The sequence below is a fragment of the Magallana gigas genome, chromosome 5 (assembly GCF_963853765.1).
Source record: "Magallana gigas chromosome 5, xbMagGiga1.1, whole genome shotgun sequence".
Taxonomy (NCBI): Eukaryota; Metazoa; Mollusca; class Bivalvia; order Ostreida; family Ostreidae; genus Magallana; species Magallana gigas.
The window spans coordinates 55,234,691-55,289,741 of NC_088857.1; the positions used below are offsets into that span (position 1 = coordinate 55,234,691).

At 35.8% G+C, this 55,051-nt stretch overlaps 3 protein-coding genes across 3 annotated transcripts; 2 read left to right on the forward strand and 1 right to left on the reverse strand.

Annotated features, from left to right (window-relative positions):
• Positions 1-7,282: 7,282 nt before the first annotated feature.
• Positions 7,283-9,573, forward strand: LOC136275259 (uncharacterized). The gene is made up of 2 exons (XM_066083674.1): positions 7,283-7,842; positions 7,975-9,573. Exons 1-2 carry the CDS (start codon positions 7,327-7,329, stop codon positions 8,695-8,697), a joined length of 1,239 nt encoding a protein of 412 aa, XP_065939746.1. The 5' UTR covers positions 7,283-7,326; the 3' UTR covers positions 8,698-9,573.
• Positions 9,574-13,131: 3,558 nt separating this feature from the next.
• Positions 13,132-14,487, reverse strand: LOC117692920 (zinc finger MYM-type protein 1). Its single transcript, XM_066085283.1, has one exon. It carries the CDS (start codon positions 14,485-14,487, stop codon positions 13,132-13,134), a length of 1,356 nt encoding a protein of 451 aa, XP_065941355.1.
• A 17,105-nt stretch (positions 14,488-31,592) lies between these two features.
• Positions 31,593-46,196, forward strand: LOC105329836 (proton channel OtopLc). The gene is made up of 11 exons (XM_034460478.2): positions 31,593-31,743; positions 34,316-34,534; positions 35,129-35,431; positions 36,371-36,625; positions 36,963-37,128; positions 39,226-39,340; positions 39,677-39,881; positions 40,268-40,431; positions 43,497-43,665; positions 44,876-45,004; positions 45,254-46,196. The coding sequence occupies exons 1-11, from the start codon at positions 31,671-31,673 to the stop codon at positions 46,039-46,041; spliced, it is 2,586 nt and encodes an 861-aa protein (XP_034316369.2). The 5' UTR covers positions 31,593-31,670; the 3' UTR covers positions 46,042-46,196.
• Positions 46,197-55,051: the final 8,855 nt, after the last annotated feature.

The window sequence follows — 55,051 nt, forward strand, 5'->3', positions numbered from 1 at the left end:
AAGGGCTTCAAACTTTAAACAAAGAGCAATTATAATACACTTAGATGTACTATTGATTTATATATGACCTTGACTATGTTTTACTCAAGGTCAAATTAAGAAAAAGATAATAAAATTTTGTCTGGGTCTGGGTAACATATAGCTGACATCATTCTTTTTCAAATTTGCCCCATATTACAATCCTTGGGGAGAAGGGGAGACATGTGTTTTTTTGTAAAAAAAACAATACCCACTAGTTTGTATTGTTTTATATGTTTGTTGTATGTATAGTTGCATGGTGTGAAAGTGATACACTGGTAAGTGTGTTAAACCCGCGTAACATTCCAAAGTTTATTTGTAAAATCTCAAGACCTTAAGACATCATTTGTCCTTGCTAACCGCTACACTGCATGTTGTTCAGTTGTTTATACTAACCTTTGGCATAGCAGATTGACAGCGAGGAAATTCGAGCGGGAGTAAGAAAGCAGATCATTGTTTTTCTATCATTCCATTTTTCGTCATTTTATGAATTCATATCATCATTTACCATGCGCTGCGTAATGCTCATGACATACGATTAGATGGATATAATTCAGCAGAAATAATAATTCATTTTTTTTCAGACTTGTTACAGATTATTTCTTGTGATACCAGAGAGACTGTTGAAGTGGTTATAATTTCATATGTTTGTATTTCAGTGAAATTTATCTCATATCTTAGAAAATATTGACATTTATTTATTTTGTTTATTTTCTTACAAGGTATCAAAGTATCCAGTGTTAATCAGTGTATGATTTATTATTTCATCTGGTACAGAAAAAGTCGAACTGTGTTGTGTATTGTCGTGCGGTGTTTTCAACTCGAGCTACCGTAATCTTATTTCAAAAGATTATCCATCAGTTATCTTCAGCACATGGTGAGTATTGCATTGGTGTATATATCAATTATTTTTACTCTGTATTTTAACAACCCAATCATGGCCTCAGGTGGTGAGGAAGAAGGAAAGAAAGAGTTAGAAAAGAAGGTGTTAGATAAGAAAGAGACAGATATCTCTAAGTACATTGACAAGGTCAATAAACATCCTGGTTACAAGGTGTTAACAGTAGAGGAGTATAATAAGTTACTTCAAGTGTCCAGTACTCCTAAGAAAGTAGAACCCCCTAAACAAAAACTTGCTTTAGGTTCTCCAATTAAAAACATAGGACCTAGAGTGCAAACTCTGTTAAACACATTGTCGGGTACAACACCAAAGGTTGAACACTCAAGACCAAACCTGAGTACTCCCAGTCCTAATTTAAATACTTCTACGAGTACCTGCGTAAACCCAATCAACCCCCCTAAATTACCTTTATTTAGTGGAACGGATGAGCCCCAGAAAGGTGAGGTACCTTATGAGGTGTGGAGTTTTGAATTGAAGTGTTTGAAAAAGAGTGGTCAATATCCTGAATATACACTTCTTCAAGCAGTGAGAAATTCACTTAAGGGATTAGCTAGATCTATGTTGGTACCATTAGGTGAAGATGTTTGTTTGACAGATATCATTAATAAGTTGGATGGGTTCTTTGGAAGTGTTTCCACTAATGAGAATTTAATGCAAGCTTTTTATAGCGATTATCAAAAAGAATCAGAATCTATCGTTGTTTATGCATCAAGATTAGAGGAAACTATTTCTAAGGCTATTCAGTTTGGTTTTATTGATCAAGTTGCAAAAGATGCGATGCTTAGAAATAAGTTTTGGACAGGTCTTTCTAGTCAAACTTTGAAAAATTCTACTAGACATTTGTATGATTCTATTAAAGATTTTCAAATTCTTCTGAAGGAAATCAGGAAGGTTCAACAGGAAGACCAAGGTCAACAGAAAACGAAAGTGCGCGCGGCAGCAGCGAATGCTGACACAGCAGAAAATGAAGACTGGAAGAAAGAATTGAAGGAATTAGTGTCCAAGATTGACAGGTTAGAACAGAATATTAATTCTCAGCAGTACAATTACCAAGAGTTAACAAGGAAGTTAAATAACTTTGAATTGCAAGAAAGCAAAGAGAATACTGTTCCTTCTAATGTAGAAAGAGGGTTACACAGACCTTTTAGAGGTAGATATAGAGGGTTCAGGAGAAGCCAAGGTAGAGGATTCCAGGAAAACAATTACAGAGGTCAAGGCAATTTCAGAGGCCAATGTATTTCAGGCAGTGGTCAGATGACACAATATGATCAGAGTCAAAGATCTCAAAAGTTTCAACCAAAAGAGTAACCTCTCATGTTGTAGGACGGACAGGAGAGGGTGATGTTTGTAGTCCTAACTCAGAAAACTTACTCGAAAGAATGGTTGGGCATTCTAATGATTGTGTATTGTATATATGTGGTCAAAAGACAAATGCATTGATTGATACAGGGTCAATGGTGACTTGCATATCTGAAATTTTTTATGAATCACTAGAACATAAGCCTGTGATTAGAGATTTACAAGACTTTCAGCTCAATGTTTATGGTGCTGGAGGTAATGTACTTCCATTTTTAGGATACATAGAAGCTGAAGTTAGAATTCCCTGTCTGACAGAAAATCCTTTCTTTGTTCCAGTGTTGGTAAGAAAGTTATCTAACAGTGACAATGACTCAGAAATACCAGTTATTATTGGTACCAATGTTATCAGGAGTTGCAAGGAAATGGTAAGTGAATTAGACTGTACTTCAAACATTCCTGAAGTTTGGAACTTAGCTTTCAAGAGCATGTGCAAGAAAGATTTGAAGGTAAGGTCAACAAATCATTTTCCCATAAGCATTGGTCCTAATGAGGTTAAGACTCTACATGGTTTGGTCAGAAAATCTTATGACTTAGAAACAGCATTGACTGAACAGTCAGATACTTCACAATCAGGGAGTTTGGTCATTTGTCCTAGAGTCATTCGTCTTAAGTCTAGTGTAGGGAAAGTGTCCAGAATCCCCGTGAGAGTGTGTAATCTATCAGCACAGTCAATTAAGATTCTCCCGAAATCTGTTATATGCTTTGTTAGTCCTGTAAAGGTCATAGATTCATGGGAACCTGAAACAGAGGAGGTGTCCTCAGTGACAAAAGGTGAGAACTCGGATATTTTTGTTGAAACTCTTGGTGCTAGGATAAACAGACAGAATCTGACAGAGGATGAATTGGTAAGAACATCAGAGGTACTGAATAGGTGGAAACATATCTTCTCAACATCCTTTACTGATATAGGAAGAACAAACTTAGTAAAGCATGAAATCAAGCTTACAGACAATATTCCTGTTAAGGAGCCCTACAGAAGAATTCCACCAGGAATGTATGAAGAGGTAAGGCAACATCTAAAAGAAATGTTGGAAGCTGGTGCTATAAGAAAATCACAGAGTTCTTACTGTTCAAATGTAGTGCTAGTTAAGAAATCTGACGGGTCTTTGAGATTCTGTATTGATCTTAGGAAACTTAACAACAAAACTATCAAAGATGCTTACACTTTACCAAGGGTTGAAGAAACAATTGACACTTTGATTGGCAGTAAGTATTTCACAAAATTAGATTTACGATCTGGTTATTGGCAGGTTGAGATAAAGGAAGAGGATAAGCATAAGACGGCTTTTTCCTTAGGCCCTTTAGGGTTTTATGAGTGCAACCGTATGGCATTTGGCTTAACCAATGCTCCTGCTACGTTTCAGCGGTTAATGGAGACTTGTATGGGTGATTTACATCTCAGAGAGTGTCTTATATTTTTAGATGACATTTTGGTCTTTTCTCAGTCTTTTGATGATCATTTGAAGAGATTGGAAGGTGTGTTTGAGAAACTGGAAAAACATAATTTAAAACTTAAACCATCCAAGTGTGAATTCTTTATGAGTGAAGTGAAATACTTAGGTCATATTGTGTCTGAAGAAGGTGTAAAAACCGACCCCGATAAAATTGAAGCACTCAAGTCATGGCCAGTACCAAGGAATATTAAAGAATTACGTTCTTTTTTAGGTTTCACTGGTTATTACAGGCGTTTTATTAAAGACTACGCAAGAGTTGTTCACCCTCTGACAGAGTTATTGGCAGGACACTCCACAGCAAAAGGAAAGAACCAGAGAAACAGTAGGAAGATACCCTGGGTGTGGGATAAGAAGCAACAAAGTGCATTTGAGACACTTATCAGTAAGTTGACCAATCCACCTATTCTCAGCTATGCAGATTTTTCTAAACCATTCATCTTGAATATTGATGCCTCCACTGAAGGTTTAGGTGCTGTTCTCTATCAGAACCAGAATGGTTTAGAGCATGTAATTGCATATGGCAGTCGTAGTTTGAAACCTAGTGAAAAGTTGTACCCAGCACATAAACTAGAGTTTTTGTGTTTAAAGTGGGCAGTGGTAGATAAGTTTAAAGACTATCTGTACAACAATTCTTTTGAAGTTAGAACGGACAATAATCCGTTGACTTATGTCACAAGTTCTGCAAAACTCGATGCCACAGGTCACCGCTGGCTTGCTGCTTTGAGCAATTACAATTTTAAGATATATTACAGATCTGGAAAATCAAATCAAGACGCAGATGGATTGTCCAGGCGTCCATACAATCTACAGATATTTCCAGAGGCTGTTAAAGCAGTATGTCAAGCAGCTCAGATTGACCGGGAAGTTCTGCCACTTGCTGAGAGTTTGGTCATTACAGATACTGGACAATTAGGTGAAGAGTTACCTGAACTAGAATCACAAGAGTTGTCCACAGTCAACTGGCAACAAGAGCAAGATGATGATCCAGTTATTGGTAGGCTCAAGATTTTACTTGAATCAGATTACAAGATAGATTTTGATAGTTTACAGCAAGAAAGTTTAGCGATTCAAAAGTTTTGGAGAGAAAAGAAAAATTTTGAATTGAGGAAAGGTATACTAGTCAGAAATACTGTGATTGATGGAATCGAGATACAACAAATAGTACTACCTGAGAGTATGAAAGCTTTAGTTTTAAAAGGATTACATGATGATGTAGGTCATCAAGGTCGTGAAAAAACCAGTTGGCTTGTGAAACAAAGATTCTACTGGGTAGGTATGGATGCAGATATCAAGGACAAGGTAGGGCAATGTGGTCGTTGTATAAGGAGCAAGACCAGAGAACTTCCTAAATCAGAACTTGTCAACATTGTAACATCCAGACCAATGGAGTTGATTTGTATTGATTTCCTATCACTTGAAAAGTCCAAAGGTAACATTGAAGACATACTAGTAATTACAGATCATTTTACTAAGTATGCAATAGCTATCCCTACTCGGAACCAGAAAGCATTAACAACAGCGAGAGCATTGTACGAAAAGTTTATTTGCTACTATGGTTTTCCCGAGAGAATTCACTCAGATCAGGGACGGAATTTTGAGAGTCAACTGATCAAAGAGCTATGTAACGTCGCTGGGGTAAGTAAGAGTAGAACGACACCCTACCATCCCATGGGAAATGGCGTAGTGGAGCGATTCAACCAAACACTAATAAAGATGTTGGGAACTTTGGAGTATCACCAAAAAGAGGACTGGAAGTCCTATGTGCCTCCTCTTGTTCAAGCATATAATGCTACCAAGTAAGATACCACAGGGTATTCCCCTCATTACCTTATGTTTGGTTGGCACCCTAAGCTTGCCATTGATGCTTATCTCGGAATAGATACAGTTAAGGAGAAGTCAAAGAACAAAGAGAATTATGTTGATAAACTGAAAAAGAGACTACACTATGCTTACAAAGTAGCAAGATCAAATACAGAAAGGAATTTTGAAAGATCAAAAAGACATTATGATTTTAGAGTGAGAAATTCAAAATTAGAAATTGGGGACAGAGTTTTGATAAGGCTTTTGCACAAAACCGGAAGAAGCAAATTATCAGACAAATGGGAAAGAGATCCATATGTTATTGTGGACATGCCCAATCCAGACATTCCGGTATACAAGGTGCAGAAAGAGTCCAGAAAAGGTGCAATAAGAACTTTACATAGAAATTTAATTTTACCTTTCATGTCCATTTCAGATACTGTAGATACAGAATTTCCCAAAGAATCAGACAGACAACATAAGAGGAGAGACAGACGTCAAAAGGTGTTAGTAGAATCAGAGTCGACATCATCTGATTCAAGTGAGGATGATGATGATGATTCAGAGTTTACCTATATGGTAAAGAAAAGGTCAGGTAAGGAAAATATACCCAAGGGTACGCCTAATACTTCACGTATTTACCATGGGAATGATTCCAGTGAATCTTTCGGTGCAACGGGCAATCATAATTTCGATATATCAGGCGCAGATAATATCGACGTTGGTCGTGGAAACTCGATAACAACACAGTTCGATTCTTCGACTGTAGAATCAGATCATGGATTTCCTATCCATTCTGTTGATTTATCCAGATCTGGTTTATCACATAATTCTAATTTGTCTTTACCAAATATAGATGATGATGTGTTGCCAGATACTAATGTTTTCATTCCACGCAGGTCTATTAGAGAGAGAAATAAACCTGACAGATACGGAGAATGGGTTATGGGGTCCCAGCCAGTTGAAGTTTGGTATGTCTGACATAGGGAGAATGTCACAGAAAATGTATAGTTTTATGTTTATTATTTTCAGTCGCTATATTGTTTTCAGAATTGGTGTCCACATTGATCTGAAGCAAAATGTCAGAAGACATTTTTTCTCCAGACAGGGGAGAATGTCACAGGATTAATTATTTTAGTTAATTAGTAATCATATTTGCGTTCATGTTGTTTTCATTTCCCATTGTTCATTTGTTTACGTTCACACCGCTTCATTCATTCATTCATAGTATGACAGTAGTACGAGAGGTTACGTGGTTACGATTGGCGGGTGGATCAGTGAATAGATGGGTGTGTTAGACTGGTTTTTCGGGTTTGAGTGAGTGAGTGCGCATGTCCGTTTGCTTAATCTAACTTTGAGCACGAACTTTAATTGAGAATCACGACGCCATCCAAGACAGACGGTTGAAATTTTAAACTTCATAGTTTTTCAACCCGACTATATATTAGTTCATTTTCCTGTTATACTTGGTGAGTCATTTTAATCAAATATATGTAATTTAAATATTATTTAACTAAAGATAAATTTAATGAGTGAATGTAGAGAAAGAGCGTATTTTAGTAATATTATAATTGTATATGATTATAGATCACCTAGATGTTCATGTGGAAAGATTTATTTGATTCACAAATACGACAATAAATATCTAAAGCGTCGTTTCCACAAAAGGCCTTGGAGTTCTTCTTAATTGTTCCCAAATGTAGCCCAGAATATAAAATATATCAGCTACCCCTTGACATATATTTGTTGTTTTTATAGGTACGCAGAGCCGTTTCTTCAGCCAGACGTTCCCTTATGAGTGACTTTGTACCACACAATTTAGGTTTCGGACATATTTCCCGCGAGGACGTCATAGCCAAGCATACAAGGCCACTAGCACAGGAACTGTTTTCATCTGGTCTGGCGAACTCTATCCCAGCGTTGCTTGTTTTAGACGGGACGTACATATACATCCAGAAGTCCACCAATTTCAGCTTCTCCAGACGTTCCTTTAGCTTACATAAGCACAGGCCGCTTGTGAAACCCATGATGGTTGTCACAACATCTGGCTATATTGTGTCCGTCCAGGGTCCATATTTGTCTGACTCCAAAAACAACGACGCCGGTATCCTCAACCATATGATTAAGAAAAATGCGGAAGAAATGAGGAGCTGGTTAAATGATGGTGACACGTTTATTGTTGATCGTGGCTTCAGGGACAGTGCTGATGTTTTATCTGATATTGGTATCCGGATGGAGATGCCATGTTTCCTTAGAGGTACAAAGCAACACACAACCGAGGAATCGAACAGTTCCAGGTTGATAACCAAGGTAGAATTTTTAATTGATTCAAAACATAAATATGTAAAATTAATTTGGTTCAAATTCATTATTGAATTATATGCGTTGTATATTCTGTGTATGTAAATGATGCATGATAATTTTTTTCATAATCTTTAAAAGGTGCGCTGGGTGGTGGAGTCAGCAAACGGCAGAATTAAGCGGTGGAAGTACCTTGACAGGACTGTGTCTAATACACAAATACCGTTCATAGGGGATTATGTCCGCATTGCCGCCGCTCTCTCTAACAAATACTGTCCTCCGTTAAGTTCTGGAGCAGCTGAAGATGATCAAGCAATTGCATCCAAAATGCTTTATCTGTCACAAAAAGGAAACGAGCTTCGAGAATTAGTGGAAAATGAGGGCTGGGACAGAAGATCTTCTCTGTGGAAAGCGATGGATGCCGATGATGTAGCCACCGACTTCCCCATTCTAACTGAAGAGGAAATCCGCAACATCACATTAGGAACTTACCAAGTTAAGATGGCTAAGGCCTACTCACACGAACATTTACAAGAAGATGGCGCATATGACATTCTCATAGCAGAAGATGTACAAAATATCATCGGCGCAAAGATTCAAAGTCGCCACGTTTCGGCCAAGAAATATCAGTGTTGGATACACCACCGTGAAGGAGCGATTCTTTCCTGGTACTGCAAATGCAAGGCAGGGTCCCGTGTAGTCGGATGCTGCGCGCATATTACAAGTGTTCTTTGGTACCTTGCATATGCACGGCACCAGTCCACACCGGTGAAAGGAGTTCGTAACTGGGCGGACCACCTGGATGATGCAGCCCGTGTTGTTGATGAGTCAGACAGTGGATCAGAGAGTCCGACGGAGGAATAAATGTTGAATGCACTTTGAAATTGTTCTTATTAAAATCAGTGTTAATCCTATTATCTTGATAAACGTGAATTGGTTTAAAGTTTTCCACTGCTATCATTAAATGTTCTCCCTTTTTCCTTATCTCTCATGTTTTGTTATGTATATGAAATGAAAATGAACACATGAATATAGTTGACAAACAATATCAAACTGAATAATTATAATGATACAGTAGTTTTACCGGTAACGTTTATTTGCCAGTATCAAATAATTTGTAGAAAAATTACTGGAGAAAAATTGGGAGTTTTGTTTTAATGCCTACTAGGTAATTATAAGACGTAAATGAATAGTCTATCCGTGTGTGGAAATATTTAACATTGCACGATTATTTACCACATTTTTTTAAAGTTAAAATGTAACCAAGATTTGAGGTGCAGAGAAAACGAAAATGTGAAAACAAGACTTAGTAAGCTTAATTAAAAAAAACAAAAACAAGTGCGTCATATGCATTGAGCCACAGCAAGTAGATAATAAGTAATTGGAACCTATAATCGTATCAAATGATAATTGAGCTTTGAATGAAATTACGACTTCCAAAAGAACCACGTGTTGTTTGCCTTGTTCGGTTCAGTTCGATAGAAGTACGTGTATTATATTGACCGGATATTGGCGGGGTATTGACGTTTCTGAAGTTTGATCAATCGCAACTTCTCGGGCCTTTCCGGCAGGCTCGGAAAAACACCTCGAATGTATTAACATTACCGGATGTTAGAATTTTATACAAAATGGAGTCGCTTCTCATTAAAATAAGTATCGGCTAGAAAGCCTTATAAGTCGTTTCTGTGTTATATTTTAGGGTAAATCATTTACTTTAATGAAGTCTAGCTTACACCTCAACAGATCGTAAAATGTGTTGTATTTATATCAAGTTTTATAAAAAGGGGGTTGTCATGGACGCCTAGGTAATACATTCGAGGTGTTTTTCCGAGCCTGCCCGAGAAGTTGCGATTGAAGTTTGATACCACAATTTTGAAGAACAAAGAAACATGATTTAAACAACAAATTAAGACATTCGGATTTCCGACTTTAATAGTCGTATGTAGACGAAACCGCCTACTGATTTGTTACAGGTTAAAAAGACTGTAGTGGGTTTTTTTTCTAATGAAAAAAATTAAAGTATCTTATGTAAATACATTCAATATGTCTCAGTAGTAAAAGATAAACATTTATTTTTGCAATAGATGAAATATTCTAACTGAAATATACGAAAAAATTAAGTATACAATAAGTAAATGAGAGAATTCGAAAGAGAGAGAGAGGGGGGCGTAAATAATCTAACTTTTGTTACTTGAATACGAGCGTTTTATGGTGCAGCATAAACTTTCATGTGTAAACAAGTCGACTTTTTCATTCTCCCTGGACATCAAGAATAATTATTCTGAATAGCGATAGAATTAACTTGCTTTATGAAAAAATTGTACGCACTATCATTTATTTTTGGATGATTGACGGTTATATAACGGAAATGAGATGCGTAATTGACGTCGTGTCATATAGAACGAACGTCAAAACTAACGTAATGAATTCTTAACACCGCCTTTTAGCACTAAATCCGTGTTGTTAAACATGATCAGATATAAACAAGTTATATATCATTAGAAAGAGAAAATTCTCAACTATGACTCGTATAAACCTCATTGTCTTTCAAGATTCGGCCAAATTCCGTCAATAACGTCCCTTGTTCTTTGAACTTTCCTGGCCTAATACTGTAAACGTACTACATTTAGCTGTGTATTCTTTTTGCGCTTTTGGCGGATGGTTTCTTCCGCTAAATCAAGTACATCCCTTAATGCCATGCATAAGAATAGTCAAATTCAGGGCTGCGCTTATTCAAATCTCTGTCAACTTCTTCAAAAACTAATTTCCGCCAAATATCGTACACGCCAAACATAATACGTTTACAGTATATGGGGTTTTTTTCTACAAGAATGTAAGGCTTTATATTTTATAAGACATATTATATTAAGTGTATTCTCTCCAAATTTAAATATCTAATTTATGACAAAGCAACAAGACACATTGTAGTTTGATTTTTTACGGTCTATCTGTAATCGTTTAATTGATGGAAATCCTTTCGCATATTATTCTCAAGAAACAAAATAGGATGCAGCCATTCTAAGATCAAAGCCTGGTGTTTTATTGTATTTCAATTTTACCTGTATCCGGGATTTGAAGAGATAAATTTACAACTTAATTTACAGCAAAGTATTCTCATAACAAAGACTTTCGTTCATGGCAGAGGCCCATTTAGTTTTTGCAAAAACTAAATGTGTCTTTGATGCAAGTAAAAATAAGCCTGATAGCCACAATTTCGTCCAAGGAGAGAAATCATTTTAGCCGAGCTAAAAGCAACGACGGTGTTGTAGGCAGCAAATTGGGGATGTGACTGTTAATACCTACAAATGAACATAAAGCATCACTTTTTAAGTAGAAGGTTCCACTATAGATAATAATCACCCAGATAGCAAAATTTAATCAAATCTAATAGGATTGTTTGTCGAGAATGAAATAACCAAGATTAAGAGGTTTTTTAATCTAACCTATAGCAAGTATGAAGTGAGAATTTCACTATCATTGAAATATTGAAAACAGATTTTGTTTTGAAGACAGATGGCCAAGAGAGGAGATACTATCTAATTGATGCTCAGTATGAAACCAAATATCACAGAGGACGTAATGTAAATGACTATGATGCATCTTCTGAATTAATATATAAGATACATGATAATATACTGTACTTATTAAAATAAATGGAAAATAAAAATAATTTAAACTTAAGTATTGACTAATTTTATAGATCTCTATCCTACATAGTGTATATTTGTCTAATTATGTGACATACTTTTTCATGGGTTTTACTAATTTACAATTTTCAAAATTTGTTGATGTAGGTGATGAGGTGTCCTGTGTCTAGTCTTGAGAAATACATCGGAAAGCTGAATCCAAATTGTGAAAGTTTTGGGCAGAGACCGAAGCGAAACAGTAACGATTCAAATGCTGTTTGGTATTATAATTCTCCAGCTGGTCATAATACTTTGGGAAATTTTATGAAAACAATATCTATGAAAGCTGAACTCTTGACTTTGTATACAAACCACTGCATATTACTAGTTTGGATCAGCGTGGGATAGAAGCTCGACACATCATGTCCGTCAGTGGACACAAGTCCGAAACGTCAATAAAGAGCTATTCAAGATGTGTAAGTGAAACCAAAAAACAAGGAATGTTTGATGTTATATCATCTGTTGTTTACCCATCACCAAAGCTAGGGCCAGAACAACCAGTTGTAGTGTCAACAAATGTACCATTTCTTCAGAAAGTCACCTCTTACATTTAGATAACTGTCAGTAACAAACAATTGCTAAAGTCCTGCATGATGAAAATAGTTCGAATTTTGTTTGCAAATGTTCCAGATGAAAAGGAGAATGTAAAAATTGATTACACGCCTCAAAACAGCGGCGTAGCGTGACCCAAATATAAGTGTAGGCAAAAAATGAAGATCAAGGCTTCACTGACGCGGGAAGCGCGCAAGGGGCTAGGTTAGGGGGGCCTCCCCCTAGAATTTTTTTTAAAAAGGACGCAAAAATACCACTTTTAAGAGTAAACAATTGTTAGTTTCAACAAATTAGTTATGAGTGTTATTACCGAATATTATGTATATTTAAAATATTTTATTTACTATTCTCAATCACTACATTCATTTCGAAATAAAAGCAAACCAAACTTATATGTTTCGTTATTGAAATATACACCGTATCATTAATCATACTCTGCATGTTTTTGTAACCAACAACCGTACTGTTTCTATATCAACTTCTTTATAAGTCATAACTGATACGCCACATGTACATATATTTCTAGGAGTAATAAGTTTTTAGTGATAAAAAAACTTCTTGTTTAGCTTTTCGTGGGTTCCAGACACAGTTTACAGCAATCGCATGCATGCAAAAAAAAAAAAAACATCGATTGATATTACATATGTTTACAGTAATATCATTCGGCGCTTTTTAGCGTCAATAAAGGTTCTGATGGCTTCGTCGTAATCAAAATTGAATGATTTGTGGACATGCATCAGCGCAAGGCCAGAAAACCTCTCCTGTCCCATTGTGGCCCGTAAATACGACTTTATTCTCTTCATAGCACTGAATGAGCATTCAGTAGAAGCTGTGGAAACGGGCATTGTAACGAGGATGAGCAAAACTTTATAGATGTTTGGAAAGAGGACAGGATTGGTATGTTCAAGGGTGGTTGAAAGGTTATCAGGCTTAACATCACTCATCTGCCATCTGGTTTTCCATCTTTTGATTTCTTCATCCAGTTGGTTAAAGTGCGGAAGATGAACACCGTAATGTTGAGCAATATCAGCTTGTTTTTGGTTTGTGAGTCTGGAAGGGATCAGTGCCTGTGCTTGAAATCTATTCTCTGGCACAAGAAGGCGATCAGTGATTTCCGCAACCAAGTGGTCAAGGAACGTTTATAGTACTGGGGAACATTATCTGCTGGGACATTTACCCTGTGTCGCTGCCTTTTGGCATTACGTGGACTCTGTATTACTACATCATGCTTATTAGCGATAGCTTCAGCCTTCGCATACAACTCATCCCACACGGTATCATCATTCCTTTCAGATTGTAGGAGCTCTTTGACAACATTAGCCTCCTTAACAGCTTCGACCAGATCAATGGATTTCATCTGCAACAACTTCGACAACTGTGTTGTGCTCTGGACGAGATGTTCTGCCGTAACCAGACAAATGATAAAAGGAAACGAAAGCATGTTGTTCAAGTGGGATTGGGCTTTCGTGTCTCCTTCGTCGATGAGATTGGATAAAGCATCAACGACCACGTCAAAGCTAGCTAGGAACGTGTAAAGAGCATCACCTCTAGCTGACCAGCGAGTCTCACATAGCTCCCTCAACTTTGTCCGCTTCTCAAGTTCATGTGGTGTTGCCTCTAAGCTAGTTCGGAATTGGTGTGTACGTTTTGCAGAATACGAAAATGCAAAGTTTATTTCTTGCACCGTGTCCATCATGTTTCTTATCATCATTTCATTCGATGCATGTATAATGGCCAAGTTTAAGCAGTGCGCATGACAGTGAACATAAATTGCCTCTGGATGTAGTTCTCGAATTCTAGCTTGAACTCCTTTGCGACAGCCTCTCATGTTTGACGCGCCATCATATCCCTGACCTACCATATTTTCTACGCTTATTCCAAACTCTCGCAGTGCCCTAAGAAATAATTCTGCAAGGGCTTCTCCTGTTGTAGACTCCGCTTTAACAAATCCAAGAAATTCCTCCCTCATGACATTTTCATAATAAAACCGAATGCAGATAGCTACTTGTTCAGTAGTGGACCTGTCTGTTGCTTCATCTGCAATTAAAGAAAAGCATTTAACAGAGTTGCATTCATTCACAATTTTACTTCTAATCTGTTGCCCAAGGAGAATGACAATTTCATTTTGAATATCGGGACTAGTATATTTCATAACAGTGGAGGGATTGCTCAGGTGTTCTGCTAGGTCTTTGTCGTCTAGTGCCAAGAATGTCAAAATCGCATAAAAATTACTGTCGTCCATGGTATGCCCTCGAAGTGGAATGTTTTGCGATCCACACAAAGCGATAGCCCTCATTATTTTCCGGAGGATTCCTCTGTTTTTCTGGACAGTTTCGTGGTGTTTTGAAGAGATCTGGTCTATGATGCTCTTTTTTAGTTGGAGTTCGGTTGCCAGGAAGTGATCTGCCAAGGACATACAGTGATTATGGGGTGATCCAGATCGAGTGTGCCTTAATATCAACGAACCAAAATTTTTCCAGTCAGATACAGGTGTTGTACTTAACGTTTTTTCTTTAGGATCGTTGGAAAAAAGAAAGCAAGGCGCACAGTAAACGGCGTCTACAGAAACTGAATACCTCATCCAAGAGTTTTGAATGAGAACATCTTTATTTAGTCGTCTCTTGGAACTGCCAATTTGCCTAGAAAAAAAAATACCCCGTTTTAAATTTTACGATTCATGTTCATCTTCTATATACATAATCAGACGGTGTATTGAAAACAATTTTTGGTTATTATAATTTGCTTGTAATTAACATTTCCGGAACTTTTTCTATTCATTTAGTACTAATTATGAAATTCAAAATAATCTAATATTAGATTACACCTCCTGGAAAACCCCCCATATAATTTCGGCCAAAGAAACATGCAAAAAAAAAATGAACCATTACATATCTTCCTTTTTGAATACGGATATTTTAAATATTCTTGATTAATCATAAGCCTACTGTATCTAATATTTATTTTTTTAAACAACTGACATTGTTCCCGATGTTTAAATCTATGAGCGGATTAATTGGGAGATGAAGTTGAGGACTCGACCTCTTTTCTTAAAAAACTGTTTTATGTCTGGAGAGTCACCCCTTCCCATGAAAAATATCTGGATCCGCCCATTTTGATAATGTACAGTTTACGTTTGATGTCAAAAGTTAAGTTATAAACTAAGTGCGTGTGAATTTTAACATAAATATACTAAATATATACATACTTGGCCGGGAATGAAACATCAACGGGTTCCCATTTGGCTGTTAGAAACTCGACTTTCTCTGTATCAGTCATGGATAACGGCTTAAGAGAGTACGGGTCTTTGTATGGGGTTGTAATCTTGATAGATTCGGAGGGCCCAGCACTCTGGGTAACTGGTTGACTGTCACTCTGAGTTTCATTCACCAAGGATTTAGTTTTTGGATTTTCCCTCGAGTTTAAAAGAAATGAAATCGGAAGTATAATTCTAATGATAATTAAAGAACCGACCCTGTGCAAGTATGACAATTACTGCTTTCGATTTGTTTTATGATTTTTTAACTAATCAAAGTTAATGTCAACTTTGTTTTAAATTTAAAATTGTACACAAATTTTAAATTTTGCTTTACAAAATTATGTGTAGGCAATTGCCTTTTTGCCTTATAGTACGCTACGCCACTGCAAAACTCCCGTGGTCCATTATTCATAAATGTCAGTCAAGTGCACATTCATTATTACATGGGAAAAGAACAATAAAAATAAAGAAGATGCTGTAAATTTTTTATTGGATTCTCAAATGATTCTTAGATGTGGGTTTTTTTTTTTTTAGATTTTAATTGAACATTCCAATTCAATGTTATTATTGCTCAAACTGATATTTTCAGAATATGCACAATTCTGTTGAAATAAAATGTAATTTATGTGTAAAAAAACGTTTGTTATTATTGTCGGTATGATAAAACATTTAATCACCCTTCATGAGTTTAACATGGTAAAATGATGCCCCTTGATGATGCCCCTTGACCTGACCTGCTCGATGACCTGACCTGACCGAGGACAACGGCCTCTGTCAGGTCAGGTCACCTCGTGGGTCAGGTCTCGGGTCATCATTTCACCATGTTGACCTCATGAAGGGTGATAACTGTATATTAACTGTGCCTAAAGATCAGATTGAATACCGGGGAAAATTATTCATTAAATTAAGTTAACCTGTTGCACTTAAAATTGGCTATTTTTCTTAAGTCACTTGAGTCATTTAAGTGACCTATTCTAATTGGTCCATAGTGTATCGTCCTTGAATAATTTTACATTTTTAGCGCCTTAAAAACTTCAAGGCCAATTATTACCGATTTTGTTCAACGCTTCTCTAGGAAATTTCGATATGAATCTAGATGATATACTTGCCAACAAAGATACATCAATGAGTTCACAGGTTCTAGATGCACTGTTTTAGAATTTACTTGTTAATGCAGTGAAAAAGTTCCGAGTTCGATTCTTCTTACCACACACTTTCAAGGTAATCACAAAAGACAGCTAATGATCTTGTCAGAAATTGCTTGACAGGTTTTCAACACAAATTGAAACTACTTAAAGGGGTAAAGGTACTGTGGAATCATCATTGTTTGTGGGTAACCCTTGCCCACGAGTCTACACCCCCAGGAACGTATATACAGGCATTTGTTTAATATTTATAAAAATTATTCCGAACCTTCAATAACAAAATTTATACGTTCCTACCAATCAGAAAAAGTTTTGCTTTCCACGAACATTGAGTAAAAATGATTCCAAAGTAGTTACTTGGGTTTGTTGCTGATTAACATTTAACAGATATTTCAAAATCCTACTGCAAAATGTTTTAAACCAACTTGTTCTGAAAGTACAAAATGTTCCTTAAATTACTGAAAATACTAACATGATACGGCTAAAGCTTATAATAAATTAGTAATACTGAATGATGGGCTGATGAAGCGAATGTAGAGATTCGAGATTTAACAGGACAACGATTTCCATTTAATGATTTCAGAACAATTGAATGTCTGCCAGGCTGACCATAATTGATTATAATTTTAAAAAAACCACATGTTTCCAATTAAACAGACCGAACTGTTAATATTGCTCTTCTTAACACGACTGAGGCCGATAAATAAAGTATGCACTTGAAAACATCGTTTCCTCTTCGTCCGAAAGCTGCGTAGTAGCGCGTGTGAACGTGACGTTTTCCGCTTTAGATTTATGACGCAATTACGAAACCGATAAAGGATTATATCTAGCCTTAATACGAGTGTCCATGGACTGAATGTTGTTATAATATAATGGGTTTTGTCACATTCTTTGATGTCTGCACGATACAAATATGGTCCATTTTTTCAGGAGCTACATTAGGGAGAACAATGCCCCTAGAGATCGCCCATGATCTATAAATCAATGATCTGAGAAATTGCATGTAAAAGTGACATCTTGTTAGGTTAGTGACGAGGAAGTTAATATAGCAGGTTGTTTGTTCATCGTCTTTATAAAAATTATTTAGGAGATTATGGTATTTATATGGTGTAAGAGAAGGGTACACTATTACTATTTGACAAATTTGGGACTCTTTTAATACTTAATCACATGTTGTTGATATCTTTACGTCTTAGGCATTTCCATTTTCCTTTGAAAGACATGTTGATAAACCTGGTATATTGGAATTTTTTAATTAGATTTGTTGTGTAACGTAACAAACTGTGTGTTAGTGTGATAACATTTAAATCACTGCTGCTTACGTGAACACAAACCATATTCGCCCCACCTATGATGAAACATTTCAAAGTTGAAAAAGGTACAACCTTTCTTGAGTTTTCACTGGTTAATATGGATTGATTAGTTGATGAATTATATATCGAAATTTCCTCTGCTTGGAAACTCATTACAAGGTACCAACCTTAACCATCACAATCCTGGAAATCGACAACTCTGTATGGTCGTAAATCTTGTATAATAAAATAAGCCGGACAAGCATTAGCATTGCAACTGCTTTGGGTGATTTAGGGGGACATTTGGCCGCAAGAATAGTGGATGATGTCTGCTTGCACGGAAGGTGCCGATAGTTTAGGAGAAGTTCTTTTTGTGTTGTTATTGGTATTGTACATGTAACGGTTCGAAAGGTATGTTACCTAGCCAATTCTGGACCTTGGGTTGAATATAGAAACATTATACTTTATTCGTCTTTATCTCTGAACTGATTATATATAATTATTGGCCTGCATATATCATCAAATATATTCCTTCCCTTACCAAGGGGCGGTTTGATTTACAACATACATTGTACAATACCCCGTGCATGATGAACACTAGTTTATATCTTATTTGGGCGTGTAGTATTCACGATGACGTTTGCCCTCGCCCACAGAGGTAGTCAGGTCTTCAACAGAAGCATTCACAGTGGTAATGCCTTATTCAAGTCGGACTGTGGACTTCCTTCAATTTAAGTTACATTCTTTATCAAATTAATAGATGCAAACCTCCAGGCGGCCAACCTCTACAAAATTAAACAATATGGTCAGCCTCTTAAACAGTTGGTTAAATTATCGAAGTGACAAGCCTACGTATGCATTACAAAACAATCCACGCACCAACCCGACGTAACAACTGGTTAAAATAAACTATTATGACAATCCACCTACCAACTGTTTGTGTCACGGAACTTGACGCATTTTTTCTGCTAGTTGACAGAATGACGAAACTGCTTTGTTGTCTAATGTATGCCCTTTGTGTCATTTGACGGTTGAGGCGGGAAATATGATTACTATGCTATCGTGAAGATAGTTCTCAAGTATCTCAGACCGTGCTGTGCAATAGATCAAATATTAATATTGTTTCTGTATCATTTTTAATGAAAACTATTGAAAGTATTTCTAATGTCCTGCATCCATATAAGGTTATGTATTTTACATATTGCAATATTTGATAATACATCGTGACTTTTCAATTTTCATACGGGAAAAGTGAAAAAAAAGTAAACTAGCAGTATTAGAAACACTTTATGACACAGTCCATTACTTAAATTGGAAAAGCTTATGGGATTGCGTCGAGTTAAATCGAACTTTGTTGCAACAATCTCTAGCTGTAGATGTATTGCGGCCGGTCTAGAAAAAGAAAAAATCGGATGGACGATCCGATTGTGCAGTACGTTTACATTTATAAATGGTGACTGTATCTGCAAGTGGATTTTAAATACTTTATTTTTCAATAACGGTTTGCGTGGTTAAGATAAAGTCTGAGGCAAGTAAAGTGACGATGTCAGCAGTAAGCTGTCTGAAGGTAACGGTAATAATAATGTTACAGTGTTTAAGTAAAAATAAATTGATCAGTTCAAAACTTTTTTTCAGACCGGGAGCTAAAGACCTGCAACTAAACAATGAGTAAACGTTAAGTTTGTTTATTTAATTATATCATTTTTATGCTGCGATGCATTGTTAAAATAAATAGATGTGACAACTGTAATAACTATATGCTTATAGATAATAAAAGAGGGGAATGGCCACAACTAGGATCGCACTCAAGACCCTTCAGTTTAAAAACCAACGTTTTACCGACTGATCTAAAAGGTTAATCCACTAGTTCGTGCCGAAAGGATGAAATGAAGTACTAAGCTTTTTTTATACACACTATTTTTGAGTTAAAGTATATACAGATCCTGGTTGAGTTTGATTCATTTAACCAACGAAGGTAGATGTAACAAAACAACATGTTTACAAGGTTTAACTTATACAGAATTGAACGACGCTCAGCTGTTTCAGCTGAACTTTATATCTGAGTCAATAAGAGGTTAATGAACACAACTGTGAAACGTACTTATCACTTTCTTTGCGTGGTGCTAACAGAAGAAAGTGATTACTATTTGTCAGAATTTTACCAGTCATCTTTCTATGAAAATTATTCAGATCAGCCATTGCCATTTAAGCGAATGTCATTGGACAAGCCATGTTTTCTAACATTTTAAATTTGTGAATATTAGCATTCTTACACAACACGTACTTTTGCTCATAACCGTAGATACAAGTGTTGACCCAAAAGTAATGTCACTCAGTGCATCGAGTTTCTCATGGGCGTTGTATTTTACAAAATACTGTATATTAAATATTTTTCATTCCACTTGAAAATGTAATTAGATTGAGTTGAATAACTTGCTATCCCTTTACTCCGACCCCTTATGCTTTTATCGCATCTTTGACATTACTAGTGGATGAACCCTGGTATTTGTTTTTTGTGCATCCGTAAATTTTAGATAAATGACAGACCAGTTTAATTATGTGAGTATGTCTACTGCCTAAAAGTATTTAAATGATACACTTTTTTTCTTTTTCATTCAATCCCTGTTTCTTTCCTTGTTAAACGCATTTCCTAACTTTTATTTTTGTTCACTGTTCATATTGTAGCTTCATATTCTTTTAATCTATACACGATTTGTATTTTCATAGTTGACCAAGTCCTCAATAATAAACGTTAACAAAAATGGTAACTTGCTGATGCTACAACGGACAAAACAGCTATGATTGCCTAGAAACGGTTGAACTAACATAAGCTTCTGGTGGCTTAAATCTACGTTCTTTTTATTTTGCATACCATGAATATATACATTGTTTTAATTTTTACTCATCATTTACCTTGACAAACAAATCTTGATTATAATCATGACAAGAGATGTTTTAGATGCCTTTATAAGAAGTCTTATTTCTAGAATGTTGGAGCATCCACTGGCAGGTCCTTTGTTTTCTGGTGCACTGTACTCTAGTCAAACGGAAGTAAACAATAGTTTTAAGAAGATATTAATTATTTTTTCAACTTCATTATTTATTGATATTAATATCTTAATGTTCACCGAGAGCATATGCTTCTCAAAATTGTCATGAATATGGTATAATTTACAGTTGAACACGATGCAATGCCCTTCTTATTGGTTCATCTCAGATTAGTGTGAATAGTGTGTGGAGCTTCCGCAGGGTTTATCAAGGAAGATGAAGGTCGATTTCATTTGAGAATTAATTCTCAAAAAAGAAAATAATTACAAAGATTTCCATCAGTGTGAAACCTATACGACACGCTATCTGTTTTATAGGTAAAGATCTCACGCAGAGAAATCTCGTCAATACACCTATGTATCTGGAGGCTTATCCTTTGAATATACCTCAAGGATCTTGTTTTTAATTATCATAAGAATTCTAATATTTTCCTGTTTATCTGCCCTAAATGTAAAGAAAATTTATGAACTAATCACAGATTAAAATAAGATGTTTTTGAATATCCGGTGACAATTATATAAAATAGCACAACTAGAAAAAGTCACCTAAATTAACAGCTAATTATTTAATTATGAAAGATATAATGATAAAACTTAACAGATATCAAATAAGCGAAAAATTTGCAGTTTGGGGATAAAAATGAATATCTTGAAAATTCAATTCAGTAAGTAACAACAAAAGTCTCTGCGGAATTCGAACTTGGGATGTACGCTTCGCAAGTCCGACTCTCTAATATATATTGTTTTCTTTATATTTGACAACAGTTTTAGAAAGATTCTGGCAGAAATATGCCAGTTTATGAAATGTTTACATTTTCGTCCTCAAATGTTTAAGATGGACGGACATCACCCTTTAATGGTTTAGATGGTAAATACACTTTATTTGAGCACTGGGTCGGCATGGTTAATTCAGGAAATCCAAAACTACGTCCGAACAATCCGAAAGCTTATTCCTGACTGATGACATTCATGTACGAAAAACAATGAGGGATGAAGTACATCTTCAATTTGATTAAGTCAATTGTATGAAGTCCAGAGAGTTAAGACAAATAAGCAATTATATATTGTGCACCAAACATTATGTTTCTTAACGAAAAATGTGATCAGAAAGGTTCGAAATGTTTGCATTGGGTCAAGTAAAAGACGTTGGTAAAGAGTCTCCTATTTTCTACAATTATAGTAATGAATTTTAATTCGCTCCTACTCGCTGCTTTACATGAGTTATTGACATCATGTCATCATCGATATTATCAAAGATAACTGGATTTATAGTTCAGACTATTTGAATGAAAAAATGACAATAACAAACCGTGAACCATCTCAAAAATCTATAAAACGAAATACAAATTCAAAGCAGAGCAACACGGACCTACAAATAGAGATAGATATGATCAGGTGCCTATAGGAGGAGTGAGCATCCTCTACTTGGGTCACACCCGCACACAGATTGCTGCTCTAAACAGGATGGGAGACAAGAATATCCAAAGAAAGTTTCCGAGACCAATCTGTGTGCAATTCTCTAGTAAAGTGCATAAGGATATGGTTATGAGGAGAGTGCACATTCTAAAGCAAAAACGTTCATTCTTCAGGATGTCAAACCAACTGCCGGAAGAAATAAGAGAAAACATCTGCAGGAACTTCACCAAAAATACACCGATAGGAATATCGAAACAATGCTAAAAGGCGACAAACTGATATTTACCAACAGTGGGAATATTTACCGGGATAAAGTTGGACCATTACCAGCTGTGAACGAAGTGATTTCCAACGAACCCGTGAAAATGAGCATCAGCATAGGGAATACTGTTGAAGACAACAGGAATCGCTTTGCTTCGTACGTCTCCACCGCGGATTCATCCAGACAAGTGAGGATGTCCCTTAGCAACATCATGAAACAACAGAGCGTATCCAGTACCTCCCACAATATCCATGCATACCGTTTCAAGAGCAGTGATGGTATCACACGAGGGGTCAGAGGACGACGGTGAGGTTGGCGCGGGGCGTGCACTGTTGCGAACACTTACGGAAAACGACATTCCAAATACTGTTGTTGTTGTGGCAAGATGGTTTGGGAGCAGAATCGGCGCACGTCGATTTTCGCAAATATATATATATATATATATATATATATATATATATATATATATATATATATATATATATATATATATTTATTTCAAAAACTATATCTGTTTAAAATTTCTTTTTTAGCAGAAACATAAATCCATATACCCCACCCCCATTTACTCACCCCCTTTCTGTATCTATCCTCTTCATTAACCTCAATCTCATTGCTCGTATATATACAATTTTGTTATGCATGCTTATGTTTACATTGTGCAAATATAAATATATATGTAGTGTATAATCTTAGATAGGTATATCTTTGTATATGTAACTTTTTTTCTACTGTATTGTACGTAAAACAAAATACTGAAAGCAGAGATTACATACTTAATCTGTATTTATATTGTGCTTTGACATTGATATAAATAAATGAATTTAAAAAAAAGAAATTACAATAAAATAATTTTTATTATAAATATACAGTTCAAGTAGATCTTCGTAATAAAATTTTATATCAAAGATTTTCCTAAAATTCTTACCTATATAAAAAAGTTCTTAAATCTTGCTAGTGTTTTTAAAATGCTTTTTTATATTTTTAGGTCACCTGAGTAAACTCAGTTGACCTATTGCTATCCGTTTTCGTCCGTCGTGCGTTAACAATTTTACATTTTTAACTTTTTAAAAACTACAGTGCTAATTGTTACCATTTTTGGTGTGAGGCATCTCTATGGTTATAGAAATCTAAATTGTAAAATTCATGGCTCTACCACTCCCAAGGCACCACAGATTGGGCCAAATAAGCAAAAAAAAAAAAGCCAAATTTTCAAAAATCGTCTTCTCTACTTCCATATATGTGAGGAAAAAACTGGTTGCATATTTATAATGTCCATGAAGCCCTCTGCCAAAATAGTGAAATTCATGACCCCTGTGTCTGGAGTTCAGGATTTAGGGTGGGGCCAATATGGCCATATATTTAAAATGTATTAAAAATGTATTAAATCTTAGAAAATCTTCTTCTCTACCTCCATATATATTTGTTAAAAACTAAATGCATGATTATGATATCCATGAAGCCCTTTACCAAAATTGTAAAAATCATGACCCCTAGATAAGGGGTCAGGCTCTAGGGTGGGGCCAATATGGCCATGTAGTCAAAATGAATTTAATCTTAGAAAATCTTCTTTTCTAGTTCCACATATATTTCTTAAAAACTAAATGCCTGGTTATAATGTCCATGAAGCCCTCTACCAAAATTGTGAAATTCATGACCCATGTGTCAAGAGTTCAGGCTCCAGGATGGGGCCAATATGGCCACATAGTAAAAATGTATAAATATTAAATCTTAAAAAATCTTCTTCTTTACCCCCACACATGTGGGCAAAAAAACTGAATACATCATAGTTATGATTTCCACTAACTCCTCTACCTAAATTGTGAAATTCATGGCCCCTGGGTCAGGGGTTCAGGACATTGGGGGGGGGGGGCAATATAGTGTTAAGGCATATAATGTATAAACATCTTCTTCCCTACTCTCACACATCTGTATGAAAAACTGACTTCATAGTTATGTTTACCAGGAAGTCCTTTACTAAAATGTTAATATAAATTTCATGTCCCCTGAAGTATGGGTTTTGACTCTAGAGCAGGGCCAAAATGGATGCATCATATAATGTTTAAAAATTATCTTCTTTACTCCTACACACCTGAAAGGAAAACTGAATTCATGATTTTGTAGAACTGATCTTTAAGTTTTTCGCAAAAATTATAGGTTTTATAGTTCTTTTTAAAAGATTTCAGGTAGGGAGGCGGTCGTCATTGCAAATTAATTCTACTCCAGAATGAAACCTATTTAAAAACATATATGAGACTCCTTGATAAGTTTGTGTATGGGTTACATGCTACTCAGGTGACAGTTAAGGCTTATTAGCATGTTGGGTGTTTTAATTTTTTTTTTTTGCTAATTTTTTGAGAGAATGACCTTATTTTCAGAGGTAACGATGGGTTTCATAGTATGTTTCGATTCTTAAATCTAAAGGGTGATTTCGTGCACTTCACAATATTGCAGAATTTCTTGTGATAGATTGCTTAAAGATATTCCTAAAGACCATGGCCTACTTCTGTGCTGGTTGGAAGCAAAAGGGAGACAAAACTGTAAATTTTTCAATTTTTCCGGTTATTATACAACAGTTTAAAAATACACCTTGTTAACTATATCTTATTAGTCCCCTACCGGTTTCACCGGAGGGGACTATAGCTTTCCTCTGCGTCCGTCAGTCCGTCTGTCTGTCTGTCCGTCCGTCTGTCTGTCCCACTTCAGTTTTCCACACTTTTTTCTTTATGCAATTGAGGAATAATATGAAACTTGCTGAACAGCTTCAAAATGTCAAACTACAGATCAAGTTTACACTTTTGTAGCGTCTGATTGACATATTTTCGAGAAAATTAATTTTTTATATTCCAATTTTTAATGTTCGGGTTCGTTATCGGGTTCGGTGTGTAACTGAATAAACGAGGTCAGTATGTAGTCAGTAATAATATCGTGCGTTACTTGTACCATTCCTTTTCCTGTACCATTCCTTTTATCATTTCTAACAAACAAATAAATTCTATAAAATAGTGTCAAGCATTGTGTTGTAAATTTAATCGGCAGGGTTTTTTTTTATTATTATTACAATCGGGTTCGTTGTCGGGTTGGGCTGTTTAACTGTTTGGTTTGATTCGGGGTACAGAAGACGGTAAGAAATGATATTGTGCATAACAGTGCATTGTTTTCACAAATTTTTACCAGCGAATACATAATAGACATGGCGAAATTACAGGAGATGAAATAAAGAGTATTATTTTACCTATTTCCTATTTAATTTCTATATCAACTATATAGTTTTAATTTCCTCTGTTCTTTTATCTCTGATTAAAGCAGAACATCTCGTTTACAATAGCTCTGAAAGTTGTGTGCTTGGGAGCTTTCATAGAATAATACAAACCGGTATGGGACGTGTATTGCTTATGCAATACTCTCAGAATGCTTGTTGAGACTTGTGACTTCTTCAAGATCACTTTGTACAAGGTAACCTTCTAACTCATTAATGGACATTGTAAAGGGTGACAGTGATAGGTCTTTACCTTGTCTGACTAAGATAACAAGCATTCTGAGAGTATTGCATAAGCAATACACGCCCCCCACCGGTTTGTAGAAATTTGTGAAAACAATGCACTGTTATGCAGAATATCATTTCTTACCGTCTCAACAGACCAACCCGATAACGAACCCGATTGTAATAATACATAAAACCCCGTCGATTTAATTTACAACACAATGTTTGACACTATTTTACAGAACTTATTTGTTTGTTAGAAAAAATAAAAGGATTGGTCCAAGAAATGCACGATATTATTACTGACAACATACTTTCCTCGTTTATTTGATACACATCGAGCCCAATAACGAACCCGAACATTAAAAAATTGGAATATAAAAAAATTAATTTTCTCGAAAATATGTCAACCAGACGCTACAAAACTGTAAACTTGATCTGTAGTCCGACCGTCTGTCTGCCCCACTTCAGTTTTCCACACTTTTTTTTCTTTATGCGTTTGAGGAATAATATAAAATTTGCTGAACAGCTTCAAAATGTCAAACTACAGATCGAGTTTACACTTTTGTAGCGTCTGGTTAACATATTTTCGAGAAAATTAATTTTTTATATTCCAATTTTTTAATGTTCTGGTTCGATATCCTGCATAACAGTGCATTGTTTTCACAGTTTCCACAAACCGGTAGGGGACGTGTATTGCTTATGCAATACTCTCAGAATGCTTGTTTTATTAACCGGGTTTTCCAACGGAAAAATCCGGTTATTAAAATGGTGAAAATGGCGGGCGAATGGCGGGCGGGCGGCTGCCAATAGGGTACCCTCATTGTACGGAGAACTCCGCCTACAGTTCTCAAGATAGGAAGTTGTTCTTTTGCAGATCAATTGTACATATATCAGAGGTGTGCATATTGCTAGGATTTTGATTTCCGATAATTTATCGAAAAAATACCAGCTTTTGGACTTAATCATTTTTTGGCAAAATATTGCATATAGGGTACCCTCATTGTACGGATAACTCCTCTTACAGTTCTCAAGATAGGAAGTTGTTCTTTTGCAGATCAATTGTACATATATCAGAGGTGTGCATATTGCTAGGATTTTGATTTCAGATAATTTATCGAAAAAATACCAGCTTTTCAACTTAGTCATTTTTTGGCAAAATATTGCATATAGGGTACCCTCATTGTACGGATAACTCCTCCTACAGTTCTCAAGATAGGAAGTTGTTCTTTTGCAGATCAATTGTACATATATCAGAGGTGTGCATATTGCTAGGATTTTGATTTCAGATAATTTATCGAAAAAATACCAGCTTTTGAACTTAGTCATATTTTGGCAAAATATTGCATATAGGGTACCCTCATTGTACGGATAACTCCTCCTACAGTTCTCAAGATAGGAAGTTGTTCTTTTGCAGATCAATTGTACATATATCAGAGGTGTGCATATTGCTAGGATTTTGATTTCCGATAATTTATGAAAAAAATGCTAGCTTTTGAACTTAGTCATTTTTTTGGCAAAATGTTGCATATAGGGTACCCTCATTGTACGGATAACTCCTCCTACAGTTCTCAAGATAGGAAGTTGTTCTTTTGCAGATCAATTGTACGTATATCAGAGGTGTGCATATTGCTAGGATTTTGATTTCCGATAATTTATGAAAAAAATGCTAGCTTTTGAACTTAGTCATTTTTTGGCAAAATGTTGCATATACATGTAGGGTACTCTATTTCACTGGATAAGGGTTGACATGGATTATGGATACAGTTTACATAAAAGAAAACCCGGTTTGCTGTCACATTGACAGATTTTCACTTGTTTACAATGCTTTAGGGATGCATTTCTAATGATCACATGAAATTTAATAGCCAGTCTTTAAGTTTTATGCAAGATACAGGGCTCACAATTCTTTGTCATGTAAACAAGGCTCGTACTCTGTTTTAATTACATGGGTTCAACATACCAGTAAAAAATCTTTTTAAGCTGATTTCTCTATCTTCTTATTCATTTCAACCCTAATAAAACAGTTTCTAACGTTTGAAACATTTATTTTAGGTACAAAACTGGAATTTTCAATTCAACATTCAAAATGTAAACAAAAGCTTTGTTTACATAGCAAAGAATTTTAAGCTGTATAAACGTTTATAATTCAACGAATGACACTCAAATTTCGGTTGCCTATTAAAAATGCCCTTCTGAATTATAGTAAACATTAAAGGTGGAAAAATGATTTTTGACCAAAATCGTGACCTGAAGCCCCTTCAAACGGACTGGCAAACTACAAAAAATACAAATCTATTACGACTTACATGTATCTCATCCTTTAAAATAAAATTTGATGTCTAATTGAAATTATTATGATTTTAATCAATAACATGAACAAACTAATCCAGATTTACTAATTTTTTGGTAAAAGCGTATAGGTGTTCTAAAATACCTGTCTTAAGATGGACAAAAAGGGTAGATATAAGGTTACTTTTATTCTCTCTCTCTCTCTCTCTCTCTCTCTCTCTCTCTCTCTCTAAGAGACGGACATATTGAGTTAATTTTCATTAATGAACAAAGAGTCTTTTACTGCACTACTTGTTCTTTTTATTGAAGGCATAGTTGTTAAGTTTGTTCGCGTTTTAACTCAAAGGCTGAAATAAGCTTTTCTGATTGTTCGTTGTCTGTCGTCGTTGTTGTAAAATTTCACCTTTTATCTTCTTCTCAAGAACCACTGTGTTTCAGCCATACTTGGCACAAAGCATCATTGTGTGAACGAAACTCAACTTTGCTCAAATAAAGGATCACGTCCTCTTTAAAGGAGAGATAATTTTGAACTATTAAAAATATTTTTTGGTATTTTTAAAAATATCTTCTTCTCAAAAAGCAGTTGGCCGAAAAACTGAAACTTGTGTGGAAGCATCTTTGGATATTGTAAATTCAAGTTCAAATCATGATCCCTAGAGGCAGGGTGGGGCCACAATGAGTGTCAATATTATTTTGCATAGAAATATTTTCAGAAAAACCTTTCTAAAAAGCATTCAGCTTGAAAAGCTGACACTTATGTAAACGCATCATCGGGAGATTCAAGTTTGCTTAAATCATGATCTTCAGAAGTAGAGTTGGGCCACAATAGGAGGGAGTCAAATGTTTGCATAGAAAGATATGGAGAAAAATCTTTAAAAATCTTCCACTTTGGCCAGAAAAGCTGACACTTGTGTGGAAGCATCCCAAGTTTTTATATAGGTAGATTTACAGAAAAATCTTTAAAGAATATCCTTTAAAAAACTATATCGGCCGAAAAGCTGTAACTTGCGTGGAAGCATCCTAGTGTTGAATGAAGTTTGTTCAAATCATGATCCTGGAAATTGGGAGGTGCCATTTTGGGGGTCAAATTTGTACAAGGGAATATATAAAGAAAAATCTTTAAAACTTCTCTTTAAACCCCACAGGCTTAAAATGCTGTATCTTGGGGGAAGCATCCTCAGGTAGTGTAGATTTAATTTTCTTTAAATAATGTACCCTGCATGCGCGGATCTAGAGGGGGGGGGTCGGGGGGGTCCCGACCCCCCCCTGAAAAATGAAAATTTATTAAATATACATAGTAAAATTATCGCGAAAATATGCCTCGGACCCCCCCCCCCCCCCCCCCCGGCAAACACAATTATCCTTCGGACCCCCCTGGAAAAAATTTCTGGATCCGCGCATGCCCTGGGTGTAGGGTTGCGCGTCAATGAGGGTGGAATTTTTGCGAAACCTTCTCACATATACTGAAACAACAAAAGGGGCTTGATATTTTATATAAAAATATGTAGATAAAAATTGGAAGATTTTTAAAACCTTTTTTTTCAAAGTCTACTTTACCTAATTGTCAAGATATTCTGAATTTCATACTGTAATGCTGATTTAATCAGAGCTATGGCTGCTGTTATTCAGGTGAGCAATGTGGCCCCTGGGCCTCCTGTTTCTTTTTACAACTTCTAGGACATCTGGATACCCCTAATTTTGTTCAGTTAAATTCATCTTGAAAAAATGTCAAATTTTTCCAGTATTAATTTGTGTCTTTTTCATTTTATTTTGTGTCAACAAAGAGCAATGTACGGATATCTGCTTTTGAACTGAAAAATACACAAACACATACCTCTAAAGAATGGGGTATCATGTTCTGACCTATATCGGGATCAACGTAATTTGACGTAATTTTCTTTATCAAAACGATTCGGACTGTCCATCATGAACGGTTCGTCATATTTTTTAGGTTAAAAAATAAAGATTTTCTAAACTATTACATGGATTTTTCGTCGGGGAGAAATACAATTTTGCTGTTCGATTTCTCAACAGTATAGAAAAAAAATTCCGTTTGCGGTTGAATCTTCAACTTAATTATCGCTTTGAAGATAAGGTGCCAAAGCCAAGAAATGTTATTAACACCCACCTAGAGGGTGATCTTTTGATCTCTCAAGGAGCTTGCTCGCCAAATATGTTTCTGAAGGATTTCATGCTCTCTTTGATATTTAATCTTATGAAATTGTATTGCCTATATTGTCAATTTCCGTAGAAGCAATTATCCCGGGGAAATAGAATATGAAAATTGAATAAACAATATTTAGTTCTACATAATTAACTTTAAACAGTTATTTAATAAAAACAACGACAACAAATAAAAGCAACAACCACAATGTTTACTTATATCACACAAAATCTATAACATTTAAAAAGCTGATAGTATTTGTAATAAAAATGTATTATATTGAATCGGCTGTGCCTCGATGGAATGGAATTCAGTAATATAAACTTAACCATTACTGTTCCCTTTCGCATCTTGTTGTGGAGGCTCAACAAAGATATAATATCATCATGTTTTGTATACGCCAGTGTGCTATAGTTTTTAAAATATCTTGAGCAAGATTTTAAGAAAACCTTCCCGCATAGAATCAATGAACATTGTAGACATCTTACTCATCGCTCTAAGACAAACAATATTTATTTATTTCTCAAATTATTTAAGATTTTCGAGTAGATTAAGCTCCAGTTACATGTAGGTGCTTTTGTTTTTTATTTGAAAGTACAGTAGTTTAATTTATAAAACATTATAAAATTGAATCAGTGTATTCATGTTTTAAACTTATTTTAATCTACATAACGAGTATAAGCAAAGGTTTATCATTGTTTAAAAGAAACCGGGTAGAAACATATTGATATTATTGTTGCCGATATCGGTAGTTTACGGAATACCAGTTTAATAAAAACAAGTTTTTATGGTTAAGTACAGTAAGAGGGGTTTTTCCAAACTTTGTGTCAATTTACTAGTTTACAATGTATCATCAAAGTGTCCCTTTTAGATTAAAAGAAAACACAAACATTTCAAAACGCATAAGAAAGATTTTAATGTTCATATATTTGCATAAAGTACTTAACAATTACAGCCAAAATTTGTCAAAACAAGTTCATTGTTAAGCTAAAGAAATTATGAATAAGACTAGATAGGTCATCATTCAACTTTTAAAACACTCCATGTGTCGAATTGAAACACAAAAATATTAAATGTAGCTTGCACTCCCGTGGTATTTTTTTCCTCTAATTACTTGTGTCATAAATTATCTCGTTGGACCCGTCTTCTGCCTGAAGCTAATATTTCCTTCAAGGACACTGCCCCCCCTATCTACATGTAGATGTTTAGTGAGCTCTTTGTATCGCGCACCTGCCGCTGAAATGGAGGGCAGTGTACAGCTGACCGACTTCCGGACGCTCCGGCGCTCCAGCAGCGTCGGGAACCTGGACAATTGTGAGTACCTGCATGAAGCTTGCCTGCATCAGTCTGATTTTACAGTTTTATGTATTTGTAACGTCTTTCATTAGCTACCATTTTTTCTGACAGTTAACGTGTAAAAAGTATAATTGCAAAAAATAACAAACCAATAGTAATAAATGTAAACTGGACTCTCTACCAATAGTCCAATATAATATTAATTTAAGTTAAGTTGTCCGAATTCTTAATTTAAAGAGTTGATGAAGCGCAGGGGGGGGGGGGGGGGGGTCCAACGTCCATGGAATCAAAGAATCATTGATCTTGCACTGAAAACCACCATGATAAAATATTTTCAGAGTTTAATCATTATAATCAAAATATTAATAGCTTTTTTCATTACGTACATGTAACTATTGGTTTTTTTTTTTTACATTTAACATGCTCTAAGTAAAGTCTTTTTAAATCTTTTATATCTTGGCTGTCGGGATTGTCTTGTATAAATCCAGCTGTATCCCCTATTATTTAAAACACATCAGCGGAGGATGATTAAATCAGATTTGTTTTCATATGGACGAAAATCATGTGAAAAAAGAATGACTAGATATGATTGGGAGACACGTAATGTGTTGTAAAGTACATTGACAGGCAAAATAATGACTCCGCCGTATGGAAGAGAATTAGTTTATCTGAAATAATAAACAAGGCGAAATTGCTCGCGCGGATGTTCTCCTCATACTGTGTTATTCTGTTAAGATACATTCTGAGAAAAAATTAGACTACAAGCTCAGACAAATAACGCATTTTTTATTATTATAAATGTTCGTTGCACTGTAATTTCCATTTGTTACCAAAGATTCTCCCTCGGGGTCAGTCGAAACCCAGGATTCACAATTTAGAAAATAATATCAAATCCTGAAATAATTGCATGTCTTAATATGAAATACATTAATCTCAATTTTTACGATAAATATTTTCAACCAATTTTATGGCTTCAATTGAATCTTTAGCTTTTGGTCAACATACTGCACTCCGTTAGTGTTTAAGCTGAAAACTCAAGTGAGCTTTTCTGATCACTTTTTGTCCGGCGTTTGTTTGTCTGTCTGTCTCTGTCTGTCTGTCTGTCCGTAAACATTTTACATTTTCAACTTTTTCTCCAGGACCACTGGTCAAATTTCAACTTAACTTTGCACGAAGCATTATTGGGTAAAGGGGAATCAAGTTTGCGAAAATAAAGGGCCACACTGTTTTTCAACGAAAGATAATAAGGATTTATTGAAAATTTTGTAGGTTTATATCCCATATATATTTAACAATTGTTTAAGTTTTTGAAAACTGCAATGCACAACATGTGATATAGATATAAAATCATCCTATTAGAAATGGGACTTGATTATAAACAAAAGAATATCCAGGGCATAAAATATTGACTTTCATTTATACAGGGTCTACATGTAAACTACATTGTCCAGATAGCTTCCATATGACTCCGTTAAGCTGATTTTATCAAACCTATTGTTGCTCAGGTGAGCGATGGGCCTCTTGTTTTCTACAGTTAGAACGCCGATGATCTTCAGTGAATGAAAATGTTTACGAACGCAAGAGTTAATATGATGTATTAATTAAGGGATATCAAATATGAAATCATATTTTAAGAAATATGCTTTAGTAGGTTGTAAAAACATCTCATCGTTTATTGACCTTAAAACGTCATAAATGTCGACACAGGTTTAGAAATATTAGATAGTGTTCAATGTCACTGAGCCGTCTAGGGGCATATTATTATTACTTATTAGGTTAGTAACTGACTCACTACGGAAGCCGATCCGTCTATGAGATTGATCAACCCAATATATTTCCGTAGTGAGTCAGTAACTAACCTAATGAGTGTTTTGTTTTCCCGAGGACCATGTTTTTATTCACAAATAGCGATGATCAACGCAAAGCCATGTACAAGATGCCTAACATCTCGTTCAATTTAACTTATTTAAACTCTTCAAAATTTTCAATATCACTTTTCAAATACTTTTTAAAAATCTTTGCTTCACCCATGTGTACTTGCAATGTTTTGTTGCTATTCAATTTTAAATGCTTTCTCCCTTTCCTCTGCAGAGATTTGAGCAAATTTCGACGCTGCCATTTTGTTCTGCTCCAGACAAAACAATGTGACGGCAATATTCTAAGGGCAACTACTCTAATTTTAACGAATTTCAAAGGGCAATTACTCTAAATACTTTAAGAACTTACGGCATGCAGTTTATGTATAAAATACTATGAAATGTCGAAATGAGTAAGCGAAGCGTCCGGCAATGACGACCATATTGCCTAATATTATTTCTCATCGAACAAATATAGAGATATATGAGGCAATCACGTGCTATGTTTAAACCAATGAAAGTGTGACATTTCAGTCCAAGGGAAAACAATATATTTTTATCGCCGTCGAGGGGCATATTATATTTTCATCATATATCTAAACATATGCAACAAGATGAAGATTCAAAAAGATACTTGCGAAACACATTCAAACTTTTCCACATTTTTCTACTGATTAAAAACCGTCAAATTTGAACTTTATTTTCCTTTCACGGTTCATTTGTCAAAAATATAGGCAAGTTTATATACGACACAAACAAAAAACTACGCGAGAGACTGACCAGAGCAAACGAGAGGAAGAAAGTCAACCAATGCTATAATCAGAATGAGGACGAGCTGCGACCCAGGAGTCTGACCGTGGAGTGCATGGAGAGACCCCCAAGGCGGCCACGCCCCACCCCCCGGCACTCCAAGAGTCTCAAATTCAACCGAGAACATAGCCAACAGAGTGAAGGTAACTATAATTTTACTTCTGGAATGCCCGGTGAATATTATTAATTTTGTGACGCAATATTATTAAATTAAAGGAAGGAAAGATATGAGTTGTGTATCTAAGATATTTGGATCTTCAGCAGTCTGGCAAAATAACAATCTCAATTGCTTGGACCCTTCCAATAAGCAGAAAAACAAATGTATTGTGTAGGCTCTTGTGGAGCCTACATAAAACTTGCTGTGTAGGGCATTGCTTTATATGTTTACACTGAGGTTTGTGCTAAACATCCCTACATTCTGCGATACATGTATACCCTGACGCAAACAACGGAAGAGACATTCAAGGATGTCTAGACAATGCTAAAAACTAAATGGGAAATATCTTTAAATTGTATTAACATTTTTAAAAACATCCGATGACGTTACTAAATTCCATATGTGTTTTTCCGAAGAGGTTGAAATGAACAAAACTCTTGTCTTACATGTAAACAATGAATATCTAGTATATAAAACACCTCCATGATTTCTATATTGTGCTTCAAATTAAAATGTACGCAGTATATATTATTTATTAACAAATTGACCAATGCGCATGTTTCCTGCCTTTACACTTCAGATTCTGTCTTTATGTCGGACTTGCAAGATTTAAAATCATTTACTTCGGATAGAGATTTAACAAAAACCAAATCTCTGCTGAAGCCCACACCTGTGTACCCAGAGGATGTGTCGGACTATACAACAACAGACCAGGGGTCCTATATCAGCCACAGCGAGACCAGTGGACAAAGCCAGGGCTGGACAGAAAACGAGGAAACCCCTTCCATTGGTGAGTCACCCGAAACCAAGGGATTCAAGTTCAACCCGTCCAACCGAGATCCCAGGTGGCTGAATCGAGTAAAACTAGACCATAGCCTACCAGGTAATTAACTAGTTCTCTAAAAATTACAGATTAAAACCGTTTTAACAAGAGCTTGAACTTTCAGTGGGATGTTTCTATTCAGTTTGCTGTATAGAAATATTGACATCCTTTCTTCTAATTCGCTAGGAGAAGCTCATTAATATTCAAAGACTGTCAAAATCGGAATGTGTGAAATCGACGCTGTTTCAAATGAAATATACATCCCTGGATGAAGTCGGGCAAGTGTCATTGCGTTCAATGTATTCAGATCCATTAGCCAATGACTGGACAGTAAGCATGATCAGACCCCGCCTTCATCGAATCGAAGTTTGTCACTTACTGCCAAAAGTCCAAGGTCTTGTTAAAATGGCTCTATGTTCAATTTGATGCAATACTTTGGCCTTACTAGTTTGTCTTAGTAGTTCTTTTATGTGGAATCGTTTCTTTCACTGCAGGCATTGGAACATCTCAATACCTTATCATTCCAAGTTCTTTTTTGGAGTTGGTCAATCAATGCAAACATATGATCACCTTGTAGCTCTGTAATTTTATATATCTTCTTTATATTTGTTTATTTCATAGCCAGCATGTGAACATTTGAATACACAATTATTTTTTCTAGGTGTTAACTTCTTTTCAATTGTTTCTTTCAGTGCCTTGCTAGATTGTTTCTTTCAAATAAAACAAATAACCATTTTGATAATCTGTCTTTGCAATTTTCCGACTTTTTGAACGTGATATATCTACAAATGATAATGGTCCATCTCCGGAACAAAAAACGAGTTAATGTATTTTAAAATCTATATCAAATGTATAACTTCTAGAAAAAATGCATCCATTATTCTCATTACAGTCTGCCACTTTTTTGATTGCTTATGTCAAATTAAAAATTATGTATATATTTTAATCGTGTCAACTTTTTAAGTTCTGGTTTTTATATAAACTTTTTTGAAATATCAGCTTTAGATCACATGCCACCGTTGTTAAAAAGTAAACCGAGAGCCTATTCCGAAAGAAATCTTCACCGTCTCCAAAATAAGCATGGCATTATTGCATCTACGAAAGAAGGCGAGAGCTCCGAGAGTTCCTACAAGAGAGGTCCATCCAGAGGTGTTCAAAACGGCCTGTACTCAGACTCAGATCCCAAGTTTGAAAGTGATGATTCAGCATTCCTTACCCCATATATAAGGAATGGTGATCAGCAATCAAACTCGGGTATTTACGAATTGTTTTTAACCAATGTTTTATTTGCTTTTTGCGTATTTTTGTGGTTTTATTTTAGAAAATATGTAACAGTTGTTATCAAGATTTGATTTTAATGATATAAAGTTCAATTTAATGCAAGTTGATTACAAGAACTTATTGTATCCCAGCAATAATACGTCACTGATGTACTGATATAGAAGTTATATACGGGTACATCTGAGGCGTGTTCAGCTGAGCGGGTTCTTGGGAGCGCTCGCCAAAATTCCTGTTTCATGTTTGGGGAATTTTGGCAAGCGCTCCCGAGCGCCCGCTCTGTTGAACACTTGTCTGATGATCTCTTTGACAGGAAAAATCAGCATAGTGAACGCTGACAGTCTCCGTGTGGATTTTCTAAAGGATGAGGGCCTGGAGACGACCGCTCAGCTTGAGCAGAAAATCCCGCTCATTCACTCAGAGTCCGTGGAGTTGAGCACCAAGTCATTCAAACTATTGCAGCTTAATCCAGAATTAAAGTGAGTGCAAATAGAAATGCAACCTACCATTTAAGCTTGTCTTTGAATTCTTTGAGTAATAGGTGGTACTGGAGACCCTAGTACAGAAAACATAAGAAAAATGACATAAGTAAAGAAAAATAAAATAGTACAACAACAAAGCAACAAAAGTAATTACAGATATTGGTTCTCATTTTCATACTTAAGTAAATGTTTCTGCCGAAGTTACACATATCTTTAATATTTTTGATATTTAACAATGAATTGTAACAGTTTGAACATCGAAAAACTAACATTGAGTGTAGAAAAAAACCCCAAATATTTTAGCCGTAAAAATCGATCATTTTTTCTTTATCTTTAAACAGAGTAGATTAAAATAGTCTTTAAATGGCCCCAACCACCTAACCCTTTCAAAGGGGGCTACACGCTGTTCCCAAACCAACGTACAAATTAGCGCAATTTCCTGAATTAAATTTTTATATATAATGTGTTTAGTGTTTGAAATACTTAAATTGCCAACGGCAAACAAAAAGAATACGGTTTGATTTTATGATTTGTAGTATGATTTCATGCATTTCGTAAAAGTTATTTCCATTATATGCCATTGGAACGAAAGAAAAGTATATGAAGGCGTAATTATACTGAATTTTCTACAGGTACCTTTTTTATTGATTTGCATTTGAAAAGTAAAAAAAAAGTAAGACTGAATCTACCATGTGTTGTTATAGCACCCTGTAATAAGACTGAATCTACCATGTGTTGGCGAAGCACCCTGTAATCAGACTGAATTTACCATGTGTTGTTATAACACCCTGTAATAAGACTGAATCTACCATGTGATGTTATAGCACCCTATAATAAGACTGAATCTACCATGTGTTGTTATAGCACCCTGTCATAAGACTGAATCTACCAGTGTTGTTATAGCACCCTGTAATAAGACTGAATCTACCAGTGTTGTTATAGCACCCTGTAATAAGACTGAATCTACCATGTGCTGTTATAGCACCCTGTAATAAGACTGAATCTACAATGTGTTGTTATAGCACCCTGTAATAAGACTGAATCTACCATGTGTTGTTATAGCACCCTGTAATAAGACTGAATCTACCATGTGTTGTTATAACACCCTGTAATAAGACTGAATCTACCAGTGTTGTTAAAGACCCTGTAATAAGACTGAATCTACCATGTGCTGTTATAGCACCCTATAATAAGAATGAATCTACAATGTGTTGTTATAGCACCCTGTAATAAGACTGAATCTACCATGTGTTGTTATAGCACCCTGTAATAAGACTGAATCTACCAGTGTTGTTATAGCACCCTGTGATAAGACTGAATCTACCATGTGTTGTTATAACACCCTGTAATAAGACTGAATCTACCATGTGTTGTTATAACACCCTGTAATAAGACTGAATCTACCAGTGTTGTTATAGCACCCTGTAATAAGACTGAATCTACCATGTGTTGTTATAGCACCCTGTAATAAGACTGAATCTACCATGTGTTGTTATAACTTCCTGTAATAAGACTGAATCTACCAGTGTTGTTAAAGACCCTGTAATAAGACTGAATCTACCATGTGCTGTTATAGCACCCTGTAATAAGACTGAATCTACAATGTGTTGTTATAGCACCCTGTAATAAGACTGAATCTACCATGTGTTGTTATAGCACCCTGTAATAAGACTGAATCTACCAGTGTTGTTATAACACCCTGTAATAAGACTGAATCTACCATGTGTTGTTATAACACCCTGTAATAAGACTGAATCTACCATGTGTTGTTATAGCACCCTGTAATAAGACTGAATCTACCATGTGTTGTTATAGCACCCTGTAATAAAACTGAATTTACCATGTGTTGTTATAGCACCCTGTAATAAGACTGAATCTACCAGTGTTGTTATAGCACCCTGTAATAAGACTGAATCTACCATGTGTTGTTATAACACCCTGTAATAAGACTGAATCTACCATGTGTTGTTATAGCACCCTGTAATAAGACTGAATCTACCATGTGTTGTTATAGCACCCTGTAATAAAACTGAATCTACCATGTGTTGTTATAGCACCCTGTGATAAGACTGAATCTACCAGTGTTGTTTTTAGGAACAGCGTGACCACTATTCTGAGCGTCCTGTATGCCACTTTTATCGTCGTCATCGGATCTGTGATGTCAATGACCGAGTCCTTCCTGAAAGCTAACAGGCCACTGTCGTTTGAGGTAGATGGATATTCGATTTTTCTTCACAAGTCTGGTATAATATATTAAAGAAACCGAATATTTCACATCATTTTTTTCTATAATTGAAAACTTTTTGCAAAATATTCTTGACAAGCTCACAAAAGCACGGATTTTTTCATTTAATTCTATGTTAAAATACTAGTGTAATCCAAAGTGTAAAGAATCTTTCTATCCTAATGTATTAGACATTGAATAATGGATTGAAAAAACCCCGAATCAAATCAAACACGAATGAAGCAAGTTTGAAATACCAAACTTGTTAATATATAATACCAAACGTAATTGAATGTACATGTATATTATTTTTTATTGCAGCTGTTTTATATATTCATTTATTCCGCGAGCATTAGTTTCCTGATCTTTGTGTATGTCTTCCTCCTCCGGAAACGATCCGGGGAAATCATAAGGCAGGCAGTGCGCAGACTCAGTTTCCATGACAGCCAACCGATGTTCCGGCGCGTGGTAACCTTTTCAAACGTTGGCCATTCTAGTGGATTCTACCTTCGACTCGGCGCGATAGGTAACGAACGATTCAAAGCTTACTTGAAACTCATAGTGAAAAATGTTCAAAATCTAAGAACCTCAAGTATTTGGTTTTACCCATACATTAACTTCGTAATTCATATCATAGTGGTGGTGTTAAAGTGTCAGTTACATTAATATTACTTGTTTCTTCCTATAAAGATGAAATACAGAAATAGGTATCAGATTTGCTATATTCTGTAGAATTAGTCAATGACAACTCTAGATGTTATACCTGTCAGTATTAAGATTTAGTGCAAGTCAATTTTAAAACTTTAATTATACATGTCAAATCTAAGATTAAGTGCAAGTCAACTATATAAATTCTAAGACATTGTGCAAGTCAATTCAAAGAGTTAATCAAGAGGGATGGTGGATTTACAGGATTTGGTGTCGGTGGAATGATCTTGGATGGTCTCTACATAGCCGAGAAATTCGAAGATTACGGGAACCCGAACTCTTGTTACCCCGGCATCGCCGCGGCCACTTATATCGTCAAGATGGTGTTCGCCTTTTCACAGCTGTATTTTGTCTTTAATAATGCTGAGGTAAGTAATGTTTGTATTTATGACAACTCGGTTGATTAAATACTTACAATGTCTCAAAGACTAAACTGAGTTAAAACCTCAGAATTATCATATGGTGTTTGACTTGATAGATTGTTTTTCTAAATATGGTCTTAGTTGTAAACTAGATACATGTAAATGATTTTGCATGATTTGATCGTAAAGTGTCGATAAAAAGTCAAAAGAATTTTTAAGAATTTCTTGCTTGAAGTATAGCAGTAGAGAACAATTGAACAGGAATTGAAAAGCACTGGACATAACCAGGTATTGATATAGTTGAGTGACTACATATGACTGAATATTCTAGTAAGTCATTACTCTCCAATTTACAACTTCCATTTCTATTGTGTACTACGTCTTGTTCACATGTTTTTAAACAAAATGTAAGACGAGCCTTTTATAATCATATGATATGTAACTAAATTTGTTCATAGATTTGCGACTTTATAAAAGTAGAGAATAGCGCGCGTTTTGCAATGATTTTAAAGTATTGAGTTAGACTACCATTTTGTTTTATGCATTAGTCTACCCAAATTTCCTGATCATATTATCAAATTATTCAAAATCAATTTATTTACTTGAGTTACTTCCATGAGATACATTCTTCCAAATTTATCAAATTCCTACAAATTTGTAGTCCATTAGCCAGATTTGACTTAACATTCCGAGTAATATTAAAGTTAACAGACCACATTGTCGTTTACTGTCACGATGTAGCTAAATAAGGCACGGATTAAACTGATTTCCTGTAGATCAATGACCAGTTCGTGAGTTGTACTATTTTCTGGAATCTCGGCCAATTTTTTACGCTGTAAATGTCAAGCTGATAATGTAATGAGACTAAGGTTGTTTGTCACTGTCAGATTCAGGCAACAAACCTTGAAAACAATGATTATGGAATCCAGCTCAAAACACAACATGCATTGACGGGGCTGAGCAACACTTTAAACATCACAGTGTTGTTATTGTGCTGTTTTAATATATGGGGGACTGTCTTTCCTTATTTAAAGACAACAACCTTACACTCTTGATGTACGCTTGTAAATTTACGGTGTATGAGAATAATGGGTTGCTATCCTGCACAAAAAAATTTAAATTAATGAGTTCATTTTTCTTTAGATATTTGACTTGACAAGTCAACAACCTGCAGTAAATATAAGAGGATGTTTAGCGTGCAATTTTTTAAACAAAGCTACATTCAGCACACCAATGATATTCATTGATGTTTTGAATTTAATTTTTTTGACGAACAAAAATAATTCAGAAGTAGCATTCTGCTTCCTATCTAGATTCCGACGTTTCAATGGTGAGCTCTTGTGTCCTTTTGGTAGAGGTGATGTAACTAAAGATGATACAAGTATTACATATTGAATTACCTACACGCGGCTGAAAGTTTGGTTTTTTAGAGAATACAGTCGTAGATAATCAGGACTTTTAAAACTAAACAATAAAATGCTTCCTTTGATTAATCCGCGGGTTTTGTTAAAAAAATTTCTGCAATGATCGCTACATTCATTACCCGCAGGAATCACCAAAAAAAGCATTTTATTATCCTATCATTTAACAAATTAAAAAATTGATCGTAAAAATTGAGTAAAATTAACTAAACTATTGTTAATGTGCATCAGTTCGTTATATAAAAGAATTAGCCAAGTCGTCTTATATGAGATTTGAGTCTGATATCATCATTATTATTTCGTGCAGTCCGAGATTTTATTTAAGTTTCTGAAGATTTCGACCGATCGATATACTAGTTAGAACTGGATCGTATAGATTTCAGTCTTGTCTTTGAATTACAATCAATTTCCGTACAAAAAATAGGTAGTCATACTTGGTAGGTGTAAATATTTGCATATACATGTATTTGTCACTGAATGATAATTGTACAACCTATCTAAAAGGAAAAAAGAGATGTGGTATTATACGGATATTTTGTGTGTCGCATGGACATCTGAAAGATATCCGACTGTTCAATAATAGAATCAGCATTTATGTAAAGGCATTTTCTCTTGTTGATTATTCGCTTTTTTTGCCAAATCTACATGTACATGTATTAGCCTTATTGAGTCTTCACCATATTTTCGCAGGATGAGTCCGACTTCGACTAATGCTGAGGTTAACTATATTTAAGGCCAGTGAGGGTTGCTGTCCTTTTTAGAGAACTGGACAGGCTCTTATTTTCTCAGACTCTCATATAAGTGTCTCTTGCTTGCCTAGTAGTTTTGATTATACTGAATGATCAAAAGCTGTTACATTTATGGAACCTATGTAAGAACAATTATTATACTTTCATGTTAAATACTGAAATCTGATTGGTTTAGACGCAGCTGATGATCCGTTCTATTACCCTCAGCATTAGCAATACACTGGACAACGGGTAACACAACAAATTGTTATATGCGTGTAAATTATGCGCGTACGGTTCGCCGTAGTATTCACGTCATTTCTATATAAAAGCAGTATTTTCTTTAGAATTAAGACATTTAGTATAATAAAATAAATAGTGCCTGTTTGGGAGTGTAACAATTGAATTTGACACCCCTCGAAAACAATTGTCAGCCTCCGCTTCGCGTCGGGTGACAATGGTTTTCTCGGGATGTCAATTTCAACTGTTACCCTCCAAAACAGGCACTATTTATATAGTGTTCATACCACCCAATGTGATATGCATGGAATGCTGTCCTTATAGCAATGCCACTTCACTTGTTTCATCATTAAATGGGGAAAATCCCTTTTTAAAAAACACCTTTGTATCAACCAATCAGATTACTTCTTGATCATTCAGATTCAGCAAATCTATAGAAAAATAATGTAGGAGTTGTACGTACTATTTGAATGATTTGAAGTGATGAATAAATGTCTTATCATTAAGTATCTTTTTTAATTGATATTGTAAACAAATTACGCAATGATTAATTTAGAGATTAGTCAGACATGACATTTATATATCACGATTTTGAAGTCAGACATGTTAAATTCTTGAATCGTTTAGTGCCCTATTCAATTGAAAATGTAAACATGTTACGCAACTATTTTTTTTCTCGAAGATGAGGATGCTGACTCACCAGAGTCTTGCTAAGTTTGGTCTGATGCACATGATGGCCACCAACATCTGTGAGTGGTACCGGACAGTGGTGGTGGAAACCCTGGAGACACTGACCGAGGAAGCGGAAGGTCAAACCAATGTCACGACCAATCTCACAGACCACGTGCACGGTTAGTCAAACCCCAGGATGAGAAAAAACATTACGGAACGCAAATTGTTTATATCCAGATCAAAAAGTTTCTCTTTGATATGACTATATTTCGAGGGAATAATGACGTATCATTATCAATATCAGTTATTAACGAATTATAATTTTCAATTTTTAAATAATATCACGGGAGTTTTTCATCTAATTGAAGTATTATCTAATATGTTAATTAAATATGACTTTCCAAACAAATTTTAATCCCGCTAAATTTTGAAAGCTATAAATTGTAAAAGTTTGAGTTAAAACATCGCTGAAATCAGCATAACTATTTTCTCTTGTAGCAAATGTTTAATGTACTAGTATTTGCTGTTCTGTTCCGTTCTGTTCTGCACTTTGACCTGACCTTAAGCTACGGTCAGCCTGGATTGGATTTGCTTGATTCTATCACTTGTTAATATTTTATTTTAGACTGTTCAATTTTTTTTTATTTCTAAATTTCATAATAATTATAAGTATGAGAAGACTCTCACCTTGACATTGAAGACTGCAGACTTTCTCTTTGCAAAACCACAGAAAAAACGTGTTATGCAATGTCTGATTAGGTGGAACAAAAATAGATTGGATTTTTGAGTACACGCTGCTGACAAAAGGAAATGCTAAAAACGCATGAAATTATCACAGGACCCTTATGTAATGAAACTGATCTTAAGGAAAGTGGTTTGTGAGGCGATGGCATAATTTGAGACGTCTAGAATCAGCCCTGAGTGTGTAGATGTCTGAGTGACGTGAAGTTTCTAAATTCTTTTTATTAGACGAATATGCCGCGATTTTAGGGACGTCTCGAAGGAATGAATATCGTGGCCGACTCTGTGATGAATTAAAGTCGTTAACGACGATTACGGTCTCTAAGAAAAGTCAATTCATTTAGTCCATTCAACAAAACCGTAAAACCTCGGTGTCATCAGTCAGTTTAATCGCTGTCCTTGCGAAGAATTGAAGATGTAAAAGCGTCTTGTCCCGATACTCCCAGATGATTGACTGCGCCTAACACGTCTGGATGCTGGAAGTTCAGACTTATGCGTTATGAATTTGCGTCTAAAAAAGAATCTTGAGTTTTAAAAAAGGATGAACTGCATCTTAAACATTGTTGTAAATTATGATATATCACTGATGTTATGTAAAGCAAGCCTGTTTTTTCGGAGTGTTTGGATAATGATTTGCTTTGATTTCAGACCTATACAATCCTGTCAATAGCACAGACCACAAGTCGTGTATGCCTAGCAAATTTGTAGCGAACATCATCAAAGATACTAGTCCGTACCTTTACCCGTTCAAAATCGAATATAACCTCATCTGTGCTGGTAGGATATTTATAGAGTTTTAGATATAAAGTTTTCTTTATTGAGTATATCGTTACATTCGTGATAAGTACCAAATTAAAAGGTTTTATGTGTTAAAAAAAAGTCTAAGCAATAACATAATTTCATATTCTGAATTAACAAAGTTTCTTCTAGTGTGTCAAAGTATAATTTTTGGAGTTAAGTTCTTTTTTCTTCTTAATTTAACTCATCAGAAGTATGAAAATCATTAGCACTATTCCTTTTTTACAGGAATTTTGTATGTGATGTGGCGCCACCTTGCGTACAACAGTGAGGTTAAACGCCTGCCTCTTTCACACTCGGAGAGTAATGGCGACAAGCGGAGGCGCCGCCTCACGGTCGACTGTTCCAGCTCCAGCAAAGGCTTGTTCCTGGGGATCCTACTGTTTGTGACTGTGGTGATCTCTCTGAAATCGTTCGCCAGCCTCGTCAAAGTCAATCCGAACGGAATGACTGTCTTGTTTGTTTCCCACTGCACGGAGATCGGACTTTACACGATGGCTCTCATCAGCACGGTCGTGGCAGCGTTTCGAATGAAAGATTTGAAATATGATTCAAAAGAACGAGCGAAGCTGGAGGAAAATTTGATCGGCATATCGCAGCTTGGGCTTTTCATGTATGGAGTCTTTAGTATGGTAGCTGGAAGCATTGAGGGTAATACAGCACGCGGGGCATTCACCATTGTAACAAGTTGTCTGATGATGACGCAAGCAGCTTTGCAGACGATATTTCTTTTCGCAGCAATGCGCATGTCAGCCCGCAAGGAACAATCCACGAAACCTGGACGAGAATTTGTAACGTTTTTGCTTCTCTGTAACTTTTGTATGTGGGTTGTGAATACGTTCGAGACAATTCGGCCAGAACACAATTCTGTCCAGATCAGTATCTATGGCGAGGACGCCTGGGCCATCTTTGTCCACATCTCCGTCCCCCTGGCCATATTCTACAGGTTTCACTCCACCGTCTGCCTGTCTCATATCTGGAAGTATGCATGGAAGGCAAAAGGGGAATTCAGATAGAAAACTCCTCATTTTATTCAAACAGCTTGGTATTTACAGGTAGATCACCAGAGACCAAGATTAAATAACCCTTTTCCCAAAATCAATACATGAAGTACAATTGTGTTACAGTTATACATGTTTAAGACACTTGGATAAAGCAATCAAACAATTTTGCTTGCTTTAATTCGTTTTGTTTATATTGCATGTTGCTACATTTAATGTCTATACAAGAAATTATAGAGGCAATCATTTTTCTTTATTTTTAGAATTATTTTGTTCGAGTGTATATAAATACATTGTAAAAGATTAAACAGCAAGTGATATGCCTGTATAATCATATTCTCTCCTATTATCAGGTACAATAAACATTGCTTTCACACAAGATACGTATATTGCCAAACTTTTTGATTGATATGAATGGTTTAAATATATTTTAGTCTCTTATGCTTTATTAACATTTACAACATTGATAATACGTAAATTACACATCAAGTTATTTTAAGTATGTAGACTAAAATACATTGACACAAAGGCCAAGGAGTGTTTCAAGTTTGGCTGTTGCAACAGTCGGACAACTTTGGAATACTGTTTATTTGTTATGTGTCGAGAATGTGAATCTTGAAATAGTATGATATTTGTACTAATTGATCATCGTTTCTGGCACAAAAATCTTTCATAATTGTGGGTCGGTAAATAATATTCTTAGTTTGCTGAAAAACGATGCACTTTATATCTCTTATTTCATTGCATATAGTAAAAAAAAACTATTCTTCTTACCAGCCTCTGAGAATTGAAACAAAAGAAATGATCACAAGATGGGAAAAAAAATCGAAGTGAGGAGAAAAAGGCTTTATATTGAAGTTCTCCTTTTTATGCTTTCAACAAATCCTATTGAATTAACATGACTTGCAAAGAAGGTTTGATCCAATTATCCCACAGCTATGAATTTTGCGTAAAATAATCAATACTTGTAATTCCAAACACCAGTCCAGTGAGTATGGGGAAAGACAAAGACAGGCCAGGATTTAGCCATTACTTGTGTCTAGGGAAAGGTCTTATATGGTCAATACGCCGTGCTTCTTTTTAGATTAAAAAAAACCTGATTTATATATAGAAACTATGGTGGCATATTTTTGTCCCTGCATACAAAATTAATTATGTCAGCATGCCAGATAACTATATCTACATGCCAGATAATTATATCTACATGCCAGATAATTATATCTACATGCCAGATAATTATGTTGACATGCAAGTTAATTATGTTGACATGCAAGTTTATTATGTTGACATGCCAGTAAATTATGTTGACATGCAAATTAAATATGTTGACATGCAAGTTACAAATCTTTGAAGATTATCCTATTTCATATGGGTACAATAACTTACGTACGCATGTATCTGACCTCAATTATGTACGATTAACCATAATTATGACGGCATTCAATTTATTTATGTGAACATGCAAATTAATAATGTTGACATGCAAGATATTTATGTCAATATGTGAGATAATTATGTCAACATGCAAGAAATTTGTCAACATGCAAGATAATTTCGCATGTTGACATAATTATTTATGTCAACATGCGAGTTAATTATGTTAACATAGAAAATAATCATGTCAACATGCGAGATTATTATTTTCATGCAAGATAACTTGCATGTTGATATATAAATATCTTGCATATTAACGTTATTAACTCGCATGTCCACATGAATAAGTTGCATGTTGTCATGATCATGTTGCAACTTTCAACTATGTTGTCAGATTCGGCATTTGAAAGTTATTTCGCCCATACAAAAATCAGATTCTCTAAGAAGTGTTGTAACTTTCATGTCATCATAATTATCTTGCATGTAGACATAATTATCTCGTAAGTAGACAATTTATCTTGTATGTTGACTTAATTTATCTTAATTGAATTGTAGGGGTCCCATAAGAAACAGCACTGTGGGGTGGGGTGTAAAGAGGTTGTTATTACTGTGACTCCACTATGAGATATCTATGTTTGGCAATTATCTCTCTATATATGAACCCAGTTCAAACCAAAGACGTCCGTGCAAGAAATGAATATAATAACGCGCTTCATGAAGTGTATCGGTATGCATTTAGCGGCGAGGTTTATTGGATAAAGTATCTGATGAAGATACATCGGATTTTTTCCTTAAATGTTACTTGAAGTTAAGAACTGTTGATGGTCCCTTAGAGACAAAAATTAAACCGACTATCGACAGCAGAACAAATCCAGTCGCAAAGTACAAATCCTCCCCAAATATTAAAATATTGTGGGAAAATTTGTGGGAATGAACAATTTCAGGTTGAATGTTAGTGTATTTGTATTTTTTCTGATAACGTAGGAAGCACACACACACACCCAAGAGACATAAAGAAAAAACCAGCTGCTGCAATAAACATAGTTATTTTGTAAAACTTTGGATGGATATAGTTACATGCTTGTTACAAACTTATGACAAACAGAGTAATTATTAGTGAGTAATTAGCAGCTCATAAACACCCCCATGTGTTATCTGTCAGCTAGAATTACTTTTCTGCACTGTGTACTATAATCGGTGAATGCTGTTGGTATCTGACAGGAAGTGAGACAGTCATAACAAAATCCAACCATAGACCACCCGGGCTAATTAAAATTGAATTAATTATAAAATGATGAATGATACAGTAACTGGACATATATATTTTACTTTCAATCAGAGATGATTTAATTATTATATATTCTGCGGGGAGGGTGCAGGTGAATATCTTAATGAAAAGGAACGGTTAATTAGAAAAACCCGATTAACTGTTAAATATTACTAATTGAAATATTTACAAAAAATAGATTTATTCCGTTGGACTCTCGCTTATCTTGAGAAACTACATTAAATAAAATAAGATTATATTTGTTTGTCCAAGTAATCATCAGATTATTGGAAAGAGAAGGGGGATTTTTAAGCCTATAAAATCACCGCAGTACGTCCCGTATTTTTCTTCCATATGACATTGAGTTTAAACATGGTTTGTTCACATTGCAATGACTGACTAAAGAAAGACAACTCAGGTGGTAATGTAGTGATTTTATTTGTGACTTGGATGGTTATCTGTACTTATAAATTAAGGCATTTTGCAAATAAACTACAAAATGCCTGCACCAGAGTACTTGCTCACACCTTTGGTATTTCAACACATGCGTGATGATGTCCGTAAGGTATAACTGAATTTTAACTGATAAGTTATTATTGTGAAATAAATCAAAAACCTACTTTCAATTTCGATATAGCAAAAATGAGAGTAAGGTGGTGGACACGCTTTGCCGGATCCAAGTCAGGGATAGTTTGCATCAAAATATATACTTGCAATGAAATAATATTTCAAATGATTACGTAAAGAGTGAATATATTTACCGTGAGCCTATTTAGAGAATACATAGAGGTTAAGATTTGACAAATGTTGAATAAATAAAATGAGTCAGTTCGTTTCTTTAGTTGGCGATTTTAGTTTTGATACACATTCGCTTGAGAACTTTCCAGAACGGGGTAACCAAGAACTTCTATTAATACAAAAAAGTTAATAAATAAATTTGAACAATTAATGCGATTTTAGTATTAATGGAAATAACTTTTCAGAACGGGGTGCCCAGAAACGGGTTGACTAATTGACATCATGGCGGAGAGTGTAGGGTGAGTTAACCATCGGCAAGATACTTTGAATCTGACATGTGACAACTTTGGTTTAAAATATGTATGCAAATGGATATAACAATGCATAAGCTAAATAGCGTGTTTTAATTTCATGATAATTTTTTATACCACGACAGATAAGTTGTAAACATTAGACATTGATTTGTAAACAGATTACTGTATTCTAAGTCTATAAGTTTCATTGGAAGCATTCTATGATAATAATGTGTAAAGTGTTAATTCCTGCGCTCGCGCGGGGTATCATCTAGTTAAAATATATATGTTTAAAAGCTTAAAAAGAAACTCGTATAGCAGAGTTATAGCACTTAATTTCTTCGCCCATTGGGCGTTCCTGAACTTCGTGGTACTTATTCTAACTATGAAAGTTTTCAACTACAAATCATTCTAGTTTTTAAGCGCCACCTAGTGATCATGCTGACCGACACTCGAATTCTAAAAATAGCAAGATCATGGTATCCTTAAGTTTAGATCCCAGGTTTTGCAAACGAACGTAGAGTTGTTGGTTTATTTAATCAAGATCAGAACAAATGGCAAACTTTCACAATATCAGTGAAGTTTGAGGGTGCATTTGCGATAACACAACTATGCCACGGGACATTCCATGCTGCTATTATTAGATGCATGTTGAGTGACCGCTGTGCGATGTAAACAAAGGATGGCCAGTGGTGCGGATCTCGGAGTGTCAAAGCATGCGATCAGAGATATTCCCTTGTCTTGTTGCTATATCAAAGGTTGACATAAAAAAAATTTGAGACCCTCAAAGACCGACAAATTTATCAACGTGATATTTTTAAAAATATTTGTTTTGCAACTTAATTAGATCTTTTGATTCATGTCGTGATTTTCTCGTGCAATTTGTCGATTTTAAATTCAATGACATTTAGTCATATTGTAACGGTGAAAGATTGGGCGTTCGGTAACTTCAAAGGGATGTAACTAAGGAGACTAGAGTGGACTCTCCCAGAATGCTGGTTACCCCTTTGACGGGTGGAACGACCCAATCTTATATAAGGACGCGCTGAGAGTTTCTCAGGGAGAATTGATCTAGCAGCTGAAGTGAAAGGACGCCTGAACGCAAAGCTATAGAAGAAGAAGCGAGAGAGAAAGAAAGAGCAAGGGTCGAAGTAAGTAGCACCAGTGGTTAGAGAAGTCGAGAGGAATTGTGGTGGGGTACCAGGAGAAGTAATCCTGAATAAGGGTGAAATAACCTGGTACTCCACGAACACAATAAGAACTCTGACAAGTAACACGGTGCAGGGTGCCCGGCTCTAGGACACGTACACACACCTCGCCTTACATTGATTATTTTGTTTTAAATCCAATCATTCATACTCAGGCAGAGTAAAGGAAAATTATTAATATATTTAATACCCTATTCCCTTGAAAAGAACTCAGTAGATAACACGTTACATTTTGGTGGCAGCCGGTCAAGGGATAGGGTAAATTTGATCGTTTGATTTTTGATAAATTAATCATTGTGTTTGAAATTTTTGTTTTTGTGTGTGGTTAACGTATTTTTGTGACTTGGTGTAGCTGGTGACTGGGTGCAGTTGTAGCTGCAGGACTGTAGCTCCCCGTCTGAAAAAATTCGGATGGACGACCTGGGAGCTACAGTGCCTCCCATAATAAAAAACTGCAATTTACGGCGCACAAAAAATTGCGCTAGTTTTGGACTGATTTACCTTATTTTCACATAAATTCTGTAAAAATAATTAGAACCATTAAATTCTTCAGCAAATTTAATACTGATAGCGTCACTTTACTTGCCTCAGACTTTCTCTTAAACATGATAACCGACCTCGGAAAATGAAGTGTGTTAATTTACATCGAGATCGAGAGTCGCCATTTTTAAATGTAAACAAACTTGCACCACTTTAATTTACAGAGCTGGGGATGTTGTTTAAAAGAATATCAGAGGCAAGTGAAGTGACAATATCTTTAGTAAAATGTCCAAGGAATTTTTTGGGATTAAATCTTTGTACAGAATGAGATCGTAAATGAGATTAATCAGTCTAAACCTAGCGCATTTTTTTGTGCGCCGTAAATTGCAGTTTTTTATTATGGGAGGCACTGTAGCTCCCAGGTCGTCCATCCGAATTTTTTCAGACCGGGAGCTACAGTCCTGCAGCTAGGTGCAGTTGGTAACCGAGTATAGTTTTGGTACCGTGTATTGATACCGAGTGAAGTAAAGTTACCAGGTCGCATTGAAAGTTACTTTGTTCTGAGCACAAAGATACTGTGTGCTGAATAAAGGGTACTGTGTTCTGTGCACCGGGCTACTGTATACAGAATTGAAGGTACGGAGTTAATAAAAGTATCTTAGAGAGCACTTGGTTCCCGTGAACAAGGTACAAGGAACTGATCAGTTTGAGACATTAGGTGAATCAGTACACATTTAAATATGGATGTTGAGCAGGAGTTGTTAGCAGATCTTGAGAAGATTGATGCGGAGAGACAAAGATTGAAAGAAAAGTTGCAGATGATGATGCATAAGCAATCTCCTGCTAAGGTAACTAAGTCATCTATGGTGAGTGATTTGAGTTGTACAGATGCAGGTGCACAACGACCGCAAGATGATACCATGGCTGAGTTGAACAGACGATATTTGCATGGAAGTCCAAGTTATGAATTATATGGACCAGATGAAAAGGGTGCACGTCCAAAAGTTATAGCAAATGATCTATGTGAAGATATGTCTACACTGCGGTTTACGGAGGGAGATAAGGAATTCTACCAAAGGACTTCAACACCTGGTGTCCATTTCTCGTCGCCAGAAACCAGAAGCACGTCTACACCGACAAGCGTTACTTGGAGCTTGGCTAAGGACAGTTACACAATGCCTAGTATACCAAGGGCTTGGGGTCCTAATGTCACACCTATGAAAAATGAAATGATTGATAATCAGCAGTTTGGAAAAACTGTGATGAAGCCAGCTACTTTCGATGGCACTGGTTTGTGGATAGATTATAGAGCGCATTTTGAGGCATGCGGTAACATAAACATGTGGAATGACAAACAAAAGGGTCTTTACCTTGCTGCATCTCTGCGAGGACAAGCTCAAACGGTGTTGGGGAATATGCGTCAAGACAATGCATGCGCTTATAGGAACCTTTGTGAAGCGTTAGAGGCAAGGTTCGCCCCAGCAAACCAAACAGAATTGTACAGGGCTATGTTAAGAGAGAAGCGCCAAAAATCAACTGAAACATTGCCTGAACTAGGTGAGAGCATAAGACGTCTGACACATTTAGCTTACCCTAGTGCACCATGTGAGGTCACAGAAATGATAGCCAAGGATCAATTCGTTGAAGCGCTCACTGATTTTGACATGAGGTTAAGAATTCAACAGTCAAGACCTAAGTCGCTAAATGAGGCTATACGGCTCGCCGTAGAGATAGAGGCATTTTGTAGGGCTGAGCGACAAAGACGCGACATAAGCTACGCAAGGGGAGCCTCTGGAGAAAAACAAGATACACAAGAAACTAATGTCAGAGGTGAGTTCAAAGAACTGAGAGATGAACTAAGAGCATCTCTTCGAGAACTTGAGCTCAAGATAGCGGCTTTAACAGATAGCAATTCAAACACGACAACTACAAACATGATGAACCCTGGGAGTCAACAGAGTAATGACAGTTTCCCTTACAAGTGTCATAACTGTGGTACAAGAGGACACAGAGCACGAGATTGTTTAGTCAAGAAAAAGGCAGTAAGTAAGCAAAGTATGTCTCAGGGACAGAGGAGAACACCAGGCCAACCGATTGAGCAAATGGAAAAGCCATTGAAAAATCAGAGCTCTAAACCAAATACAAGCTCACTTACCCAGACTCGAATTGACATTCAGTCAGGTTTATTTGTAAAAGCAAGAGTAAACGGTATACCCTGTAACCTTTTAGTTGACACGGGTGCTACTTTGACAATTCTGTCTTATAAAGTGTATGAGAACCTTACAAAACCTGAAGAAGATGAACTCACTCCAGTTACCCAGAGCATAATCCTTGCTGATGGAGCCCTGTTACAAACAAAAGGAAAATGTGATTTTCTCATCAGTATTGGTAACTCTGAATTTGAAGTTACGACTGTTGTAGCTGATATCAGTGCTGATGGCATATTAGGTTTGGATTTCTTGAAACAGAATAAGTGTTTAGTAGACGTGGCCTCAGCAAAGATGTATGTTGAAGGGACAGAACATGAACTACAGATAAAGGGACACTTAGGGTGTTTTAGAGTTAGCTTGAAGGAAACTATATGCATACCTCCTAGAAGTGAGATGGTATGTCAAGGTCACTTACTACTGCCATCCGACACGGAGTACCGGGGGCCGTTGGTAATCGAAGCAAGTGAGAAGTTTCAGAAATTGGGAAAGGCTTTGGTAGCAAGATCTTTAACAAATGCAGGAAAAGAGGTTTTGCTGAGATTAATGAACGTATCTTGTAACCCCCAAACCGTGTACAAGAACACTGTCGTAGGCAGTACATCACCAGTAGTCAATATCATAGAAAACAAAGAGCAGAGTAATGACTTGCACGCTGAAAACATTCAAAGCGATACAGATGTCATCCCCGATCACTTGAAGGATCTATGCTTCGAAACTTCACATGAACTTGACCCAAGTCAGATGAAGAAAGCAGGGGATCTTCTCATTAAGTTTCAACATATATTTTCAAGGACAAAGGATGACTTTGGTAGAACGTCGATGGCAAAGCATAAAATAAACACGGAAAATGCAAAACCTACCAAACAACCTCCTCGAAGACTACCTCATCACGCAGCAGATTTCGTAGACAAAGAGGTTGAGAACATGATTGATAAAGGGATAGTAGAACGTTCGTGCAGTCCTTGGGCAGCAGGTGTCGTACTGGTGGAAAAGAAAGATGGGACAAAGAGATTTTGTGTAGATTACCGGTCTCTTAACAGCAAAACGGTAAAGGATGCCTACCCTTTACCAAGAATTTATGACTCCTTGGACCGTCTACAAGGTGCAACCTGGTTTTGTACGCTCGACTTGCACTCTGGATATTGGCAAGTCGAGATGGAAGAGAGTGATAAACCAAAAACAGCGTTCGTTACTAGAAATGGCCTTTATCAGTTTACCGTGATGCCGTTTGGACTTTGTAATAGCCCGGCAACGTTTGAAAGGCTCATGGAAACGGTGCTAGCTGGTCTTAATTATAAAATATGCTTGGTGTATATCGACGATATAATTGTGTTCGGGCGCACATTTGAGGAAACTCTTGATAATTTGGAACAAGTATTTGGCAAGTTAGAGAATGCTGGCTTAAAGTTAAAAGCCAAGAAATGTTCCTTAAGAAGGAAGTGCTGTTTCTTGGTT

What these genes read in the sequence shown, in the direction of transcription:
- LOC136275259 (XM_066083674.1), top strand. Translation starts at nt 7,327, where the DNA reads ATGAGTGACTTTGTACCACACAATTTAGGTTTCGGACATATTTCCCGC. An exon ending in GTTCCAGGTTGATAACCAAG is followed by an intron (nt 7,843 to 7,974) that starts GTAGAATTTTTA and finishes AATCTTTAAAAG; the next exon opens with GTGCGCTGGGTGGTGGAGTC.
- LOC117692920 (XM_066085283.1), bottom strand. Translation starts at nt 14,487, where the DNA reads ATGTCCTTGGCAGATCACTTCCTGGCAACCGAACTCCAACTAAAAAAG.
- LOC105329836 (XM_034460478.2), top strand. Translation starts at nt 31,671, where the DNA reads ATGGAGGGCAGTGTACAGCTGACCGACTTCCGGACGCTCCGGCGCTCC. An exon ending in ACAGGCCACTGTCGTTTGAG is followed by an intron (nt 39,341 to 39,676) that starts GTAGATGGATAT and finishes TTTTTATTGCAG; the next exon opens with CTGTTTTATATATTCATTTA. An exon ending in CCTTCGACTCGGCGCGATAG is followed by an intron (nt 39,882 to 40,267) that starts GTAACGAACGAT and finishes GTGGATTTACAG; the next exon opens with GATTTGGTGTCGGTGGAATG.